The 72089-nt window shown below is 41.3% G+C and overlaps 2 protein-coding genes across 2 annotated transcripts; both read right to left on the bottom strand.

Moving 5' to 3' along the window:
* Positions 1 to 28824: 28824 nt before the first annotated feature.
* On the bottom strand, positions 28825 to 36096 carry LOC117526571 (E3 ubiquitin-protein ligase Hakai-like). The gene is made up of 5 exons (XM_034188634.1): positions 36037 to 36096; positions 35633 to 35935; positions 29553 to 29609; positions 29052 to 29189; positions 28825 to 28962 (listed from the first exon to the last, which is right to left on the bottom strand). The coding sequence occupies exons 1-5, from the start codon at positions 36088 to 36090 to the stop codon at positions 28825 to 28827; spliced, it is 690 nt and encodes a 229-aa protein (XP_034044525.1). The 5' UTR covers positions 36091 to 36096.
* An 8252-nt stretch (positions 36097 to 44348) lies between these two features.
* Positions 44349 to 45409, bottom strand: LOC117526128 (leucine-rich repeat extensin-like protein 6). Its single transcript, XM_034188156.1, has 3 exons — positions 45175 to 45409; positions 45045 to 45101; positions 44349 to 44926 (listed from the first exon to the last, which is right to left on the bottom strand). Exons 1-3 carry the CDS (start codon positions 45289 to 45291, stop codon positions 44684 to 44686), a joined length of 417 nt encoding a protein of 138 aa, XP_034044047.1. The 5' UTR covers positions 45292 to 45409; the 3' UTR covers positions 44349 to 44683.
* Positions 45410 to 72089: the final 26680 nt, after the last annotated feature.

Raw genomic sequence — 72089 nt, 5'->3', positions numbered from 1 at the left:
ATTCACCAATGTTTTACTCCTAGAAAGTCTCCTGATGGCAGAGCAGGGATGTCGCCCTGTCACCCCCTATAGCTGATAGACATTATCCCTCTGCATCTTGTTTCTGGGTTAGGTGTTCTTCCCCAGCTGTTACTCGTACTCCTCAATCAGATCCAAAAGCTCTGCCAGTTCCTTTGTTGCCTTCTATAATTTTCCTCCAGTCAGTCCTGCATCCCTCAGGAGGCATGTGGTTGACAGCCTCACAAAGCCTCGGCACCCAACCTCTACTGGGTAGATGGTGGTCTTCCAGCCAGCCTCTCAGCACTCAGCAGCCAGCTCCAAGTACTTGGCCCTCTTCCACTCAAAGAAAGCCTGAATATCTTCTTCCAATGGTACTGTGAGCTCAGTGAGGATCACAGATTTTGCTTTGGTAGATCACACAACTATGTCAAGGTGGAGCGAAGTGGTGGTAATCTTGACAGGGAAACGCAGCTGCCTGCCAAGGTCAACACTTATATTCCACTCCTGTTCAGAGAAGAAAGCCCTTGCTTCTCTTGGCTTGGTGTAATTTTTTCCCTGCCTTCCATGACAAAGCTGATGTGGCCTTTTGCTGATTTGTCAACTCCCCTGTAGCACCTCGGCTAGCTTTCTCAGGACCTGATCAAGATGCCATCTGCGGCATCCCTGTGAGAACATGATCTTACAGCCTGAGAGGATGTGCTGGAGGCTTGCATTGGGAGCTTTGCAAAGTGAGCAGCTTTCCTCATTTTCAAACCACTGATGAAGGTTCCAAGGACAGGGGAGCATGTCATAGGTTGAGCAGATGAGGAAGCTAAGCCTTCCCTTTGGAACTCCTTCCCAGGTAGTCCAGCTTCCTTATCTGCTCTGCGACACAGCCTTGATCTTATAGTGCCCTTCCTCCATCCCTGTCACCTCTGTCACCACCATCTCCTTCCTTTCTCTACTGTTATCTTTGGACCAAAGCCGTGGTGCCTCTCCCCACCCTAACCCTGCTTTTCCTTTCTGGACTCTGCTGATGATCTCTTTATGCTGCAGCCTACTGATCGCTCGGTTGACCTCAGTTTGGGCATTCCACTTCCGGCTGGTGGCATTTGTGTTCCTAACCAACTGATCAGTGGACTCTCAGAGCTCAAGAACTAGCCTGGTCTTCTGCTGCTGTATCCCAAACTAATTGATTGCAGTGGCAGCTGCAGTGTGTTCTTCCCAAAGAGGCCCATCACTGAGAGACACCGTGGTAGCCCCAGCTACTTTTGTATGAATGAATTGGCTTTTCCATCTATCCTCCTTGCAGTGGATGAGGGGATCTCGCTCATCTTTAGTGGCTACATCACTCTCCTGTAGAGTGTGAACTGGTAGCACTAGACCTTATACTTCGCAGATTTTCTGAGAGCCGTTTCATCACAATTCTTCCCATCTGTTTGTCAGACAGATCTGCCGTATACTGCCTCCCAAGACGTTTGATGGGTTGCTCAGACAGGAATAGGATTTTCTCTTCACCTATGACAAAGATGGTGTTGGCACTTCTAACTCCTTTTCTGAGAGACAGGCTACATGATTTGGAGGGCTTGATCAATCAATCAATCAATCAATTTTTTTATATAGCGCCAAATCACAACAAACAGTTGCCCCAAGGCGCTTTATATTGTAAGGCAAGGCCATACAATAATTATGTAAAACCCCAACGGTCAAAACGACCCCCTGTGAGCAAGCACTTGGCTACAGTGGGAAGGAAAAACTCCCTTTTAACAGGAAGAAACCTCCAGCAGAACCAGGCTCAGGGAGGGGCAGTCTTCTGCTGGGACTGGTTGGGGCTGAGGGAGAGAACCAGGAAAAAGACATGCTGTGGAGGGTAGCAGAGATCGATCACTAATGATTAAATGCAGAGTGGTGCATACAGAGCAAAAAGAGAAAGAAACAGTGCATCATGGGAACCCCCCAGCAGTCTACGTCTATAGCAGCATAACTAAGGGATGATTCAGGGTCACCTGATCCAGCCCTAACTATAAGCTTTAGCAAAAAGGAAAGTTTTAAGCCTAATCTTAAAAGTAGAGAGGGTGTCTGTCTCCCTGATCTGAATTGGGAGCTGGTTCCACAGGAGAGGAGCCTGAAAGCTGAAGGCTCTGCCTCCCATTCTACTCTTACAAACCCTAGGAACTACAAGTAAGCCTGCAGTCTGAGAGCGAAGCGCTCTATTGGGGTGATATGGTACTACGAGGTCCCTAAGATAAGATGGGACCTGATTATTCAAAACCTTATAAGTAAGAAGAAGAATTTTAAATTCTATTCTAGAATTAACAGGAAGCCAATGAAGAGAGGCCAATATGGGTGAGATATGCTCTCTCCTTCTAGTCCCTGTCAGTACTCTAGCTGCAGCATTTTGAATTAACTTAAGGCTTTTTAGGGAACTTTTAGGACAACCTGATAATAATGAATTACAATAGTCCAGCCTAGAGGAAATAAATGCATGAATTAGTTTTTCAGCATCACTCTGAGACAAGACCTTTCTGATTTTAGAGATATTGCGTAAATGCAAAAAAGCAGTCCTACATATTTGTTTAATATGCGCTTTGAATGACATATCCTGATCAAAAATGACTCCAAGATTTCTCACAGTATTACTAGAGGTCAGGGTAATGCTATCCAGAGTAAGGATCTGGTTAGACACCATGTTTCTAAGATTTGTGGGGCCAAGTACAATAACTTCAGTTTTATCTGAGTTTAAAAGCAGGAAATTAGAGGTCATCCATGTCTTTATGTCTGTAAGACAATCCTGCAGTTTAGCTAATTGGTGTGTGTCCTCTGGCTTCATGGATAGATAAAGCTGGGTATCATCTGCGTAACAATGAAAATTTAAGCAATACCGTCTAATAATACTGCCTAAGGGAAGCATGTATAAAGTGAATAAAATTGGTCCTAGCACAGAACCTTGTGGAACTCCATAATTAACTTTAGTCTGTGAAGAAGATTCCCCATTTACATGAACAAATTGTAATCTATTAGACAAATATGATTCAAACCACCGCAGCGCAGTGCCTTTAATACCTATGGCATGCTCTAATCTCTGTAATAAAATTTTATGGTCAACAGTATCAAAAGCAGCACTGAGGTCTAACAGAACAAGCACAGAGATGAGTCCACTGTCCAAGGCCATAAGAAGATCATTTGTAACCTTCACTAATGCTGTTTCTGTACTATGATGAATTCTAAAACCTGACTGAAACTCTTCAAATAGACCATTCCTCTGCAGATGATCAGTTAGCTGTTTTACAACTACCCTTTCAAGAATTTTTGAGAGAAAAGGAAGGTTGGAGATTGGCCTATAATTAGCTAAGATAGCTGGGTCAAGTGATGGCTTTTTAAGTAATGGTTTAATTACTGCCACCTTAAAAGCCTGTGGTACATAGCCAACTAACAAAGATAGATTGATCATATTTAAGATCGAAGCATTAAATAATGGTAGGGCTTCCTTGAGCAGCCTGGTAGGAATGGGGTCTAATAAACATGTTGATGGTTTGGATGAAGTAACTAATGAAAATAACTCAGACAGAACAATCGGAGAGAAAGAGTCTAACCAAATACTGGCATCACTGAAAGCAGCCAAAGATAACGATACGTCTTTGGGATGGTTATGAGTAATTTTTTCTCTAATAGTTAAAATTTTATTAGCAAAGAAAGTCATGAAGTCATTACTAGTTAAAGTTAATGGAATACTCAGCTCAATAGAGCTCTGACTCTTTGTCAGCCTGGCTACAGTGCTGAAAAGAAACCTGGGGTTGTTCTTATTTTCTTCAATTAGTGATGAGTAGAAAGATGTCCTAGCTTTACGGAGGGCTTTTTTATAGAGCAACAGACTCTTTTTCCAGGCTAAGTGAAGATCTTCTAAATTAGTGAGACGCCATTTCCTCTCCAACTTACGGGTTATCTGCTTTAAGCTACGAGTTTGTGAGTTATACCACGGAGTCAGACACTTCTGATTTAAAGCTCTCTTTTTCAGAGGAGCTACAGCATCCAAAGTTGTCTTCAATGAGGATGTAAAACTATTGACGAGATACTCTATCTCCCTTACAGAGTTTAGGTAGCTACTCTGCACTGTGTTGGTATATGGCATTAGAGAACATAAAGAAGGAATCATATCCTTAAACCTAGTTACAGCGCTTTCTGAAAGACTTCTAGTGTAATGAAACTTATTCCCCACTGCTGGGTAGTCCATCAGAGTAAATGTAAATGTTATTAAGAAATGATCAGACAGAAGGGAGTTTTCAGGGAATACTGTTAAGTCTTCTATTTCCATACCATAAGTCAGAACAAGATCTAAGATATGATTAAAGTGGTGGGTGGACTCATTTACTTTTTGAGCAAAGCCAATAGAGTCTAATAATAGATTAAATGCAGTGTTGAGGCTGTCATTCTCAGCATCTGTGTGGATGTTAAAATCTCCCACTATAATTATCTTATCTGAGCTAAGCACTAAGTCAGACAAAAGGTCTGAAAATTCACAGAGAAACTCACAGTAACGACCAGGTGGACGATAGATAATAACAAATAAAACTGGTTTTTGGGACTTCCAATTTGGATGGACAAGACTAAGAGACAAGCTTTCAAATGAATTAAAGCTCTGTCTGGGTTTTTGATTAATTAATAAGCTGGAATGGAAGATTGCTGCTAATCCTCCGCCCCGGCCCGTGCTATGAGCATTCTGACAGTTAGTGTGACTCGGGGGTGTTGACTCATTTAAACTAACATATTCATCCTGCTGTAACCAGGTTTCTGTTAGGCAGAATAAATCAATATGTTGATCAATTATTATATCATTTACCAACAGGGACTTAGAAGAGAGAGACCTAATGTTTAATAGACCACATTTAAGTGTTTTAGTCTGTGGTGCAGTTGAAGGTGCTATATTATTTTTTCTTTTTGAATTTTTATGCTTAAATAGATTTTTGCTGGTTATTGGTGGTCTGGGAGCAGACACCGTCTCTACGGGGATGGGGTAATGAGGGGATGGCAGGGGGAGAGAAGCTGCAGAGAGGTGTGTAAGACTACAGCTCTGCTTCCTGGTCCTAACCCTGGATAGTCACGGTTTGGAGGATTTAAGAAAAGATTTCTAGAAATTAGAGCTGCTCCATCCAAAGTGGGATGGATGCCGTCTCTCCTAACAAGACCAGGTTTTCCCCAGAAGCTTTGCCAATTATCTATGAAGCCCACCTCATTTTTTGGACACCACTCAGACAGCCAGCAATTCATGGAGAACATGCGGCTAAACATGTCACTCCCGGTCCGATTGGGGAGGGGCCCAGAGAAAACTACAGAGTCCGACATTGTTTTTGCAAAGTTACACACCGATTCAATGTTAATTTTAGTGACCTCCGATTGGCGTAACCGGGTGTCATTACTGCCGACGTGAATTACAATCTTACCGAATTTACGCTTAGCCTTAGCCAGCAGTTTCAAATTTCCTTCAATGTCGCCTGCTCTGGCCCCCGGAAGACAATTGACTATGGTTGCTGGTGTCGCTAACTTCACATTTCTCAAAACAGAGTCGCCAATAAGCAGAGTTTGATCCTCGGCGGGTGTGTCGTCGAGTGGGGAAAAACGGTTAGAAATGTGAACGGGTTGGCGGTGTACACGGGGCTTCTGTTTAGGGCTACGCTTCCTCCTCACAGTCACCCAGTCAGCCTGCTTTCCCGGCTGCTCGGGATCTGCCAGGGGGTAACTAACGGTGGCTAAGCTACCTTGGTCCGCACCGACTACAGGGGCCTGGCTAGCTGTAGAATTTTCCACGGTGCGGAGCCGAGTCTCCAATTCGCCCAGCCTGGCCTCCAAAGCTACGAATAAGCTACACTTATTACAAGTACCGTTACTGCTAAAGGAGGCCGAGGAATAACTAAACATTTCACACCCAGAGCAGAAAAGTGCGGGAGAGACAGGAGAAGCCGCCATGCTAAATCGGCTAAGAGCTAGTAGCTACGCTAAGCTAGCGGATTCCTAAAAACACGCAAAGTGAATAATGTGTAAATAATTTAGAGGTGATTCAGCAGAAGGAGTGCTTTAGTTAAGGCACGTAAAGATTACACTGGGAAACAAATCGTAATCTAGATAACTAGATCAATCTAACTGTGCAGATTAAACAGCTAACAGATACAGAAAAACACCGCTGTGCTCCGGAACAGGAAGTAATACAATACCGCAGTGAGAGCCAACCACCAGTAGAGGCAAGCAAGAGGATCCCTCTTGCTTGCTTGATCTTCATTCTTGCTCATGACAGCTCATCCATCTTTTTCAGTAATCTGGATGTACATGCTGCTGTCTGAAGGAGGCTGGTGACATCATCCATGTAGCTTCACAACAGGGGTAGCCTCTGTCCAGATGGTAGTTTGATCCTTCCAACCATATGTCTTGCTCCAATGAGGATTATCTCAAAGGCCGCCACAAACAGGATGGAAGAAATGCCACATTTCATTGCGATTCCTACCTCTAGTTGCTGCCATGTGGTGGTGAAATCCTGAAGGGCAAAGCACATCTTCAGATCACTGAAGTAAGATGTGATCAGGTTCTTGATGCAGGAGGGCAAAGGGAAGAACTCCACTGTGTGATCAATTAGTTGGTGCAGGACTGATCCATACGCCTTGGCGTGGTCAAGCCAGATGATGTGTAGATCTTTGTTCTCATACTTGGCCTTCTGTATTTGGTCCCAAATCATCATAGAGTGCTTTACACACCTTGGGAAGCCTGGGACTCCTGCCTTCTTGCAGTTTGTGTCAATGTAACCATTCTCTAGTAGGTAGGCATCTTTCTGGCTAACGCTGAAAAGAAGGTCTTTCCTTCTACATTCAGTTAGGCAATGCTTCTGAATTGAGTTGCTTTTTTTCCACGCAGTTAATATTAGGTACCAAAGCAGTTTTAGTACCTTGGGGCAGTTCTTATAGAGCTTGTAGGGAACTCCATTGGGGCCTGGTGCTGATGAGGCCCTTGCCTTCTGCACGACTTGCCTGACTTCATCGAGCTTGGGGCCATGGTGTTGAACATGGCTGTCAGTGGTGCAAATACCCTGCACATACCCTGGTGTTCCTAATGGTACGACCCTTCTTGGGTCACTGTATTGCCTTTTGACATGCTGTTCCAGTTGCTCCCTGGTGATTTTAAGCTTCCCACACTTCTTCTGCTCCAGCAGTTGTCTAGCATTTCAGTGATGTGCATTCCTGGGGCATGCACGCTAACTTAAGATGTCTTGTAAGTCACTTCAGAGGTGTTATCTGGTTTCAAAAACATCATTTTTAGAGTTAGGCATGTTTATTTCTCACTAATCTTTACAAAATATATGAGAGAAATAATAGATTGTTTTCTGCCATGTTGGCTTATTTTGTTGGAGCATGCAGCCAGTTGATGCCACACTGCCTTTCTTTACTCTGATTGGCTATTGCCATGTGCTTCCCAGTATCTCTTGAGTAAGATGGGGGAAGCCACCACATGATCTGATGTCAATAACAAACGTAGGTCTTGACTGTGTGATTGCTTGAAATTCTCCTCCTCAGGGACAGAAATTACTTTTTTATTTTTTAGACCCCCGTCATACATAGCACAAATGAGGCCGAATGGCATCCGAATGACGAATTGACCCACATTTACAATCCAGAATCTGGATCACTTCCAAAATTCAGTGGAGTGTTCTATGTCCTAATATCTATCTATGAGCAAATTTGGTGAGAATCTCTGATGTAGTATTGACATCATCTTTCAAAGCCAGAATCCAGATCCAGATCACCCCCCAAAATTTAATGGAGCCTTCCATGGCCTAATATCCAGAAGAGGGATGAAGTCACCACCAAGTCATTCTCAAGTCATGAATCAGCAATCAGTGACAACCAACAAAATGCATTAACATCTTAAATCAGTATTTGTTGCAAGCCCCCTGTTTTTGCTGAATCATCGTTTCTCCTTCTTGCAGTGTGCACAGCTAAATGTTTTGTGGACATATTGTTCAGTGCATGACTGAGCAGCTCAAGGAGGTGCTAACGATCAGCATTATAATTTGTAGGTTGAAACATAATCATTAACTGATACACAAGCAGTTGTGTACGAGGAGTAAAAGTGGGTGAAGATCGACCAAATTCCAAGAAGGCGTGGTTGCTAAAGACAGTTTAACATTTACAGAAATTACATAGTGGAAAGACTGAGCACAGCAACAAGACACAGGTTGACTGAATCATGGCGATCCCTCACTGCAGACTGGTGTTTACAGATGTGGGTCCAATCCCAAAGTCGAAACTCATGGACTGACAGAAGCTGAAGCTGATGCCTGTGAGGGGTTAGGGCTTTCCCAGTTTCAAATACACAAAAACTCTCACCCAGACATTTTGATAATTTTATGACCACTTTCCACAAGTCAGCATTAATGCCGACTTTGTTTCAGGAAATTACCCACAGTTAATTGCACAAGATTATACCTGAAAAGCTAAATCTAAAGAAAAATTAACAAGGAGTTAAGACGTTACATAAAAGCACATGGAATTAGAGGAATACAAGCATAAGCTATACAACACATAGTTTGTTCATCAATTAGTTATTTTAACTGTTGCTTATAATAGTTAGCTGTCATCTGCTCTGTAAGGGAAGAGCTTGGAACATTGTCAAAATGGAAAGAGAGAGAGAGAGAGTGAGAGAGAGAGAGAGAGAGAGAGAGAGAGAGAGAGAGAGAGAGAGAGAGAGAGAGAGAGAGACCCTTAAATGTGTCAGGCATGAAGATCATTAAAAATGTAGAATAAAGTCTTAAACCTACACTCAAAAAAATAAATAAATAAATAAAATAAAATAAAATAGAAAAGCTACAAGGGCAGCACTGTTGTGTGTTTGGGGGTTTGGCTGGACATTTTGGTGTTGTTTTCTTTTCTTTGCTCTCCAGGTGGTATGCAAACTGGGTTTTTGTCTGTGGAGAAGGTGCTGGCAGAGGAGTCCTTCACCCTCATCAGCATTATTGGCTGCACTTGTGGAGGATGTTCACGTGCAGGCCTAATGACTTGCAGCACCTGTGGATGATGCTCACGTGCAAACTTAAAGACTTTCAGCTGAAGCAGATAATGAGATGGTGTTCTGCATTTAAGCCATGAGTGGTCCTCGACCTTGTGACATTCGGTTGTGAGACGCTGAGGACCGCGCCTGGGTTTGACACATCGTGCCTGTGAAGGAGGACGGGTGAGGGACACATGCTGTCAGCACACATCAGAGGTGATGATTGTCTGAATAAGTGTTAACAGTAATTTGGTATTTTGTTATGCAGTATATTTGAACATTGATGAGAATTGTGCAGCTCGCTTCTCACTGCCGTGGCGTACGGAATGATGATCCTCCACCTGTTGTGAGAAGCTGCTCATTTACATAAAGCTTAAATTCAGACCTGAATGTGTTGCTGATAGTGTGTGCCTTTGAAGGATATTTGTTGTAGCTGTTGACTTACCTCACCTTTTCCATCCTTCACAGAGTCAGTTTGTCGTATCAACCTGGGGGGTGTTCGGCGGTGAGTCTGGGTCCAGAAGCGTCGGGCTTTGATCCATTTGGGCGCTGGAGAGCGCGCCGTCCTTCACCTCGCCAGACAACCGCACATTTATGTTGTACACAAATTATTGCACAAAAGGGAAATAAATTTGTTTTGTTTTTGGAACCGCTTTCTGGTTATTTAACGCTGGGTTCAGTCAGACGCTGGTCCGCTCCTCAACTCGCGTCTGCACATAACAAGCACGGTAGTTGAGTGGTTAGCACTGTTGCCTCACAGCAAGAAAGTCATAGGATCAATTCCCACCCTGGCCTGTGTGAATTTTGCATGTTCTCCACGTGTTTGCATTGGTTCCCTCTGGGTGCTCCGTCTTCCTTCCACATCCAAAGACATGCAGGTTGGATGAAATGGAAAATTAAAAAGAAAAATGTCTATAGGTGTGTGTGTGCAGGTGTGTATGTGTTTGTTTGTCTATATGTGACTCTACGACAGAGTGGTGTCCTGTCCAGGCTGTACCCCGCCTCAGGCCCTATGGCAGTTGGGATAGGCTCCAGCCCCCGTGATCCTTAATTGAAGTAAGCTGTTGAAGATGAGTGAATGAGACCAGCTACAAAGATGTATGTATTTTAATTACAGAGTTCCATCCATTTGAATTATAGTTTTAATATAATTCTTGTGAGGTTTATATGTGAGTCAAGCATTATTGAAATGAGTACATTTATATAATCATGGGCTATGAACAAAAACAAATGTGTTCTGAACAGAGGTGGGAGTAAGTCACTGTCAAGTCATTCTCAATTCATCAATGTACAAGTCCCAAGTCAAGTCAGCTTGCAAACAATTGGTGGTCATTATGAATTGAGACTTAACTTGGGACTTGCTGATTCATTACTTGAGAATGACTTGATGGTGACTCGCTCCCACCTCTGGTTTTGAATACATATCACTTCACATCACTTTTTCCCCATTTTATGTTACAGTCTTATACCAAAAAGGAATAAATTCATTATTTCCATCAAACGTCTACTCACAACATCCCATAATGACAACATGGAAAAGGTTTTTCTGATTTTTTTTTTTTTTTTTTTTTTTTTTTTGCAAATTAATTAAAAATAAAAAACTAAGAAATCACATGTACATAAGTATTCACAGCCTTTGTTTGATACTTTGTTGATGCACCTTTGGCAGCAATTACAGTCTCAAGTCTTCTTGAATATGATGCCACAAGCTTAGCACACCTATCTTTGGACAGTTTCACCTATTCCTCTTTGCAGCACCTCTCAAGCTCCATCAGGTTGGATGGGGATGCATCGGTGCACAGCCATTTTCAGATCTCTCCAGCGATGTTCAAACGGATTCAGGGCTGGGCTCTGGCTGAGCCACACAAGGACATTCACAAAGTTGTCCTGAAGCCACTCTTTTGATATATTGGCTGTGTGCTTATAGTCATTGTCCTGCTGAAAGATGAACCGTCGCCCCAGTCTGAGGTCAAGTGCCCTCTGGAGCATGTTTTCATACAGGATGTCTCTGCACATTGCTGCATTCATCTTTCCCTCTATCCTGACTAGTCTCCCAGTTCCTGCTGCTGAAAAACATCCCCACAGCATGATGCTGCCACCACCTTCACTGTAGGGATGGTGCCTGGTTTCCTCCAAACATGATGACTGGCATTCATGCCAAAGAGTTCAATCTTTGTCTCATCAGACCAGAGAATTTTGTTTCTCATGTTCTGAGAGTCCTTCAGGTGTCTTTTGGCAAACTCCAGGTGGGCTAACATGTGCCTTTTTACTAAGGAGTGGCTTCCGTCTGGCCACTCTACCATACAGGCCTGATTGCTGTAGAGGTGTCTGTCCTTCTGGAAGATTCTCCCCTCTCCACAGAGGAATGCTGCAGCTCTGGGTTCTTGGTCACCTCCCTGACTGAGGCCCTTCTCCCCCAATCATTCAGTTTAGATGGGCAGCCAGCTCTAGGAAGAGTCCTGGTGGATCTGAATTTCTTCTTTTTACAGGTGATGGAGGCCACTTTGCTCATTGGAACCTTCAAAGCAGAAATGTTTTTGTACCCTTGCCCAGATTTGTGCATTGACACAACCCTGTCTCAGAGGTCTACAGACAATTCCTTTGACTAATGCTTGGTTTGTGCTCTGATTCCCTTCCAAGATGGCGCCACGTAAAGGCGCCCTGGTATTCTGGTGCTCCCTGTTTTGTCTGTTTTTGTGCGTGAATCGTGTGTCATCGTGTCCCTACACCCGCGAGGAGCTTCTAAACATTAAATCATCAACACCCACGGACATTACGCCAGTTTTTTTAGTGCCTGCAGCTGAACTGGTTCACTTTTTGGCCAAAACAGTGAGACGACGGTGGAGAGGAAAACAAGCTGGAGCAATCGTGTGCCTAAGACGAAGGGGCACGCGCACGCCCCTACCTGGGATTTTCTCTCCAACGTCCGCTCACTCCACAACAAGATGGATGAGCTGGCACTGCTGATGAAGAAGAATAGAGATTTCTCCTCATCTTGTGTACTGTGCTTCACGGAGACATGGTTAAATGCACAGACACCGGACTGCGCGCTCCAACTAGAGGGATTCCGACTCCTCCGCGCAGACAGAGACTGAGCACTCTCTGGTGGAAAAACAAGAGGTGGAGGACTCTGCTTCTATATCAACAATGCCTGGTGTTCCGATGTGACTGTGATCTCCCAACACTGCTGTCCCTCTCTGGAATATCTCCTCATAAACTGCAGACCGTTCTACTCTCCACGTGAGTCTAACTCTTTCATACTTTGCTCTGTGTATATTCCACCGAGCGCGGATGTGCACGAGGCCTAGCGCGCTCGCGGATCAGATTATGAGCGTGGAGAGAGACTTTCCGGACTCTCTTGTTATAATTCTCGGTGATTTTAACAAAGGGAATCTCAGTCAGGAATTACCAAAATACAAACAGTTTGTTAAATGCCCGACCAGAGAAGGGAGCACGTTAGATCATTGTTACACGACAGTGAGCGGCGCCTACCGCACGGTGGCCCGTGCAGCTTTGGGACTCTCAGATCACGTGATGGTCCACTTGATCCCCACGTACAGACAGAGACTTAAACTCTCTAAACCTGTTGTGAGGACATCTAAAGTGTGGAGCAATGAAGCTGTAGAGGAGCTACGCGCGTGCTTGGCCACCACAGATTGGGATATGTTTGGGGCTTCAACAGACAGTCTAGATGACTACACGGACACTGTGACGTCATATATTCATTTCTGTGAAGACAGCATCATCTCACAGCGTACCAGGGTGAGATATAACAATGACAAGCCCTGGTTCACACCTAAACTCCAGCAGCTCCGTCAGCAGAAAGAGGTGGCTTTCAGAGAAGGAGACAGAGACAGCTATAGAGGTGCAAAGTACAGATTTAGCAAGGAGGTGGCAAAGGCTAAATCCATGTACAGTTCACGTCTGCAGCAAAGGTTCTCTGCCAACGACTCGGCCTATGTGTGGAGGGGGCTGAAAGAGATCACCAACTACAAGCCCAAAGCACCTCGTTCTATTGACGACCTGAAGCTGGCCAACGACCTGAACATCTTCTATTCACGCTTTGAAGACAAGGACTCACACCTCCCCACCCCCCACACAACTGGATATTCAAACACTCTGGACCTCCCCCCTCTCACTGCTGCCCTCCCCACTCCCCCTGTTGCCCTCTCGGTCCAAGAGGATGACGCGAGGAGACATTTCAAAAGGCTGAATCCACGTAAGGCCCCGGGCCCAGACTGTGTCTCTCCTGCCACCCTGAGACACTGCGCTGATGAGCTGGCCCCAGTCTTCACGGGGATCTTCAACACCTCCCTGGAGTCATGCCATGTTCCAGTCTGTTTCAAGTCCTCAATCATAGTTCCAGTCCCCAAGAAACCACGCGTCACTGGACTTAATGACTACCATCCTGTGGCTCTCACATCTGTAGTCATGAAGACCTTCAAACGCCTGGTTTTATCCCACCTGAGGTCCATCACCGACCCCCTGCTGGACCCCCTGCAGTTTGCCTACAGAGCCAACAGGTCTGTAGATGACGCCATAAACCTGGCCCTGCACTCCATCCTGCAGCACCTGGACTCCCCAGGAACCTACGCTAGGATCCTGTTTGTGGACTTCAGCTCTGCATTCAACACCATCCTTCCAGCTTTGCTCCAGGACAAGCTTTCTCTGCTCCACGTGCCCAACTCCACCTGCAGGTGGATCACAGACTTCCTGACAGACCGGAGTCAGCATGTGAGGCTGGGAAAAATGTCTCGAACACTCGGGCTCTCAGCACAGGATCTCCACAGGGCTGTGTCCTTTCCCCTCTGCTCTTCTCCCTCTACACTAACTACTGCACCTCCAGCCACGACTCTGTAAAGCTCATCAAGTTTGCGGACGACACCACCCTCATCGGACTCATTTCGGATGGGGATGAGTCTGCCTACAGGAGGGAGGTGGACCAGCTGGTGACCTGGTGCAGCAGCAACAACTTAGAGCTCAACACCCAGAAAACAGTGGAGATGATCATGGACTTCAGGAAAGCCACAGCCCCCCCGCCCTCCCTCGCCCTCACCAACAGCCCCATCACCACTGTGGTCTGTCACCGCTTCCTCGGCACCACCATCACCCAGGACCTCAAGTGGGAGTCAACCATCAGCTCCCTCATCAAGAAGGCCAGCAGAGGATGTACTTCCTGCGGCAGCTGAAGAAGGCCAAGCTGCCTGTCCAGCTGATGGTGCAGTTCTACACGGCCATCATCGAGTCCATCCTCTGCTCCTCCATCACGGTGTGGTACACCCGGGCCACAGCCAGGGACAGACACAGACTGCAGAGCATTGTGGCCTCTGCTGAGAAGGTGATCGGCTGTAGCCTTCCATCTCTCCACGACCTGCACGTCTCCAGGACTCTGGGCCGAGCAGGTCGGATCACAGCTGACCCTTCTCACCCTGCACACGGTCTATTCAAACCACTCCCCTCGGGCAGGAGGCTACGGTTCATCCGGACCAGAACCTCCCGACATAAGAACAGTTTCTTCCCCTCATAACTCAGTCACCTTAAGCTTAACTCTGTCACTTTATCATTTTATCAGGGGTCACTTTAGACAATGTACTTTGGTTTTTAATTGCACTCCTCCCACTGCACTGTTTTTCTGTTTCTCTGTTTTTCTGTTGCACACAGCCTTTCATATTTCATTTCTTTTTTTTATCTTATATTTTATCTTATTTTGACACATATGTTATATTTTATCCTAGCATTTTATCTCTTCTTAATGCTGCACCATTGTACCAAAGCAAATTCCTAGTCTGTGAATCCTGTTCACTGGCAATGGCAATAAACTTCTTCTGATTCTGATTCTGATGTGCACTGTCAACTGTGTATATATGTATACAGGTGTGTGCCTCTGCAAACAATGTTCAATCAACTGAATTTACTCCAGGTGGACTCTGTTTAAGCTGTAGAAACAACTCAAAGATGATCAGTGGAAACAGGATGCATTTGAGCTCAATTTTGAGCTTCATGGCAAAGGCAGTGAATACTTATGTATATGTCCCGGAGGGCGGGTGCCAAGAACCCGGCGCGGTTGGACCCGCAATGCAGATTCCCGGACTAGGCTTGGGTGTATAAGAAATTAAACTTTAATTCAGGCTCAGGTACGTTATACAGGTGATCAGTCAGCGAAGCAGAAGTACAAATAGGTCATGGCAAAAACGCAGACATGGTTGACCAGGGTTCAGCGGCACGAGCAAACATAGACATCAGGGATGAGGCTAAAAGGCGCAGTCAAAAATACGAAGCAGGATCTAGGTACATGACAAGGCAAAAACACCACCGAATACAAGAGCTGGTGAGTGTGGAAAGACAACAAAGGAGCAGAGGTGTGGTGGCTGGGAGAAGATTAAAGAGGATGAGTTAACAAGGTGCACATGCAGGTGAATGGTCTAGAAAGGAGGCGTGGCTGGAAGACAAAGATGATACACAGTGCAAGATAGTAAGGGATGACACCACAAGGTGGAGTGATGTAAGACACAAAGATGCATGAACAGGTGCAAGAGCATGATTGGAAGTAATGAGAACCACAAAAATAAACAGATGATAACTAAATGATAAACAATGAAAACCAAGACTGACTGAACAAAACAAGAACAGAACTGAACCATGGCAGAAGTAAAGAAAAGAAAAGAAACAAAGTGTCAAAGCAAACTAGAACAGAGAATAAACACATGATGAAAATAAAACAACTAATACATCAAAGCTGGGGCAGATGTTGATGAAAAGAAAGAGGCAAAAATAGAATCAAAGCCCCGATCAAATCACAGTACATGTGTTTTCATATACGAGGTGTATTAGATAAGAAACCGACACTTTTTTTTTAACTATATAGATTTGAATGACGTGCGATTACACCAATCATGCTTGAACCCTCGTGCGCATGCGTGAGTTTTTTCACGCGTGTAGGTGACGTCATTTCCCTGTGGGCAGGCCTTGAGTGAGATGTGGTCCCGCCCTCTCAGCTGAATTCCTTTGTTTGAGACGCTGCTCGAGACGGCGCGCGTTGCTTTATCCAAATTTTTTCTGGACCTGTAAGGAATATCCGAGTGGACACTATTCAAGAAATTAAGCTGGTTTTCGGTGAAAAGTTTAACGGCTGATGAGAGATTATGGGGTGTTTCTGTCGCTGTAAGGACTTCCCACGGAGCGGGACGTCGCGCAGCGCTTCGTGCTGAAAACATCCTAATTTAAGGCTTAATTCACCCAGGACGTCGTGAGAGAACAGAGAAGATTCAGAAGAGGCCGGCATGAGGACTTTATGTGGACATTCCACTGTTTAAGGACATTTTGTAATGAAAGACGTGCGCGCAAATTCGCCAAGTCGTTTCCGTGACAACTCGGCGAATCTGTGTGCGCCGCGACAGGAAAAACACCTCTGTGTTGAAAACCATTTGTAAAATTCAGGTGGCTTTTGATGGCTTTCAACAAGTGAGTAACTGAGAAATTGTTTAACAGCTGGGCATGTTCCAACTTGTCCGTTAAGGTTTCCAACGGAGGTGTTTTTCCTGTCGCGAACCCCCGCGGTCGGGTCCGGCCCGACATGCGACTCTGCCCGCACGTTCTTTCATTATAAAATGTCAGTTAACAATGGAATGTCCGAATAAACTCCTCATGCTGACTTCTTCTGAAAGTTCTCTGTTCTCTGACGACTTCCTGGGTCAACAGAGCCTGAAATGTGGAAGTTTTCAACTTGAAACAGCGAGACGCTGCCGCCTCGAAGCGCAGATCGCCGTCAGGCGCCGTGGACCGTCCTTAAAGCGACACTACCAGACCAAAATCTCTCATCAGCCGTTAAAATTTTTACCGAAAACCAGCTGAATTTATTGAATGGTGTCCACTCAGTTGTGCCTTACAGTTTTGAAAAATGTTTTATCAAACAAAGCAACAGTCTCTGAGCCATCCCTAAACAATGAAAAAAATCGACGAGCGGGTGGACGACTCCTCACTCAAAGACTGCCCACAGGCGAATGACGTAACCGACAGGCGTGAAAAAACTCTTGCATGCCCACGAGGGTTCAAGCATGTCTGATGTAATCACACGTGATTCAAATCCATATGGTTTTTGAAAAAATAATAAGGTCGGATACTTTTCTAATAGACCTCGTATATATATATACATTAAACTGAAGCCAAGAGTAACGAGGCTGTTTGTTTTAAAAATGTAAGGAATAGAAAGTACAGATACTTGTGTGAAAATGTAATGAGTAGAAGTCAGAAGTAGGCAGAAAAATAAGTAAAGGAGTAAAGTATAGATACCTAAAAAGTGTACTTAAGTACAGTAACGAAGTATTTGTACTTCGTTACTTGACACCTCTGGGTTCTTGAAATGGAATATCTCAGGTACGATTAATGCAGATACAATAGAATTTCACCAAGAGCTCTAGTAATTAATAAATTCAACTGATTTCAAATTCATACAAACCAGTTTACATGGAAAAATATGAATCACATTTTTTTTAATGTTAAAAATACACATTTCAAATAGATTGAAATCTTATTCATTTTCTGTATCTGCTTATTCCAGTTAAGGGTCATGAGGTAGCAGGAGCTCCCATTGATCCCAATGACCACTGGGATAAGTGGTCATTGGGTGAGAGGTGGGGTACACCCTGGACAGGCTGCCAGTCTATTTCACTGCCAGTCTACTGCAGGGCTGACACATATAGACAAACATTCACACCTAAAGTCAATTGAAAGTCACCACTTCACCTAACCTTAATGTCTTTGGAAGTGGAATGATGCGAAGATGGAATGATGATGGGGAGAACATGCAAACGCCACACAAAAAGGACCAGGTCAGAAGCAAACATGGGACCTGTGAGGCAACAGTGCCAGCCATTAAGCCACAGCGCTGCCACTGTTATGTTAAAACTTGAAATATTTGGCAGTAAGAGAAGGCACTTTGTTCAGTGAAGGACTGGAGAGTGATACAAAGATGAGTGTTTGGAGGTAACAGTGTACCTATGAGACCTCATAGGGCCTATAACTGCTGTACTTGCAAATACACCTGCATGTTGATTTAGTAACAGTGCGCAATGAGGACTGTGTCTGTCAAATGTGCATAATAGCATATATTGTCAATTTAGTGCATTTGCCTTTTTAAATATGTAAGTTTGTCCACATGTGTGCCCAAAATTCTGAGAGGGAGCATGCAAATAGATAATGTGTGTGATATCATTTATTAAAGTCAATAGGAAATTTAATGGGTATGTATTGCATCTGTATCTTGTTTCCAACTTTACAACCTTTGTGTTAATTTATTGCGGCAGCATAGAGACCCCTGCCTCCTTGTACGCAGAATAAATAAATAAATACATAAATAAAATAATTCAATGTAAACATCCGGCATATCTAAAAACTTTGTTTATGTTGGGTTTATTTCTTGAAGAATAAATGCCTCTATATGTAACAGGCAGACTAGAGTACATTCTGCTGCAACTTGTGATAATTACAGTCATTGTTGTGTCACATCTATCCACGTTCTGCCTGTGAAACACATACAAACAGAGTGCACACAGCTGTCAGTGCATCGTCCCTTTCAGACTCCAAGCTGTGTGCAGCTGTTGATGTGGCATGATGCATGCACATCTGTACATGCATTCTGCTGTGTGCGCATGGAGACAGCTGTGGGTTGTGCCAGCCAAAAGCAGATGGAAATGTAAGTACTGTGAGGTGGATTGACATGTTGATTTGGCACTAGTTTAATGCCGGATGGCCTTCCTGACGCAACTCCATACTATGTGGAGAATGGGCAGGGGTGGGTTTTGAACAGGGAACTTTCTGCACTAAAAACAAGCACATTTAACCGCAGATGAAACTATAACTAAATCTCTGAAATTGTTTTCATCTTTTTTTCTTTCGTTTTTTTAAATGCCAGCCTGTGAACAAGCTCATGCAGCATTGTTGGTGTGTAATGAAGCACAAGGCCCATACCTGCTTGTGAATGTACTGGTCTACCATTTTCAGAAGACAACAGAAGGGTCACAGCAAGAAATTATTTAAAAGAAGGTCATGTGCAGATTTGGGCATTTGTCATTCACAGTGAATGTGGTGGATACATGGAACAGCCTGTCAGAGGATGTATATATAACCTGTGCAGAGTGAATCAGTTTTTGAAAAATTGACTAGACAAAAGTTTGAGAATAGACAGCATTAGATAAATGAATGAAATATGTTGGTGTTTGAGATCTGAGTTGTTTTCCATGTACATTAGATCTAGATAAAGAGGTGCTTTACTCTTGCATCCAGTAATTTAGGTGTCTGACCGCAGTTAACACACAAAATACTCACTGACATATTGCATCATGACCTACTATCAATTGTGCATTTATGTTTCGTAAATCAATTGCAAATCTGTCCCCAACACAACGCACCAGTTTTTGGATTGCCCACACAATTTAGCACTTGCCATCTGGGATCTGAGTACATCAGGCCCATAATGTTTACTTTAGACAGTACTGGATAAAACCTTTGCAACAAAATTTATTGTTTGCATATTTTTGGGAGACTAGTTCCAGTTATTTTAATTGCAGTGTGAGTGCTTTTTGAGCCTACTCATTAACCACATTTACATTTTATTCATCTAAAGCAGTCATAGAGCTTGAGCAGACTTTTAAATTGGTGAGTAAAAACAGTAGGAAAGCACTGATAGGTGAGTAAGGGTTGCACTTGGACCAAAAATCTATTTATTGAAAGGAAAAAGCCTGATAGCTGTGTTCACTCTCTTTACATTAAAGTGGCACTGTGCAGAAAAACACTTGGCAATATCTAAGATTTAAATTAAAGGTGAATTTATGTAAAGTAGAGTGGTGGGTCACTTTTGCTCCCATCTCTGAGGAATTACACAAGTTAATGAAAAACCAGTTAAAACCTTCGAGAATAATAACAGACAGCTATCTATAAAGCAAGATGCATCTGTGTGTGTATGTGGCTCAAATATCTCTCTGACTGACTGTCAGATTGGCCTCAGCTTTCAGATATACTGTAGCTTGCACATAACATGATCATGTGTATCCTATGTTATGAATTTCTTTTGGATTCATTTTCAAATCCTTCATTTTGAAGTCATCATCATTACTGGCACAAGGCGGAACGTTCTCACGTGCCAGCTTCGGCAAAGATCATTGACAAAGATGAGTCCCTCTCTGCCTTAAACAGATGCCTATCTCTAACGTATTCACGGGGAAGAGATGGAAGAAATAAAGTAAAGAAATAAATACACAAACACTCAGAGATGTGCGAGCTACAGACACACAGACAGACAGACACACACACAGACGGTTCTTGCTTTATTATCACAAAGCGAAACGTTCTCACGCGCCAGCTTCGACAAAGATCGTCAAAGCAGCTCCCAATTTTCTATAGGAATACATATTTCCTCGGGCACTGCACTAGTTGTACATGAATTGAGGAAATATTTGTAGCAGACTGCTTTAGTTTTTTTAAAACTGTACAGACAGGAAAGAAGGCATTACCATGAAAATTAGATGCAGCACGACCACCTTAATTATATTTAACCGAATACTTGAAAATATAAAAGTATATGAAGTGAAAACAATCGTATTAAACCACAATGAAGAAATCAATTGAATGCTTTAAAAAAGAATTTTGGTTAACTAACTTTGTTCATTGTTCAATTTCATATAATGCAGTTTATTCAGTAGATAGTACATGACACAAAATGCTTGAATTCAGTACAGTTGTGATTCATGCAAGCAAAACCCACTTGAAACATCACAGATATTTGTCAGCCTGTAGTTTAATTTTTGTTGGGTGCATGTGGTCTGAGGCAGGGCTGTGCCGCGTGGTGGTTTTGGTTTTGAGCAGGTGCTTGGATGGCAGGCTGTCCCGCTTTCTCCAACCCTGCTTTTGATGGTGTTTCAGATGCAAGCTCGGGATGGAGTCCGTGTGCCTTTGAGACTCCAGCTGATGCAACGCCTGCAGTTGGCAGGACGACCGGTGATGGCTGTTGAAACACCGGGTGTGCTTGGTTTGAAGTGTCCTGGCTCATGCGCTGGTTGGTCTGAACCGCAGACAAATACAAGGAGAGGTGACCTGCTCTGGCTGCCATCTGAGAAAGAAACAAGTAATGTGAAAGGAAAGAAAGACATAACATTTGCGTCATCAGTGTGCTGACTGGGTAGATGTGAGCAAGCTGGCTGACATCTGAATATATGAGCTTTACCTCCAACTCCTCTGAACTGAGACCACCAAGCAAAGAGGTCTGTGGGAGAATGAAACCACAAGTCACATCTACTGTCAGAAACAAGCACAGCTGCATAGAATATTCCTGTGAATCCTAGACAAGTATCCTTTAATGCTGCGTTTACACATAGGCAAGACACGTTACGAATGTCATATTTGCGTCATGGCACATTCCTGACATTCTAAACGTTACTTAACACATCTGAATAGATTTCTTAATAGTGCGTGTTGGTGTGTAATATTCGTGATTTTTGTGGAGCATGTTTTTGGCTGTCAAAAAATCTTCCACGAATGTCACGCACCACCCTCACTTTGCCTCACGTCGTGGAGGTCGCAACTGAGCGTGTTGATCCGTCTTGATTAGTGGTGATCCTTAATAGAGCATGACAGTGTTCTTCTCTGATGTGCGCACAATTAAACCCTGCTGCACCGCATTCAGTTTCATTGCTGCAGTATGCTGAAGAAGGACAGTGACGCCAAGTCGGCTAAAAGTTTCGTTTCAGTGCTCCTCAGCGCGCTCCTGCAGGTGTTCCAACTGCTGCATGTGCCTGATGTTTGGGAAAACAGGCAAGACAAGAGCAGCGTGAAGCCACACATCTGGTTCTGTCAGTCTCCTCCTCCTCTCTGTGCCACTCCACGGCACAGAGCCCAACTGAGCATGCAGTCACAAAGTTCTTCTGCTGTGGATTTGATCTGAATTGTTCAGCAACTGATGGTTGGATGAATATGGGGTGTGTGTGGAGACAATTTGCCTCATTCACAACGTGACAGAACTTAACGATGTGCTGTTGCGCATCTTGACTGTGCGTAACAGTTCCTGATAATTCTCCAGCAACACATGCCATTAATCGTAATGCATGGTAACAGGTTGCAGCAGTTCCTGCTGATGCCTCTGCCCCGAATCATTACGTTTGTGATCCGCGGCCAAGAATGTATACTTCGTGGCATTCATAACTTCCCGCCGTTATGTATAAATGCAACTTTAAAAATTATACCCTCTTTTCTATTGGCTCATGACTGTCCCGAAAAGCGCCACATTTTCATGATGGCAGCACAAATTCATTTCATGATAACATCAAAGCGGTAGGTTTATAAAATTAAATTAAAAAACATATCATGAAAATGTGACTCATGTCATGATGGGAATACGAAAAAAGTGTGAGACTGGGCTGTTCTTTTAATTATTTTGGAGATCCTGTGACACTGGTTATTCAGTAAGTTAGTCCCTTCGGCTGCTCCCTTGTTTTTCACTTGAGGTCGCCACAGCAGATCCAAGGTGGCTCTGCATGTTGATTTGGCACAGGTTTTATGCCGCATGCCCTTCCTGATGCAACTCCACATTACATGGAGAAATGGACCTTCCCAGGAATCAAAGCACTAATCAAAATAAACTCATAATAAAAGAATATGTCAGTAATAAAAAGTACAGTACAACAAAGCAAAAAAAAAATAAAAAAATCTCAAATTAAAAAACTAATATTACAGAAAATCAGTGTGACCTACTTCAGTGTGACTTACACTCCAGAAAACATGGTAGAGCAATAAAATAAAAGCTATCATCTTACACCTGGCTCAACTAGTGCTCAACTAGTCGGTTGATTGTGGGCTGAGATCCAGTTGATCGCATGACACTGGTGCTGCTATAACGGAGTGATGCAGAAGGTGGCAGCAATGCACCAATAAGGATGCCAGCTGCCGTTAAACGCCATAGAAAAAGAGGACCACAAATTGCACTGAATTTGATTGCACTTTTTCGATCAACATATTTGTGTGTCTGCTTTTGACCACCTTGCGGCCTACTTACGATTCAGCCGAACTATGAGAGACAAGCTGCCTCCTCTCAGTGCCAGAAGTCCAACTAAGGTAGGGAACAACTTTTCCAACTTTATTTAGCGTTGTGTAATCGGAGTTGTTTGTTGTTGTGTTGTTACGGGCCAGTCCTATACTCGTGCTTATTCTTTGCACCATGCACATTTACTTCATGACTTCAAAACTTTATCTCTGTGCCAGAAAATTGTGTTACTATATTAGTGCACAATAAATTGTGGCTATGCTATGGCTTTCTAGATCTCAGTACACTTCTTCTTGTTCTTTCTCCCGTTAGGGGTCACCACAGCAGATCAATTGTTTCCATCTCACCCTGTCCTCTGAATCTTCCTCTGTAACATCAACCACCTGCATGTCCTCCCACAGCACATCCATAAACCTCCTTTTTGGCCTCCCTCTTCTCCTCCTGCCTGGTGGTGGCTCCATCCTCAGCATCCTTCTCCCTATATAGTCTGGGTCCCTGCCCTGCTCATGTCCAAACCATCTCAATCTCACCTCTCTCTGAATTTGTCTCCAAACCGTTCCACCAGTAGCTCTTGGTACAAAAAAGGTTGGGCACCCCTGTCTTGTAGTATAAGTCACCACATTAACAGGGCATATAAGGCCGGGTTTCCTCATAAAAAAAAAAATAAATAAATAAAAATTCATAGTAAAAAGTCTGAAAAGTAACAAACAAAACTCTTCCATACCCCATGTCTTCCTCAGTCAGGAGACTATGATGACATACAACCCCAATTCTAATGAAGTTGGGACGTTGTGTGAAATGTAAATAAAACAATAAATCCAATGATTTGCAAATTCTCTTCAACCTATATTCAACTGAATACACCACAAAGACAAGATATTTAATGTTCAAACTTAAAGACTTTTTTTGTTTTTGTGAAAATATTTGCTCATTTTGAAATCCATGACTGCAACAAAAAAGAGCAAAAAAGACATGGAAAGTTGATGAATGCTCAAAGAACACCTAATTAGAAACAGGTGAGTGTCATGAATGGGTATAAAAGGAACATCCCCAAAAGGCTCAGCAACTTACAAGCAAAGATGCAGCAAGGATCACTACTTTATGAACAACTGCGTGAAAAAATAGTCCAACAGTTTAACTGAATTGCAATTGAACATTTCTCAATGTTCAGTTTCAAGGAATTTAGGGATTCCATCATTTACAGTCTATAATATAATCAGAAGATTCAGAGAATCTGGAGAACTTTCTACACGTAAGCGGAAAGGCTGAAAACCAACACTTGAATGCCCGTGACCTTTGATCCCTCAGGTGGTACTGTATTAAAAACTGACATCATTGTGTAAAGAATCTTACCACGTGGGCTCAGGAACACTTCAGAAAACCATTGTCAGTGAACACAGTTTGTCGCTACATCTACAAGTGCAAATTAAAACTCGAACATGCAAAGCGAAAGCCATACATAATGCTAATGCTAATCAGGTCCCATCTTATCTTAGGGACCTCATAGTACCATATCACCCCAATAGAGCGCTTCGCTCTCAGACTGCAGGCTTACTTGTAGTTCCTAGGGTTTGTAAGAGTAGAATGGGAGGCAGAGCCTTCAGCTTTCAGGCTCCTCTCCTCTGGAACCAGCTCCCAATTCGGATCAGGGAGACAGACACCCTCTCTACTTTTAAGATTAGGCTTAAAACTTTCCTTTTTGCTAAAGCTTATAGTTAGGGCTGGATCAGGTGACCCTGAACCATCCCTTAGTTATGCTGCTATAGACTTAGACTGCTGGGGGGTTCCCATGATGCACTGAGTGTTTCTTTCTCTTTTTGCTCTGTATGCACCACTCTGCATTTAATCATTAGCGATTGATCTCTGCTCTCTTCCACAGCATGTCTTTTTCCTGGTTCTCTCCCCTCAGCCCCAACCAGTCCCAGCAGAAGACTGCCCCTCCCTGAGCTTGGTTCTGCTGGAGGTTTCTTCCTGTTAAAAGGGAGTTTTTCCTTCCCACTGTCGCCAAGTGCTTGCTCACAGGGGGTCGTTTTGACCGTTGGGGTTTTTCCGTAATTATTGTATGGCTTTGCCTTACAATATAAATAAAGCGCCTTGGGGCAACTGTTTGTTGTGATTTGGCGCTATATAAATAAAATTGATTTGATTTGATACATGAACAACATCCAGAAACACTGTTGCCTTCTCTGGGCCCGAGCTCATTTGAAATGGACAGACGCAAAGTGGAAAAGTGTGCTATTGTCTAATGAGTCCACATTTTAAATTGTTTTTGGAAATCATGGATGTTGTGTCCTCCGGACAAAAGAGGAAAAAGAACATCCAGATTGTTACCAGCGCAAAGTTCAAAAGCCAGCATCTGTGAAGGTATGGGGGTGTGTTAGTGCCCATGACATGGATAACTTACACGTGTGATGGCACCATCGATGCTGAAATGTACATGCAGATTTTGGAGCAACACATGCTGCCATCCAAGCAACGTCTTTTTCAGGGACGTCCCTGCTTATTTCAGCAAGAAGCCACATTCTGCACATGTTACAACAGCGTGGCTTCATAGTAAAAGAGTGCGGGTACTAGACTGGCCTGCCTGCAGTCCAGACCTGTCGCCCATTGAAAATGTGTGGCGCATTATGAAGCACAAAATACGACAACTGAGACCCCGGACTGTTGAACAACTGAAGTCATACATCAAGCAAGAATGGGAAAGAATTCCACCTACAAAGCTTCAACAATTAGTGTCCTCAGTTCCCAAATGCTTATTGAGTGTTGTTAGAAGGAAAGGTGATGTAACACAGTGGTAAACATACCACTGTCCCAGCTTTTTTGAAACATGTTGCAGGCATCCATTTCAAAATGAGCAAATATTTGCACAAAAACAATACAGTTTATCAGTTTGAACATGAAATATCTTGTCTTTGTGGTGTATTTATTTATTGACTATTAGTTGAAAAGGAATTGCACATCATTGTATTCTGTTTTTATTTACATTTTACACAACGTCCCAACTACATTGGAATTGGGGCTGTAATTAAACACAAGGTGGTGGTGCTTATGACTACAAATAAAGGGGAAATTCCAACTAACTCTGTTATTGTTGTAATTGTAACTCTAACCTCAACCATAATGTGTGTGAAAAATGCATGTGCAAATTCAAAGGAATATGTACAAATTATTGTACTTAACTTTTATATGGTATCATATGAAATTTACAAAACCAGAAACAAATAGTCCATTATTTTCTAATTGTTCAAGAGTGGTTACTTCTGAAGACTCTGCATTGATGACTGACACACAAGACATGGAAAACAGAAAAATTTGGAGTGTGTCCAAGTCCTCTTCAATAAATAGATGACAAATAAACTGTGCACACAGGTAGATGCTGGGTGAAAATGTTTTGAATTTATCTTCTATCATTAGTTAAGCCCATGTTGTGAGTGTAACAAAAATTACAGCCTGACCAGTGTGGATTTGTGGGGCTCATACCGATACAATATCAGGGAGTTAAAAAAAAACGATACTGATATATCTGCTAACCTATACAACCCCTGGCAATAATTATGGAATCACCAGCCTCAGAGGATGTTCATTCAGTTGTTTAATTTTGTAGAAAAAAAGCAGATCACAGACATGACACAAAACTAAAGTCATTTCAAATGACAACTTTCTGGCTTTAAGAAACACTATACGAAATCAAGAAAAAAAGATTGTGGCAGTCAGTAACAGTTACTTTTTTAGACCAAGCAGAGGAAAAAAATATGGAATCACTCAATTCTGAGGAAAAAATTATGGAATCACCCTGTAAATTTTCATCCCCAAAACTAACGGCTGCATCATATCAGATCTGCTCGTTAGTCTGCATCTAAAAAGGAGTGAACACACCTTGGAGAGCTGTTGCACCAAGTGGACTGACATGAATCATGGCTCCAACACGAGAGATGTCAATTGAAACAAAGGAGAGGATTATCAAACTCTTAAAAGAGAGTAAATCATCATGCAATGTTGCAAAAGATGTTGGTTATTCACAGTCAGCTGTGTCTAAACTCTGGACCAAATACAAACAACATGGGAAGGTTGTTAAAGGCAAACATACTGGTAGACCAAGGAAGACATCAAAGCGTCAAGACAGAAAACTTAAAACAATATGTCTCAAAAATTGAAAAATGCACAACAAAACAAATGAGGAACGAATGGGAGGAAACTGGAGTCAACGTCTGTGACCAAACTGTAAGAAACCGCCTAAAGGAAATTGGATTTACATACAGAAAAGCTAAACGAAAGCCATCATTAACACCTAAACAGGAAAAAAAAACAAGGTTACAATGGGCTAAGGAAAAGCATTCTTGGACTGTGGATGACTGGATGAAAGTCATATTCAGTGATGAATCTTGAATCTGCATTGGGCAAGGTGATGATGCTGGAACTTTTGTTTGGTGCTGTTCCAATGAGATTTATAAAGACGACTGCCTGAAGAGAACATGTAAATTTCCACAGTCATTGATAATATGGGGCTGCATGTAAGGTAAAGGCACTGGGGAGATGGCTGTCATTACATCATCAATAAATGCACAAGTTTACGTTGATATTTTGGACAATTGAAAGGATGTTTGGGGATGTTTCAAGATGATAATGCATCTTGCCATAGAGCAAAAACTGCGAAAACATTCCTTGTAAAAAGACACATAGGGTCAATGTCATGGCATAGGGTCAATGTCAACGAGTAGATCTGATTTGATGCAGGTGTTAGTTTGGGGGATGAAAATTTACAGGGTGATTCCATAATTTTTTCCTCAGAATTGAGTGATTCCATATTTTTTTCCTCTGCTTGGTCTAAAAAAGTAACCGTTACTGACTGCCACAATCTTTTTTTCTTGTTTTCTTATAGTGTTTCTTAAAGCCAGAAAGTTGTCATTTGAAATGACTTTAGTTTTGTGTCATGTCTGTGATCTGCTTTTTTTCTACAAAATTAAACAACTGAATGAACATCCTCTGAGGCCGGTGATTCCATAATTTTTGCCAGGGGTTGTACAAAAACATGGCAGTGGTTCCTAACATTTCATTATCAAACCCTTTGACAAAGAAATGTGTTTCAGATTTGCTGTTTTACAGTTTTAACATGAATTTTATGATAATTATAACCAACAACCAACCATCATATGTCATGCTGCCTTCACTCAGATTGACAGTTGCGGTGTCGCATCGCTCAGCATTTGCATGAACTAGACTTTTTCACCCTGCCTATCTGGCAGCATAACAACTAGTTGTCTTTTGTTTATGAAAAGCACGCAATGACTGAAAATTAATTGGAGCTGGTTACTTTGCCTCTGTCACTTGTATATGGTGTCAGATTAGTGCCAAAAGCAATCGCACGATAAAACATGCATTTTTTTTTTTTTTTTTTTGGCAACATAACAACCAATTGTCTTTTGTTTATGAAAAGCACGCAATGACTGAAAATGAATTGGAGCTGGTTACTTTGCCTGTCACTTGTATATGGCGTCAGATTAGTGCCAGAAGCAATCGCACGATAAAACATGCATTCAGGCGTATTAGATTATTTTACACGCATAGATATTAACTGTAAGCACGCATATTATCTCTGTGCGCATACACTCAGAGGAAACTGCTCCCCAAGATAGCAAAAAGGTGCTGCGAGTGAGGAGGAATATGTGACCAGTGTGCCAAACAACCACTCAAAAATCACCCCACTCTCTCAAGGTTTATTTCTGCTCACGCAACGTGGATTTCTGCTCCCTCGCTTGAAACCTTTGGCACAATAAAGGATGGAACCAAGCTCAGTACTGGCTCCTCTGTGACTGGTAATTTCCAAAGAGTAAGATTTTACTGTCATTGCTCCTCTTGTCTGCTGAAATGAAATCTTCTTCTTTTGCACTTACCACAGGTTGCTGTAGCATGTAAAAAACTTGGGGATTCTGTGGATGAAAATCAGACATTATGAGGAAGCTTTTTCTTTTTTCCTGTTGTTCCTGATGTTGCAGAGACATATTGAGGAGGGAAGCACCTGTGTCTGATGTGATGGCTGAGGTGATTTTACTGCATGTCCAGATCCAGATGGTGTTTGCGGGCTGATCGGGGGGTTATTTGCAGGGATTTGTGGGAGAGGTGCATCAAAGGTCATTGGGAAACCATATGGAGAGACCTATGATAAAGAAATCAGGAACTCTATTCAAGTGTTGGTCAGCATTTGTGACTTAAATATATATTGTGATCAAATCATGTTCGTCCATGAGAGTAATTCTCAGCCATAAATCAAATGACAGACTGTATTTCTACAACACATACGTATACTATCTGTGAAGAAAAGCCTTCAAGTTCTTGCAGACATACTGTCATCTGCTTTGAAAGCACATCTAAGAGGAAAAACATGTTCTGTAGTAAGATCATAAAGCCCTACAAATTAAAGTTTACTCTCAACCTGAGTTTGGTTTTGGATGGAATGTTAGTTCGGTGTAACACATACGAAATGTATGGAAAATCCAGCTCAGACCACACAGTGTCTCACCTGCTGATTCCTGTAGGGTGGTGACAGCAGAGGGAAATATCCGTAAGGAGGGAAAATCTGAAAAGAGAGAAGCAAGAAAAATTAAAAGTTTGTTCCTTTTGGAGATACTGAACATCTATACGTGCATTAGGGTCCCTTCACACATAGTACGAAGTTTGGACAAAGTGCACACTTAGTGTACATGACATGAATTGTGTGCAAACTGTGTAATGTCGTGCCTGCCTCCAACACCTCATATGCCTGTTGCAACAACTATTTGTGCACACCAGCGGCTGAAAGACAAAGTGTGCGCAGTGTGAACACATCGCACCCTCTCGCAGCAGGTGTCGGCCAAATTCCAGGTGACTTACGTGAACATCTAACACGGCTCGCATGGCACTTAGAAAATGTGTGGCCAGTCACACTCTTCACATGACAGCAGACTGCAGGTGACCACTGTCGTACTGATATGAAATTTGTCTAAGTTCCACATGAGTGTGGCTTTGGTGTGTGCGCTGAGAACTGACAGGAGGTGTGGCTATGACAGAAGCAGCTGTGGTGATCTGTCATTCTGGACATCCCAGCTAGACAATACCTACTGTGTTTGGACTGACATGGACTAACACCTGTCCACTGTGATGTGCATGTTTCTGATTGCTGGACTTACGTGGATATAAATAAAAACATATATTGCTGTGGCAAGAAACTGCAGCGAGCGAGCGTGCACATGGAGCGGACAGCCTGCCAGGTTGAAATGGATCATGAGATCAGAACACACAGCAGTCAATCTGACCCTCACATCACCCACGTGAGCTCTGTTCCACATGACGTGGTGTCTGTCCTGCGGCAGTGTGTTGGGCAGGGCACACGCATGGGGCTGGCTGGACACACCGCCAGCAGATGTGGACATAATAAGAGCGCTCTGTTTCTCATTCATGTCATTTCATGACTGTATGTCAGTGACCATGGGTCATCCATCACCAGAGGAACAGTAGGATCATATTTGAATTGCTCGCTTGATAAATCGGGTGGTTTTATATGGTGTGGGATTTTAATTTTTTTTTGTAATACTTCCATGTCCTTCCTGATATGAGTCAGCTTCCTGCAGCTTTCAAAGAACAGCTCTGTAGCTCAGTGGTAAAGTTGCTGACTGGGAATCAGAGCTTTTGAAAGGTGCAAGTTTGCGTCATGGGTGGTGTGTTTTTTTTTTTTTATTCCACAAAAGTGGTGCGATGTGGTTCCACACGTACCAGCTGGTTTTTATTTCTTCCACATAAGCGGCGCCATGTGCTGCACCTGGCACTGTTCCTGCTCAAAAGACACTGGCGCATGCACCGGGTTCATGCATGCCTGCCCATTGGTGCGATGTTTCATGGTGTACTAATTTCAAACTGTTTCGCGCTGTTTTTCCGTAATCGACCAAACGTCGACCAAACTTTGCACTATGTGTGAAGGAGCCCTTAAGGTTTGGGACATACTGTTGTGTGGGCCGCCAGAAGAGGAGGTACTGCTGGCCCACCACCAGAGGGCGCCCTGCCTGAAGTGCGGGCTTCAGGCACGAGAGGGCGCTGCCGCCATGGACACAGCCGGGGTTGACAGCTGTGACTCATCAACTCATGACAGCTGTCACCCATCTCCACTTCATCAATCCACTCCATAAAAGCCGGACGTCATCTCCACCTCGCTGCCGAGATATCATCTACCTGTGAAGGTAATTTTCTCTGCTGAACAAAAACTTAAATAATAGTCTGAACTCTTTTGCAGCCATTTTCCTGTGGTGTGCCTTATCAGCTGGATTGGCGTTTGGTGTGAACAGCGACGGCTACGCTTCACACCCAATCCAGATAAGTGGTTTAACAGGAGCTGCACGAGTGTGTGATTAGAGGTGGAGGTGACTTTCCACCTTCTGACTGTTTTTGTTACTGGGTGTGCACACACCCACATCTCACTGTTTGTGCTCCTCGCCAGCAGTACCAGATGCGACAGTCGGGGACAGCGATCACCTGGGAATTCGGGACTTGGCGGCTCCAGTATTCACCAGGTTCGGTGGCGGCGGAAATCGTGTGGTTCCGGCTCTTCTCAGGACAGAAGTCTTCTATCCTCGAGCCTGCCCACACGTCACCTTTGTGTATTGACTGCTATCAGATTCTGAGATTGTCTGTATATTCGTTGTGCACATTCACAACATTAAATTGTTACCTTTTGGCTCATCTATTGACCGTTCATTTGCGCCCCCTGTTGTGGGTCCGTGTCACTACACTTTCCCCAACAATACTTCCAATTTCAAACAATACTGCTTCTTCATTTCTGGTTAGCTCTTGTTGATAGTGTTTATGCTATTTTGGCATAAGTACAAGTAGGAAAATAATTAAACAGAATGCTGTGTCCCACTTTGTTCAGCTTGATATAAAATGAATGGAATACTATATTTTTATGGCTTTATGGTCGCAGCCAAAAAGCCAGATATGTCTGCAATCCGTGCATCTCTAAACGACTGGCATGGGTCCATAAATCTGACTTTGACCCTTGACCTTGATCATTAGCCGATCCTAATCTAAATAAAATCACTTCTTTCCATTCATAGGCCCAATGTACTTTCCAAAATTGATTAAAAATGTGTTAAATGTTCTTGAGATGTCTTGATGTATTTATGCATGTAATATGTAAATTGTATGTAACTGTTTGCATGTACTAGATGGCCTGTTGTGCATTGACTGGATTGTTTAGTCCAGATGACAGGATCCCTTGAATGGAACATTGATTTCATCTGACATCACACTGCCCAGTTGCTATGTCTTAAATATTATTTATTTGGTGCTGGTTGCTAATAGTGATAAAAGTTAGCCCCATATAAATTACACTGAAAAAGAAGAAGCCAGATGTAGCCATCCTGGGCTGGCGAGGTTACATCCGGTGTCGCAGTCAGAACAGTCCCCCCTCAGATCAGTCCCCCTGCCTTCACTGTGCATGCCTCATGTCAGAGTATCAGCAGCAATTCACGATTATCGCCTTGTTTCTGCTTAAAACGGGACTCCAGTTGTCATCTATCTCAGCGACAGATCACTGAAGCTTTTGTACAACAATCCTTTCAACATAAAATCAACATTATTTCATAATAAAAGACAGGGGACCAATCAGAGTGTGACACCAGCGCATCTGAGACTGACTCTGAGTTTGACTCTCTACCTATCAAGGGGAATAATGTGATTATTAATAGTGGTGGGCACAGTTCTGCTAATCCGCTAAATGCTAAGTGTCAAAGTTAATGTTTTCATTATCGGATTAGCTTTTCAGATAATTTTGAAAACCATCAGCGGGCAAATTATCTTCTGATAAATTGTGGTCCGATAATTTTTAGACCACTAACATATTTTTGCAGGCATGGTGAACAAACCTTAATAGTTACAAACATTTATGAAGTCTGACATTAGAGATTTGCGTAACTACCTGTTAAATATTTTGTAGTAGATGTACAGTTCTATCCTCTGCAGGCAAAGGAGAACTGGTTACACACACACACACACACACACACACACACACACACACACACACACACACACACACACACACACACACACACACACACACACACACACACACACACACACACACACAGAGAGAGAGAGAGAGGAAGGAAAAAAAAAAGCTAATTTCTTTTGATCCCATACTGACTCATGGGCAATATCACATTTGTTTTAGGTAAAAATGCCAGAAGAAGCTCTGGTTGCTTCTCCATTATTTTCAATTGGAAGTATTGTGCGTTGTTATCGCTTCCTGTTTGCTCTTTAATGTCCTGCTTATGTCAAACACTATCTGTCCTCTTTGTTTCCTAGTAATATATACAGTAGTGTTCAGAATAATAGTAGTGCTATGTGACTAAAAAGATTAATCCAGGTTTTGAGTATATTTCTTATTGTTACATGGGAAACAAGATAGCAGTAGATTCAGGAAATTCTCACAAATCCAACAAGACCAAGCATTCATGATATGCACACTCTTATGAAATTGGGCTATTAGTAAAAAAAAAAGTAGAAAAGGGGGTGTTCACAATAATAGTAGCATCTGCTGTTGATGCTACAAACTCAAAACTATTATGTTCAAACTGCTTTTTTAGCAATCCTGTGAATCACTAAACTAGTATTTAGTTGATGATTTCTTCACATGATCAAAACAAAGCATATAAGTGATACACTAATGATACATGCTGAAAACACACACAGTCAGGACTAAACTAGAACAGAACAGATGAGGACTACAGAATAAAAGGTGATACAATAAATGATAACAGAACCCACAGAAACCACAACCGATGATCAAGACCAGAACACAAGCAAGATGATTAGACCCTAACCAAGTCCCAGAATGGGCCGAATCCTGAGAGCATCCCCTCCCCAAGGGTCGCCCCAACGGCCCCCAGAAAACCGCCCATGGGCGACGGCGGGTTAATGGCCGGAGGGCCTAGGCACCCGGGAAAAATGGGCAGGGAACTGCCTAACAAACCTGGAACACTAGGTGGGAAACCATGCGGCAGTTTGAAAATCAAAATATAACCAGGGGTCGGCCCAGAGGCCTTTCCGGTTCATGGGGAAGTCTGGAGGCCAGCTGCTAGGCCTATTAGAGTGTGAGGAGACATCAGGAGGTCTTTCAAACATATGGTCAGGAACCGTGGCAGGATAGGGAGTAAGCTCAGAGCCGGTAACAGAGACCTGACGGGTGATGGTTTTACTAGACCGGTGGCGATTGGTAGGATGAGATAATGGACAAAGGGGACAGAGGTCAGACAGAGCCTTTTACAGACCAAAAGACCCCAAAAAACCCAGGAACCCGTGGTAAAATAAACAAGTCATAGGCACATGAACTAGAAGCAGCCAGAATATAAAGGACCCAAAATGCAAGTCATGCCTGAGACCACCAAGAACAGACCCACAAAAAAAATGATGAGGAAGGCAAGTGCGAAAGTACCAAATGAGGGAACAAAAAAACAGAAAAACCCAACTAACAGAAAAAGTGGGAGAGTCAAGGGAGACAAATGAACTAACAAAAATACTGCATGGAGAAAAAACAAAAATGAGTGGCCTCTTAACGGTTGACTCAGGTACCGGAAGCGGTGGTGATGTTCCGGGTACTTTTCCATTTGCTGTTTATATTTATATATATATATATATATATATATATATATATAAACAGCAAATGTATTGGTAATGTAATTTTTTAAACCACTAATATTGTTATTGTATCATCAAAAAACAAACAATCAAACAAACAAACAAACAAAAAAAAAAACATCCATTTTGGGTAGGCTTCAATATAAACCAGTATATTAGGGGAAAAAATACCCATACCATGCCCATATTTCTTCAGATGTTTTATACCACTAATGTCAGTTTAACAATCCAAAATTTGACTTTTAGTGTAGCATGGAGTTTTAATTCAAAACAGCTGCCCTATTGTTCCTGTTGACTTAACTTCCAAATCAAACTTTTCTAAAAAAGCATATCCCACAAATTAAGCAACCATCAAACATGAGTAGAGCACTCAGAGAGGGAATTGATAACAATGTTTTCCATGGTTGTAAAAAACAAAACAAAACAAAACTTGTCCTTGAAGCAAATTTAGCAAATTCATGCTTTAGCATCTTGATTAACAAAGGAGAAATCTTGCTATTACTAAAGTACTTGGCAGTGCATATATCCCCTACCCAGTGGTTCCTAACCTTTATTTCTTTAGATGAGCACAACCTGTGTTGAAGAAAGCATGAGCAATGCCCCCAACCCAGCCCACATACACAAAACTTTAATTTGTGTAAGTGTGTGTGTTGGTTGTGATGATATAGTTTTTAATTTTTAACCCCTTTTCTCTGTTGGTTCTTTGAAAGAAAAAATATTTAAAATTCATTTTGATTATCAAAGTTAGTGGATATCAAGTAAGGGGACTCAGACCTCACAGTGGGAATCAGGGTTCTAACCATTCACAACCCTCAGCTGAAGATTAATGGCTCTTAGTAATAGTTGTAAAAGAATGCAAATACAGAAAATTTAATCAGAATATGAGACAAAGTATTAAATACTTTGACTGTACATGTTTGCTGTCATTAGTCCTACCAGAGGCTGCTGTGGTGTTGCTGGGTTTGATGGCTGAGATCCTTGGCCATTCATCTGCATGGGAATCATGAGAGGACTGCCCCCAACAGGAGACCAGGGGTAGTACTGCAGAAATGGCAGGAAGTGTGAGCCACCATGGGGAGCTGGAATGTTGGGGATCCCAGGTTGTGGTTGCTCATTATTTAGGGGATATGTTCCCAGCACCTGAGCTTCAGGTTTGTGGGTTGTTGCCTCAGTGGTTTGAAAGGTTTGTGTCTGAAGGTCTCCTTGTTCAGACAGTGGTGGAGGTGCATCAGTGGATACCTGAAAGAATAAAGCTCACCACATTATCAAATTGAAAGCAGCACAGAACAAAACACTTTAAATATGAAAATTAATGAGTGTGAAATGGTTGGCTTACTCACGGGTTGTGGAGATGCCATTATGGCAAAACATGACAGAACGATTACCACAATCATGATCGGCAACTTTGCTGCTTTGAACTGGCTCCCACAGGATTGGTGAAAGACGTCAAGAAATGCTCAGCCTGAAAGCATCGTGTGACAGGTCTCGAACTTATGCACCGGTCAAACCAGGAAACAACCAATCACATTACAGGAGAATCCAAATTAAACTAATTCTGTGGTGCCAGTGAAGCAGAGGTGGAAATCCAAAAAAAAAAACAAAAAAAAAACACAGAGTGCTGTAACCTGCTTATTTGTCTTTGGATCACAATGCTGTAATGTCTCCAAAATGAACATGGAGACTCTTGGTCTTCCTGTTACAGCACCTCTGAGTGTGCATGATGTGTCAGTGTCTCGCTCAGACAATTATGGTCAATCTGAATAACCGCAGTCTGCAAGAAAACAAAGAAAAGAAAGACATAGGCAAAAAATATTGCTAAAAGATACGTTTTTCAAAAATATCATGTCAAATGACATCAGGAAGAATAATAACAGTCCTAAGAATAAGTATTGGAAGGTGAAACAAAATGAGTTGAAATTGCAGGAAAAAAAAAAACTTGTTAAAGTTAATGTTTGTTTTCTTTGAAAGATGTGTTGGGTGCACATGTACAGTATGTGGATTTCAATGGACTCTGGAAAAGGGACCTGGAGGGCTCCCCCCCCCCAAAAAAAAAACCCCCAAAATTGAGTCAGCCCATGATCACAGTTCTACTTTTGATCTGAAGAAAAGTTCTTGCAGCTTTAACAATTGCTAATTATATATATATATATATATATATATATATATATATATATATATATATATATATATATATATACGAGGTCTATTAAGAAAAGAAACCAACCGTTTTATTTTTTAAAAAAACTATATGGATTTGATTCATATGTTTTTACGTCAGCCAAGCTTGAACCCTCGTGGGCATGCGTGAGTTTTTCCACGCCTGTCGGTGACGTCATTCGCCATTCATCCATATGGTTTTTTAAAAAAAATAATAAGGTCGGATACTTTTCTAATAGACCTCGTATATATATGAGGTCTGATAGAAAACTATCCGAACTTTTTATTTTTTTTTTAAATCTACGTATATGGATTTGAATCATGTACGCTTGCATCATCCAAGCTTGAACCTTCATGCGCATGCGTGAGTTTTTTCGCGGCTGTCGGTTGCGTCATTCGCCTGTGGGCAAGCCTTGTGGGAGGAGTGGTCCAGCCCCCTCGTCCGATTTTCATTGTCTGAGAAGTTGCTGAGAGACTGGCGCTGTGCTTCATCAAAATTTTTTCAAAAACTGTGAGGCACATCCGAGTGGACACCATTCTAGAAATTCAGCTGGTTTTCAGTGAAAATTTTAACGGCTGATGAGAGATTTTGGATTGTTTCTATCACTGTAAGGACTTCCCAGAGAGCGGGACGTCGCGCAGCGCTCCGAGGCAACGTCGTCATCCTGTTTCAAGGTGAAAACCTCCAAATTTAAGCCTCTGTTGACCCAGGATGTCGTGAGAGAACAGAGAACTTTCAGAAGAGGTCGGAATCAGTAGTTTATCCAGACATTCCACTGTTAAAGGAGATTTTTTTAATGAAAGACGTGCGGACGGATTGGCGCGTCGGCTCGCAGCCGGCGTGGCGTGCCCGCCACAGGAAAAACACCTCCGTGTTGATAACCATTTGTAAAATCCAGGCGGCTTTTGGTGGCTTTCAGTTGAGTGAGTATCTGAGAAATTGTTTAACAGCAGGGCATGTTCCAACTTGTCCTTAAGGCTTCCAACGGAGGTGTTTTTCCTGTGGTGGGCGGGCCGCACGGCCGCGAGCCGACACGCTAATCCGTCCGCACGTCTTTCATTAAAAAATCTCCTTTAACAGTGGAATGTCCAGATAAACTGCTGATTCTGACCTCTTCTGAAAGTTCTCTGTTCTCTCACGACGTCCTGGGTCAACAGAGGCTTAAATTTGGAGGTTTTCAGCTTGAAACAGGATGACGACGTCGCCTTGGAGCGCTGCGTGACATCCCGCTCCGTGGGAAGTCCTTACAGCAATAGAAACAATCCAAAATCTCTCATCAGCCGTTAAAATTTTCACCGAAAACCAGCTGAATTTCTCGAATGGTGTCCACTCGGATGTGCCTCACAGTTTTTGAAAAAATTTTGATGAAGCACAGTGCCAGTCTCTCAGCAACTTCTCAGACAAAGGAATTCCGACGAGTGGGCTGGACCACTCCTCCCACAAGGCGTGCTCACAGGTGAATGACGTCACCGACAGGCGTGAAAAAACTCTCGCATTCCACGAGGGTTCAAGCTTGGCTGATGTAATCACACGTGATTCAAATCCATATGGTTTTTAAAAACAATAATAAGGTCGGATATTTTTCTAATAGACCTCGTATATATATGAGGTCTGATAGAAAACTATCCAAACTTTTTATTTTTTTAAAAAATCTACGTATATGGATTTGAATCATGTATGCTTGCATCAGCCAAGCTTGAACCTTCATGCGCATGCGTGAGTTTTTTCGCGGCTGACGGTTGCGTCATTTGCCTGTGGGCAGGCTTTGAGTGAGCACTGTGTTGGAAGTCTCACAGGACAAGTTGTGACATGTCCAGCTGTTACACAATTTCTCGGATACTCACTCGACTGAAAAGCCACCAAAAGCCGTCTGAATCTTCCGAATGGTTTCCAACACAGACGTGCTTTTTGTTGTGCGCCATGAGCTGCTCCATCCCGACGTGTGAATTCCTCCGCACGTCTTTCATTACACAATCTCCTGTAACAGTGGAATGTGCCGCAAAAGTGCTGATGTACACCTCTTCCACAATTTCTCTGGTAGTTAGACGATGTCCCGGATCAACACAGCATTCACTTTGGAAATGATCTGGTCATTTCAGCCTGTCGATAGCTGCTCAGAGTGTGGCGCGCCCTGCGCCACTGTGGGCCATCTTTAATCCGGTTGTAATGATCCTTAATCTGTGTGACACCCAGAGCATCTTAACCGAAAGCCGTCTGAATCTTCCGAATGGTTTCCACCTGGCTGTCTCTCACAGTTTCTGGAAAAATTTGATTCAGCGCTGCTCCAATCACTCAGCCATTTTCCTGACAATGAAAATCCGACGAGGGGGGTGGACCAGTGCTCACTCAAAGCCTGCCCACAGGCGAATGACGCAACTGACAGGCATGAAAAAACTCACGCATGCGCACGAAGGTTCAAGCTTGGCTCATGCAAGCGCACATGATTCAAATCCATATAGTTTAAAAAATAAAAATAAAAAGGTCAGATAGTTTTCTAACAGACCTCGTATATATATATATATATATATATATATATATATATATATATATATATATATATATATATATATAGTTGGGACATTGTGTGAAATGTAGATAAAAACAGAATACAATGATTTGCAAATCCTCTTCAACCTATATTCAATTGAATAGACCACAATGACAAGATATTTAATTTTCAAACTGATAAACTTGATTGTTTTTGTGCAAATATTTCGTCATTTTGAAATGGATGCCTGCAACACGTTTCAAAAAAGCTGGGACGGAGGCAATGAAAGACTGGGAAAGTTAATGAATGCTGAAAGAACACCTGTTTGGAACATTCCACAGGTGAACAGGGTAATTGGAAATGAGTGTCATGATTGGGTATAAAAGGAGTATCCCCAAAAGGCTCAGCCATTCACAAGCTAAGATGGGATGAGGATCACCACTTTGTGAACAACTGCGTGAAGAAATGGTCCAACAGTTGAAGAACGTTTCTCAATGTTCAATTGCAAGGAATTTATGGATTCCATCATCTACAGTCTATAATATAATCAGAAGATTCAGAGAATCTGAAGAACTTTCTCCACGTAAGCAACAAGTCCAAAAACCAACACTGAATGCCTGTGTTGCTTTGATCCCTCAGGCGGCACTGCATTAAAAACCGACATCATTGTGTAAAGGATCTTACAGCATAGGCCCAGGAACACTTCAGAAAACCTTTGTTAGTTAACATAGTTCGTCGCTACATCTACAAGTGCAAGTTAAATTTCTGCCATGCAAAGCGAAAGGCATACAGCAACAGCAACTTCATCCAGAAATGCTGCTGCCTTCTTTGGAATGGTATGGGGGTGTGTTAGTGCCCATGGAATGGGCAACATACACACCAACATTGATGGTGCCATGTGATGGCACCATCAATGCTGAAAGGTACATCCAGGTTTTGGAGCAACATATGCTGCCATCCAAGCAACATCTTTTTCAGGGACATCCCTGCTTATTTCAACAAGACAATGCCTAGCCACATTCTGCACGTGTTACAACAGCGTGGCTTCGTAGTTAAAGAGTGTGGGTACTAGACTAGCCTGCCTGCCGTCCAGAACTGTCTCCCATTGAAAATGTGTGGCACATTATGAAGCGCAAAATACAACAACAGAGACCCCGGACTGTTGAACAGCTGAAGTCGTACATCACGCAAGAATGGGAAATAATTTCACCTACAAAGGTTCAACAATTAGTGTCCTCAGTTCCCAAATGTTTATTGAGTGTTGTTAGAAGGAAAGGTGATGTAACACAGTGGTAAACATACCACTGTCCCAGCTTTTTTGAAACATGTTGCAGGCATCCATTTCATAATGAGCATATATCTCCAAAAAAACAAAGTTTATCAGTTTGAACATTAAATATCTTGTCTTTGTGGTGTATTCAATTTAATATAGGCTGAAGAGGATTAGCAAATCATTGTATTCTGTTGTATTTACATTTTACACAACATCTCAACTTCATTGGAATTGGGATTGTACACACACACACACATATACACACACACACATATATATATATATATATATATATATATATATATATATATATATATATATATATATATATATATATATATATATATATATATATAGTATATAGACACACTCATAAAAACACATCCATGCAATGTCTAAATACAGGCCTCTTATGCTTCTGGAATTCCCTTTTGTACTCAGGTTACCCATCACATAAAGAGCAGAGTGGACTCTGACACGCCCCAAATGTGTTCGACTGTCTCATAGATTTTCAAGGTCAACCCCATATATTTCTGTCGTTATGATTAAAGAGAGTGCACAAATTATGATGTATGTATAAGAGATGAAGGATTCCTGAACTTTTGCATGCCACTATATGTATACTGACAGGACACAAGGGGGCAGACTGACGCTGCAACCAAAAACATCTTCCTGTGACTGGATGTGCTCAGTATTTTATCAGACAGCTAGAAGCTGTCACATACTGTACCTACTCACATACTGTACCTACACCAGGGGTAATGGGAAACTTTTATCAACTCTGTCAGCCAACAGAAGATGGCAGTACAAAGTCACATTGTTAGCTGCATCACAACTTTGTGATGTCATAAGACAAGAATGCGATCAGTCAAAGGAAATCCTGTCTTAAAACAGTCGAACAAGTGAAGAAAGATAAGCATTAAAACAAGTTAAAGAGATATATGAATTAAAAAAAATAACGATGATCTGATTCTGTACTATTCAAGCAGGTTTTATACTTTTCTTTATACTACATTGATGTGAATAGGCAAAGAAAAAAAAAAAACTCTGAAAATCAGAGGGGGCCCAGGGGTCTCTGTCCGCCCCCAGCAGGGTCCAGGAGCAGCTCGCATGGTGGGGCCCCAAAGGTTTCGACCATTTTAGACGCATTTCGGGGCCACTAGAGAGACATAATTTCATGAATTTCCATTTTATATCTTTTGTATGTTGGGGTATGTGGAAACCTGACTGCATTAAAATATTCTGTTTATGCAGACCTTCTTTCTATGATACCTGCCTACTTCTATACCATATGTGCTGACTATAAATGCCATAGCACTGGCCAGATATCACTGAACTTGCCAAAACTATTCTTCAAGTGTCTTTCCTTAACCTGCAATGAGCTCAAATACAATGAAGTGCAAATTAATTATTTAAAAATCATACAATGTGATTTTCTGAATTTTTATTAGATTCTATCTCTCACAGTCGAAGTGTACCTATGATAAAAATTACAGACCTCTCCATTATTTCTAGGTGTGAAAACTTGCAAAATCGGAACAAATACTTATTTGCCTCACTGTATACTTTGACATGGGGGAAGTGACATAGGCTATTGAACACTTTAGTAGCAGTAGTAGTAGAAATTAAGGGGAGAGACAATTTTCTGCAGCAGCATCATCAGCAAATGTGCCAAAAGTTGATGTCATACTTTTCTATTCTTTTTCTTTAAGCTTTTTACCTCTTCATTTTTGCAAGTAACAGTATCATAAGCATAGTAGTAGTAGTAGTAGCAGTAGTAGTAATAGCAGCTGTCTCTTCTTGAGGCAGCTTTAGTCATGCCCTATCAGTTCTCTGAAATCAAAGATAGGTGGGAGGTGATAGCTTTGTTTGTGAATATGAATTTTTTATTTCAGTCTCTGAATCAAATCCTTCCAGGAGCTATCAGCTAGTCAGTTTATATCACATAGAGAACTATTTTCTCTTTGAGACTAAAGTATACAATTTTATTTAATTTATTTTGTATAGAGAAAATTGTATTTATTTATTTAAAGCTATATGAAAGTCAAGGCTTGTGTATGCGTTTTATATGCCATCTTGACGTTTTGTTATTTAGTAAATAATTATTTAGTAAATTATTGAGTAAATATTATTATTAAACCAAATGTAATACAAAGTCATCCTGCTGGCCTTTAGCTTAATTGTTAACATTAAGTCCTTGACAGAATAATGGGTGTCCATGGGTTTAAGTACACAATATAACATTTTTTCAGAATTAAATGCGATAAAAAATTTTAATAAAATGCCCAAAGCTACTAAACAGCAAAATGAAGCAAAATGCTTTCAAATAATGAACTTTAAAAAAAGACCATGCACAAAAATACACAAATGCAGACAGGCAGTAAAATGCATGACAGTTTTTGCCATTCTTTGATGAATTTACAGCAAATCAGCACCTCAACATTGTGTTTTCTTTTGACAAGTCGGCAGATGGAAACTGTTATTTAACTTCTTTTATGTTTTATGTTGATTGCTGATTTATTCACCTGTTTGCCCTGCCTGTACAGTATGTGTAATTTGTGATATTTCTCATCTTTGACAGATAATGATGAAATAGGCTGTTCTTTGGCTGATTTACATTATTTGAATCATTGGCTAATGGGTAAAATTATGAAAAGATTAAAGTTGGAAATAATACACATTTGCGGTGTATCCAGGAGCTGTGCATGGCTCAAATTTCATATGCTATCACAAAATAAACATGAGATTTACGCATAATATTTGAATAAAGATTATTCACATAGCTGTACTTTTATTTATTTATTTGTTTATTGTGAGTTTTCTTCAGTAAAATTAGCAATGAAAGTGCACTGCAAGGAACTGGACTATCCGCTGAGTCATGCTAACTACACAGTGGATCTCATTTTACTGGTGTAGCACGGAGGTGGGTATTACAGGCTCAGCACTCATCCCTTTATAAAGCTGCATTGATCCAGCATTAGTGAAGTGTGAACCCGCTGAGTGCTTATTACATTCAGTCATCATCAGCATCCACCTACGAGAGTGTCTACCGCCGTTCAACGTCCAACAGCAATCATCATCACACATCCATAAATTGCAGTTCTCAGTTTTTCTTCCAAAATATAAAAATTAAAAAGAAAATGTATCTCACAATATTGAAGGAATTAAAGATACAGGATTTCAAGGTAGACTCAGATCTCTATCAAAATATAATGATTATTCCCTTGATATGACAGCCATGTGCCCACTGTTGATTGAGCTATTTGGCTTCAGGCCTAGAAATAAATAGGCATGGTCAAATGCCCTCTGCCCTCCATCTGTTAGGAAACAGAGGAAATTACGTTCTTTAGGTACCGGCATCGCAGACCGAACTGCCCCCCTAAAAACTGATCCCCCTTGCCTTCACTGAGCATGCGTCATTTTGGACCGTCAGCAGCGGTTCACTGATTATCGCCTTGTTTCTGCTTAAAACTGTCTCATTTCTGCTTAAAGTGAAGAATGATTAAGATGATTTAAGAGGTTTTACTTTGTCATCTGATGGTGAACAATCACATTATTCCCTTTGATCACTTTGGGTGTAGAGAGTCAGACTCAGAGAGTCAGACTCAGACGTGCTGCTGTGGTGCTCTGGTCGCTCATGTTATAATGAAATAATGCTGAATTTATGTGTAAATGATTGCTGTACAAAAGCTTCAGATACCTATCGCTAAGATAGATGATGACTGGAGTGCAGTTTTAAGCAGATACAAGGCGATAATCAATGAATCGCTGCTGACGCTCTGAAGTGACGCATGCGCAGAGAAGGTCGGGGGACCGATTTTTAGGGGGGGCCGTTCGGTCAGCGACACCGGTATTTATAGCGGCCATGGCATCATTCAATATCAAACAAATTTAGGATATAAACAGCAATTTAGGAATTAATATGCAATATTCATATGTGATCAACAAAAACGTTCAACCGTGATACAACACACTCAACTCTTAATGCATACGTAGAAGACATATATTGTTTTTAATCACTTAATACTATATTTGTACAATTTTGTCCTGGAGTGTGTGAAGTGCAGTTCATCCATTGTCTCCTCGTGGAGTTTTGGTGGTGATGGGTGTGGTGACAGCTGTGGTCTGTGGGGCTGGCTTTGGCGTTGGAGGTGGAGGTGGCAATGGCGGTGGCGGTGGTGGAGGTGGCAGAGGTGGGGGTGGAGGTGGTGGCTGTGGCTGTGGCTGTGGCCTCAGGCCAGGAAACAGATCCCACAGATTAAACGACAGCCATGGATCTACCGGTTTAGGTGCTGGGTGCCGACATCCACTCTGTTCAAATGAAGGTAAAAGCAACAATGATAAATATAAATGGATAATAATAATAATGACAATGATGATGAAAGGAAGAAGAATAAGAATAGTGACATTTCTGAAAAAAATTGCTTACCTCGTCACTACTGTCACTACTGTCACTACTACATGATTCACTGCTGTGATGACAATCCTGAAAGACAAAATCATGACTTTTATACTAAATCAAAGTCAAAAAAAACTTTTAAAGTCTATATTATACTCACAGTCTCAGGGCAGTTGGTCAAGAAGAGAATCATGAAAAGAAAAACAATCATGTCGAGTATTCGTGGAAGCAGCAAAATAAATCCTTTTCCAGATGGTGTTCCAGCAGTCGTCAGCATGCTATGACAACACAGGAGTGTAAGGAGCTCAGCAGAGAATACATATCAAGGTATGGTATTTCATCTTCAAGCTGCTCCTTTGAGAAGACTCTAATAACTTAGCCGAAGTACAACATGCCCACACCATGACGATTTGCCCTCTCAAAGTTTTAAAGGTGTTGCTTCATCTCAGATGTGGTCGGTGCTATGGCAACCATGCAGGAGACAGGCGTTAACACATTTCCTCTAACCAACAAGACTGTTTTGTCTGTTCAAGTGTACATCCTGTTTCTAATCCTGGTGGATTTAAAGTATTTTAAATAATTACAGGTTGGTAAGTATTTGGCAATGTTGAGAATTTCAGTGTTTAACTGTGTGCACAACACAGGATGTAAAATTATTATTATTATTATTATTATTATTATTACTCTAGACTGGGTAGTGTTTATGAAATAGGTAGCTGACAAGAATGGTAATAAATTGAGCAAACTTGTACAGTATAATGAGTTGGAATGGTGTGTGAGTCCAGAATGTTTTTAGAACCTTAGACCTCAACAATATTTAGAAGAGGAACACAATCCTTTTATTTCCTCTTAATTATTAATTATTTAATTAATTAATTTTATGTTAATTTACTGTCTTAATGTATTTATAAATTGTTTAGGTTCTTGTTATCATATGCACATTGTTATTATTATCAGTATTATTATTATTATTATTAATAATAATAATAATAATAATAATAATAATATTGTTACATTTATTATTACTTCCATTTGTCATTTGATTTTTAAATGGACCACAATGGAAATAAGTGTTTTCACTTTCTTGTGTCATCCATGTATTTGTAATGTATTTCCAATTATATTATGTACTTAATCAATCAATCAATCAATCAATTTTTTTATATAGCGCCAAATCACAACAAACAGTTGCCCCAAGGCGCTTTATATTGTAAGGCAAGGCCATACAATAATTATGTAAAACCCCAACGGTCAAAACGACCCCCTGTGAGCAAGCACTTGGCTACAGTGGGAAGGAAAAACTCCCTTTTAACAGGAAGAAACCTCCAGCAGAACCAGGCTCAGGGAGGGGCAGTCTTCTGCTGGGACTGGTTGGGGCTGAGGGAGAGAACCAGGAAAAAGACATGCTGTGGAGGGTAGCAGAGATCGATCACTAATGATTAAATGCAGATTGGTGCATACAGAGCAAAAAGAGAAAGAAACAGTGCATCATGGGAACCCCCCAGCAGTCTACGTCTATAGCAGCATAACTAAGGGATGGTTCAGGGTCACCTGATCCAGCCCTAACTATAAGCTTTAGCAAAAAGGAAAGTTTTAAGCCTAATCTTAAAAGTAGAGAGGGTGTCTGTCTCCCTGATCTGAATTGGGAGCTGGTTCCACAGGAGAGGAGCCTGAAAGCTGAAGGCTCTGCCTCCCATTCTACTCTTACAAACCCTAGGAACTACAAGTAAGCCTGCAGTCTGAGAGCGAAGCGCTCTATTGGGGTGATATGGTACTACGAGGTCCCTAAGATAAGATGGGACTTGATTATTCAAAACCTTATAAGTAAGAAGAAGAATTTTAAATTCTATTCTAGAATTAACAGGAAGCCAATGAAGAGAGGCCAATATGGGTGAGATATGCTCTCTCCTTCTAGTCCCCGTCAGTACTCTAGCTGCAGCATTTTGAATTAACTGAAGGCTTTTTAGGGAACTTTTAGGACAACCTGATAATAATGAATTACAATAGTCCAGCCTAGAGGAAATAAATGCATGAATTAGTTTTTTAGCATCACTCTGAGACAAGACCTTTCTGATTTTAGAGATATTGCGTAAATGCAAAAAAGCAGTCCTACATATTTGTTTAATATGCGCTTTGAATGACATATCCTGATCAAAAATGACTCCAAGATTTCTCACAGTATTACTAGAGGTCAGGGTAATGCCATCCAGAGTAAGGATCTGGTTAGACACCATGTTTCTAAGATTTGTGGGGCCAAGTACAATAACTTCAGTTTTATCTGAGTTTAAAAGCAGGAAATTAGAGGTCATCCATGTCTTTATGTCTGTAAGACAATCCTGCAGTTTAGCTAATTGGTGTGTGTCCTCTGGCTTCATGGATAGATAAAGCTGGGTATCATCTGCGTAACAATGAAAATTTAAGCAATACCGTCTAATAATACTGCCTAAGGGAAGCATGTATAAAGTGAATAAAATTGGTCCTAGCACAGAACCTTGTGGAACTCCATAATTAACTTTAGTCTGTGAAGAAGATTCCCCATTTACATGAACAAATTGTAATCTATTAGACAAATATGATTCAAACCACCGCAGTGCAGTGCCTTTAATACCTATGGCATGCTCTAATCTCTGTAATAAAATTTTATGGTCAACAGTATCAAAAGCAGCACTGAGGTCTAACAGAACAAGCACAGAGATGAGTCCACTGTCCGAGGCCATAAGAAGATCATTTGTAACCTTCACTAATGCTGTTTCTGTACTATGATGAATTCTAAAACCTGACTGAAACTCTTCAAATAGACCATTCCTCTGCAGATGATCAGTTAGCTGTTTTACAACTACCCTTTCAAGAATTTTTGAGAGAAAAGGAAGGTTGGAGATTGGCCTATAATTAGCTAAGATAGCTGGGTCAAGTGATGGCTTTTTAAGTAATGGTTTAATTACTGCCACCTTAAAAGCCTGTGGTACATAGCCAACTAACAAAGATAGATTGATCATATTTAAGATCGAAGCATTAAATAATGGTAGGGCTTCCTTGAGCAGCCTGGTAGGAATGGGGTCTAATAAACATGTTGATGGTTTGGATGAAGTAACTAATGAAAATAACTCAGACAGAACAATTGGAGAGAAAGAGTCTAACCAAATACTGGCATCACTGAAAGCAGCCAAAGATAACAATACGTCTTTGGGATGGTTATGAGTAATTTTTTCTCTAATAGTTAAAATTTTATTAGCAAAGAAAGTCATGAAGTCATTACTAGTTAAAGTTAATGGAATACTCAGCTCAATAGAGCTCTGACTCTTTGTCAGCCTGGCTACAGTGCTGAAAAGAAACCTGGGGTTGTTCTTATTTTCTTCAATTAGTGATGAGTAGAAAGATGTCCTAGCTTTATGGAGGGCTTTTTTATAGAGCAACAGACTCTTTTTCCAGGCTAAGTGAAGATCTTCTAAATTAGTGAGACGCCATTTCCTCTCCAACTTACGGGTTATCTGCTTTAAGCTACGAGTTTGTGAGTTATACCACGGAGTCAGGCACTTCTGATTTAAAGCTCTCTTTTTTAGAGGAGCTACAGCATCCAAAGTTGTCTTCAATGAGGATGTAAAACTATTGATGAGATACTCTATCTCACTTACAGAGTTTAGGTAGCTACTCTGCACTGTGTTGGTATATGGCATTAGAGAACATAAAGAAGGAATCATATCCTTAAACCTAGTTACAGTGCTTTCTGAAAGACTTCTAGTGTAATGAAACTTATTCCCCACTGCTGGGTAGTCCATCAGAGTAAATGTAAATGTTATTAAGAAATGATCAGACAGAAGGGAGTTTTCAGGGAATACTGTTAAGTCTTCTATTTCCATACCATAAGTCAGAACAAGATCTAAGATATGATTAAAGTGGTGGGTGGACTCATTTACTTTTTGAGCAAAGCCAATAGAGTCTAATAATAGATTAAATGCAGTGTTAAGGCTGTCATTCTCAGCATCTGTGTGGATGTTAAAATCGCCCACTATAATTATCTTATCTGAGCTAAGCACTAAGTCAGACAAAAGGTCTGAAAATTCACAGAGAAACTCACAGTAACAACCAGGTGGACGATAGATAATAACAAATAAAACTGGTTTTTGGGACTTCCAATTTGGATGGACAAGACTAAGAGTCAAGCTTTCAAATGAATTAAAGCTCTGTCTGGGTTTTTGATTAATTAATAAGCTGGAATGGAAGATTGCTGCTAATCCTCCGCCCCGGCCCGTGCTACGAGCATTCTGACAGTTAGTGTGACTCAGGGGTGTTGACTCATTTAAACTAACATATTCATCCTGCTGTAACCAGGTTTCTGTAAGGCAGAATAAATCAATATGTTGATCAATTATTATATAATTTACCAACAGGGACTTAGAAGAGAGAGACCTAATGTTTAATAGACCACATTTAACTGTTTTAGTCTGTGGTGCAGTTGAAGGTGCTATATTATTTTTTCTTTTTGAATTTTTATGCTTAAATAGATTTTTGCTGGTTATTGGTGGTCTGGGAGCAGGCACCGTCTCTACAGGGATGGGGTAATGAGGGGATGGCAGGGGGAGAGAAGCTGCAGAGAGGTGTGTAAGACTACAACTCTGCTTCCTGGTCCCAACCCTGGATAGTCACGGTTTGGAGGATTTAAGAAAATTGGCCAGATTTCTAGAAATGAGAGCTGCTCCATCCAAAGTGGGATGGATGCCGTCTCTCCTAACAAGACCAGGTTTTCCCCAGAAGCTTTGCCAATTATCTATTAAGCCCACCTCATTTTTTGGACACCACTCAGACAGCCAGCAATTCAAGGAGAACATGCGGCTAAACATGTCACTCCCGGTCCGATTGGGGAGGGGCCCAGAGAAAACTACAGAGTCCGACATTGTTTTTGCAAAGTTACACCCCGATTTAATGTTAATTTTAGTGACCTCCGATTGGCGTAACCGGGTGTCATTACTGCCGACGTGAATTACAATCTTACCAAATTTACGCTTAGCCTTAGCCAGCAGTTTCAAATTTCCTTCAATGTCGCCTGCTCTGGCCCCCGGAAGACAATTGACTATGGTTGCTGGTGTCGCTAACTTCACATTTCGCAAAACAGAGTCGCCAATAACCAGAGTTTGATCCTCGGCAGGTGTGTCGTCGAGTGGGGAAAAACGGTTAGAGATGTGAACGGGTTGGCGGTGTACACGGGGCTTCTGTTTAGGGCTACGCTTCCTCCTCACAGTCACCCAGTCAGCCTGCTTTCCCAGCTGCTCGGGATCTGCCAGGGGGTAACTAACGGCGGCTAAGCTACCTTGGTCCGCACCAACTACAGGGGCCTGGCTAGCTGTAGAATTTTCCACGGTGCGGAGCCGAGTCTCCAATTCGCCCAGCCTGGCCTCCAAAGCTATGAATAAGCTACACTTATTACAAGTACCATTACTGCTAAAGGAGGCCGAGGAATAACTAAACATTTCACACCCAGAGCAGAAAAGTGCGGGAGAGACAGGAGAAGCCGCCATGCTAAAACGGCTAAGAGCTAGTAGCTACGCTAAGCTAGCGGATTCCTAAAAACACGCAAAGTGAATAATGTGTAAATAATTTAGAGGTGATTCAGCAGAAGGAGTGCTTTAGTTAAGGCACGTAAAGATTACACTGGGAAACAAATCGTAATCTAGATAACTAGATCAATCTAACTGCGCAGATTAAACAGCTAACAGATACAGAAAAACACCGCTGTGCTCCGGAACAGGAAGTGATACAATACCGCAGTGAGAGCCAACATGAATCTCAATAACAATATGTAAAACCCCAAACTCCCATGGTGCATTTCAGCACAGTGCCCGTTGTTTATTGGTCAGATAAAATTACTAAATTCTCCAAAAATATTACTCCTCTCAACTTTTTGTTTTCGCAGCATTCATCCTTGAACCTAAATACATAAGCATACCAAACGGGAAATGTCAGCTCTTCCGGGTTTATGCCTAATCGAAGCCATACACACGTACACATGCACACAGAGGCCGCTTGGCTATTATAATATAGATTATTACAAAGATGTTTTCAGTTTACAACATAACACACGCCCACTCTTCACTGGGCTGCAGCACATGGATGGTTAGTTTATGCAGGTGGGGATGGGCCAATTTTCTGCTCAGGTCATTGCCATCCAGGTCCCAAGGCGGTTCCGTTGTGTTGTGGATGTGCAGCGCCAGTGAAGCTGAGATTTATCTTGACTTCTACCATGAAGCTGACCTATGAAGCAGTAAACAAAAGTTCCTCTAATAAAGCCTGTCACTCCTTCACGGTTGTCATGGTGGTTTCCCCTCACTAGTCTCTGTCATGCACAATAACCCAGGTTTTGAGGATGCCTGCTCCATACAGATTTACCATATTGTGGCAAACTTGTTCTATTGATTTAAAGTGCTTCTAAGAGATACTGAATTGCTTTTAAATATTGCTGACTTGTCTCATGAAAACTGGATGTAAAAGTGGTTATTTAGTATTTAGTTGCGGTATAAAAATATAACACAACAGTACAGGATTGCCATTGTTGCATTTTTTTTTTCCATTTCAAAATTCTGCACACATTCTTTATTGGAGAGTGGTTAAGACTGCACGCATGCCAGTTCAGGACCCATTCCTTGCTCTTCTTCATAATGTGTGCAGAATGTGGTTTTGCATTGTTTGTTCAATAATGAATGTATGTCACTGGAAAATATGTCCTCTTGAATGCAGCATATATTGGTATAAACATCTTTGATCTACAGTACTGACTTCTCATTGGCAGCATTGGATTTCCTGCCTCCAAAAATGTAAATTCAGCCACTGTAATCATCATCCTAAGTGATTTAGGTGTCAAGATCTTGAAAAACCCAGTATTCAAAGGTTGACATTTTTCAAAATCTAAGACAGGCAACGTATTGGCACTTGGGAAAATGGAATAATGCATTTTCTGACTCATCATTCCGTGATGTTTCCAAAAAAGTATAGTTTTCTTCATCTTCAAAAAATCCAACAAAATTACTTAAGGAACTTTACAAATAGGAGTCCAGCACATTACAAATATGAAATTCCTGTCTCTAATGTGTTGTTGTAATGCTCATCATAACAGTCTGTCATGGAATTTGACTCAATCAAGGGTTTTTTTCAGAATTTGGCTGTATTTTCTTCAGAATTGATCTATGATTGTTATCTGGGACCCATTCTGCTTACATTCTACACACATTTGGGCTGTGTTTGTCAGAATGGTTCCTGCTTATTTTAAAACTGGTGTCGTACACCCTCTCCTTAAAAACATTTTGGTCCCTAGTGTATAGGCCAACTACGGGCCTATTTCTTATTTGCCATTTCTTCCTAGGATTATTGAGAAGTCAGTTGTGAATCAATTACAGTAGTATCATTCTCTGGAAACTACACTCACGAGTGCAACAAGGGATTTTCTGCTTGCTTTGGATGCTGATTCCATATTATTGCTGCTATTATTGGATTTGAATGCTGAGTTGGATGAAGCAGATCATGGTATTATGTTGGAACGACTTTAAAACTACTTTGGCTTCTCTGGTGGAGTACATCCATAGTTAAGGTCATATTTGTCAGCCAGACTGTGGGGTGTGCCTTCAAGGCCACCTTCTGATTTCCTTATATACAGAACCACTTGGCTAGTTTACATAGGCATGGTGTTAATTAGCATTGCTATGATGATGATATGTAAAGGTGTTTTATTTTGTGAAGTGTAAGACCTGTTTGAAAAACTCGGTCATCAATGTTTTTTTACTTTTAAACTCTGAGATGGTAGTTATCTGTCCTACTAGACATCACTGTTACATTTATTTGATCATTTCATTTATTTGACCTCAAGGTCATGGTCTGTTAAGTGATTCCTGAGTGAAGACATGGTCAGAATGTTGTAGAGCCTTTGTTCATCGGGCACATACTTTGTTGAAAAGTCTACATTCAGGAGTGATATGTTACTAGTTGGCCCATTAGAATAGCCCCCTGGGTGCTCCAGTGAGTACATACTATTAGTACATACTCAGTGTGCCCAGTGCAATTACGCACAGTGATCAGTGAAAGCAGAGAGCCTCTGATGACAATCTCACGTGCCCTCACAAAGAGTGTGTAACTATCAGGATTGCTCCACTAGTTTGCATGTGAATGTTACTGGATAACTCTGTTGCTTTCTCTTCATAAAGCAGTTTACCATATCAATGGACAACAAAACGCATAGACCATTTTGTATATATTGTTCAAAATATGCATTTGTGTTTATTGTTTGAACCTTTTTGTTGTACAGTCTTTCACACAAGACCTCAAATTACCTTTATAAAGTGTCAAAACAGTTGTTTATTATAGTTTGCTGTGTGTTTTGAATAAATGTGTGTGGAAAATAATTTTTTTCTTTATTTTTTCCTTGCCTATTTTTGATTGTAAACCTTTATTACACTTATAAAACACAACAAAAACATATATATTCTGAAAGCACAGGTTGCTCTGAAAAAACGAGACATAAAACTTGATTGTGGGATACATGGAGAACTGCTAACAGCAATAATAAAACATTTATGCCAGGCGAGTGAACTGTCCAAAAATGCCCTCGGACCCCAGAGGGTTAAATGATTTTAGTCAAAAACATACACAGTCGGGTGTCAAAAATCAGCAATGGGAGACTGGTTTAAAACATACAAACCTGTATGGAAGTTTTCAAATGAACTAACACACAAAGGTGCACATGACGAGGTGATGGGAGGTGATGGGAGGTGGTGGTCTAGTGGTTCAGCGTTGGGCTTCAGGTCAGAATTCTTGGGCAAGGTCCTTAATCCCCAGTTGCTCCCAGTGTAGTGAGGGCCTTGAATAGCAGCACCCTGACATTGGTGTGAATGTGAGTCATAATTGTAAAGTGCTTTGAGCTTCTGATGCAGATGGAAATGTGCTACATAAATGAAGTCTATTTATGACACTTTTTCTTTGTGCAAATGTGAAGACAATTCAAGAAACTCCTGTGGGCAGATTTACCTCACTTTTAGTGAAATAAGTGAATGTTTATTTTATGGCTTACTTATTGTTAACCAACAATATGGTGATATCAGTGAGCTGTAGGCCTGTGACCCCATTGTTTCAAAAGAAGTGCACTTATTGAGATTTATTTTACAATTTATCTCTTACAATATTTTTTCCTGCCCCACCTTCTTTATGGTCCTATTCAAAAGGCATTATGTCTGATATTGTTTACTACACACATGTAAATACCGTTAAAAAAAATCTGACATTCTGAACTGTGTTCATAGTCATGTTTTGATCTCAAACCAAAATGTCATTAGTGTACAGAAAAAATAAATGGCTTTCAGAGGGGCATTCATCATTACAACATCACAATGAGTCGCAATGTGTAATTCACTGCCACACCAAAAACTAACCATTATTAATTTTGTAACCATGGACATGGATTTTGTGGATTAGTCTGATAATTTAATATCTACATGAATGTAAGAACTTACCTTTCACAACAAGTGATTGCACTCTAGCTATTTCCCAAACTTGCATTTCATAATATTATGTCTGGTATGTGTTTGTCCATTTGAGGGTATCAAAAATTGTGGGTTGCAATAAAAACTTTTACACACCTTTGGAAACAACAACTCGCCCACTTAATTGCCCTTCAATCCTTATTTATTTTAATCTCATGGATTACATTGTCTCGACTCATTAGACATTTCCATCAAGTAAGGTCCATAAGTATTTGAATAGTGGTACCATTTTTCTATTTTTGCCTCTGTACACCACAGTAATGGTTTTGAAATTAAACTGTTAGTGTACTTGCATTGTCAACTTTCAGCAAATGAGCTTTTGTCTTTTGTGCTACCAGCCACAGATTAAATGGACTGCATTTATATACCCCTTTTCCATCTGCATCAGATGCTCAAAGCGCTTTACAATTATGCCTCACATTCACTCACACTCACACACCGATGTCACGGTGCTGCCATGCAAGGTGCTCACTACATACTGGGAGCAACTCTGGGATTAAAGACCTTGCCCAAGGGCCCTTAGTGATTTTCCTGTCTGGCTGGGGTTTGAACAGAGGATCCACTGGTCTGAAGCCCAATGCTTAACCACCTCCCCCAGATTCATGTTGAAGTGGAACAGCGATGGATTTTTCATACAATTTGCCTTCTGGCAAATTGCAGTTGTAATTTCACATTTTTGTTTTAAGAAAATTTGTGAAAATGCAGCAGTCAAAAGCACAACACTTGATACCTGATACCGTCAACTCAACAACCTCATTTTTGTTCCAAACACCAGCTTGAATATGGTCATATGGAAACATATCTACATGCGCTTTGAGCCTTGTTAGTTTCGTCACCATTTGTAGCATGTAGTGTAAGTTAAAGTTATGTTGAGCAGTGCCATCAAGTGTCAGAAGGTGGATCGACAAGCTGATAGATGAGCAGACGTTAATGTTTAGGATGTGCAGGTTTGGTGAAATTGTGACATATTTGTTTAGCTCTATGATATTAAATAACTTATAAACATTCTACTTATGTGTGTAAATCCTTGTGTGCTTTGGCCCTCTTTTGATGGAAATACATTTCTCAAAGATATCGTTCAACCATGAAAATGCAGAAACAATCAGCTGTGCAACTAATACCAGATCACATGAAATACCACATAAATAATAAATATCACCGGGATCGGGTTGTGGGGGCAACAGCTCCAGTAGGAGACCCCAGATTTCCCTTTCTCATGCCACATTGACCACCTCTGACTGAGGATACCGAATTGCTCCCAGGCCAGTGTGGAGATATAATCTCTTCACCAAGTCGTGGGTCTTCCCCGTGGTCTCCTCCCAGCTGGACATACCTGGAACACCTCACTAGGGAGGCACCCAGGGAACATCCTTACCAGATGCCCGAACCACCTCAACTGGCATCTTTCAAGGCAAAGGAGCAGTGGCTCTATTCCGAGCACCCCACGGATGACTGAGCTTCTCACCTTATCTCTAAGACAGACAACAGCCACCCTTCTGAGAAAACCCATTTTGGTTGCTTGTACCTGCGATTCACTTCTTTTGGTCATGACCCAACTCTCATGACCATAAGTTAGAGTAGGGACGAATATTGACTGGTAGATCTCGAGCTTCACCTTTTGGCCAATCTTCTTTTTCATCACAACAGTATGGCAACACCATGCAATACCGTCCCTGCTGCGAGCAGTCTCCAGCTAATCTCATACTCCATTGTCCCCTCACTTGTGAACAAGACCCTGAGGTACTTGAACTCTTTCACTTGGGGCAAGACCTCATGCCCTACCTGGAGTAGGCAATCCATTGGTTTTCTGCTGAGCACCCTTTACCCTATTAAGGTTTCAAATCCCACAAAATTTCACAAAATTTAGAGTTTGCCGGTCTGCGAGATGTCAATAACATTGAGAAATGCATTGAGAAGCTCTGATAAGGCTGCAATTTGACTGCTGCACACAGACAACAGCATCAACATCGCAAGGTAAAACTCTTTGTATATTGTGCCTAAAACTCTCGTGAATATATTTTCTGGGTTTTTGAGAATCCCAGATTGTTTCTCCGTTATTTTCAATGGGAATTGCTGTGAGCTGCGATCACTTCCTGTTCATGTCGTTTTGGGGAAAAGTGAACTTTGCTCTTTAAAGTCCTGCTTATTGTCCTTTACAACACTGTTTGTGCTGTTTGTTCCAGAGTAATATATACGTATATAAGATGTCTGAAATTCGGTTTGCATTTATGAAGTTCCACACAGGTTAAACGTAGCAGACACAGAACATAAGGAATATCAGGGTCTTATTCAGGCAGTATCTTATAAATGTTATGAAAAAATCACGTTTGTAGTATAATGTTCATTTGTTGTCATGTGGCTTCTCCATGTTGTTTAGACTGCAGCGGCTCTCTGGGATTATGGGATAACATGGGTAACAATCTTTGCATTTGTTATGCAGACTCCATTGATTTTTTTTTTTCTTGAAATGTGAATTAAGGCTGTAAAATAACAACAGGGCAAACCTGATGTACTGGGAATTATTTCCAGATGCACGGTACAATAATAAATCATAATGTTTAAGAATGAGGTTATAAAAAAGACATCATAATACTGCCTTTGTTATTCATATTTCTATCAGCACATTTTGAAAGCTGACACCCTTCTAGTTTTACACAATGTTTTGAACAAGAAATGTTAAATCACAATGAAATTTTAATTGTTTGTCATTTTTTTCCATCTGACTTATTAATCTTTTTGGTTAAACTGAAATGAACTTGAAAGTACTTTTTTTTAGGTTTTTGTAAATAAAACTCATTCATTAAGAATTCTAAAATTCAAGAGCAACTCTAAAAAGACTAAAGTCAGTATCCAATTTACACCACCTAATAGTAATACTAACACAACCCTTATCCAACATTATTTTTTTAACCTATTCACTGAATTTATTTCTTGATTGTTTAACTATGTAATTGTGTCAGAAAGGGTGTCAGGGCCCATGCATGATGACATCATAAGGGGCTGGGGCACTTTTCCCAACCACCCTAATACACACAGTAAATGATTATCTTTCAGATGTGTAGAAGGCTGTACACTCACAGAAATATTTAACCCTAACTTTTAAGATTTATGTAATTTTATTACATGACAGATTCCCATTTACTTTTTTAAATAATTTTAATACAAACCTACCAAATAAACCTTACATGATGCATATTCATTACTTTAATAAATCCTATTCATTTGAAATACATAATCCTCAGCTTTATGTATTTAGTATTAATAAAATATAATTACTCTAAATCAATAATAATGATAGTATTTATTTAAAATAATACTGTCATTATTATTGATTTGTCATGTCATGTCATGTCATTTTATTACATTGTCATGTAATACAATTACATAAAGTTAGGGTTAAATATTTCTGTGAGTGTATATATTATGGTTCCTGAGTATTGTGCATTACAATATGGGTCATTTTGCTGTCATACCCTGCATATGTATGTATGTATCAATCAATGTAAGTATGTTTGTATCTTCTATTTACCATTGATTGAGCTATAGAACCCTGGCTATGTTTTATGTACTGATTTTTTTTAACTGATTAACTGCTTTGATTTCTTAATTGTTTAACTATGTAATTGTCTGAGAAAGGGTGTCAGGGCCCTTGCCAGAGCACAAATGTAATTGAGAAATCTAAAAAAAAAAAAAAAAAAGTAAAATTAAATCAGTAAAATACAACATAAATAAAACATTTAAATAAAATTAAACATTCAGTTATGGTCATGTCTTTTATTAGCTGAACATGGTTTATATTCACATGCAACTGATGAAAGATAGTGACTTTCTCAAAAGTAAAATGTGCAAATATCATTGCACTTAAATATTTCTTTCCCAATAATCAAACAAAATATATGCATTAATCCTGAGCTGATTGTGTTTAACATTCTGCACAAATGAAAAGAAAAACACACAGGTAAACAATATTTCAGCTTTATTTACAATTGGGCATGACAAAGCACCTGTATGTTGTCAATCAAGAAACACTTTTTCGAAAACATTTATTAGTGAAAACAACATACAGGCCTGGTCAGTAAATTTCTTTAAATTGCATGAAATTCAAATTATACACAAAATTTGTGACAAATGTCTTTGTTTTACTAAATTTCAGTTTGTTCATTTCATATATTTTCTTGTTTTACAGCAATGAAAACACCATTTTAAAAAAAGGCATTGGGGATAAAAGACTGTTGTACAGTCATGTAGAGCTGGAGTTTAAAGAATTTTTTTTTTGGGGGGGGGGGGGGTCATACAATACTTATATATCTGCAAATATATACAGAAAAAAGGCAATGATTCTAAACATTTCTTTATTAAAAAGTTATGACAGAGGAATGATACTGGCGCTAGATGTTTTGAAGTTCAAACATGAACTTTATTATAAATAACTATAAAAATAACCAACAACCAACCAACATACATCATGCTGCCATCACGGTGCCTTCACTGAGATTAGCAGTCAATATGGTACATCACTCAACATTTGCATGAAACAGATTTTCATCAGTTGTGGCCCCACCTAGCTAGCAGCCATAGCAACCGCTTGTCCCTACGAAAGGCCCATTCTGACAGTGTGACTGAATGGCAGATGGTTGCGTTGCCTCTGTCTCTTGTAGGTAATGTGACCAAGGACTAAGGGGTCCCAGCCATACTTGACAGCATTGTAAAAAATGCAGTCGGAGTGCCCTTTACTGCACAAACTACATAATGACACCATTCCAACAGAAAAAGTAAAAGTAAAAGTTTTATTATCAGCAACAACAATGCTCATATCACTCAATATTACTGGTGAACTGATATATTGGTTGGTTTCTAATTTAAACATTATTTTCTCACTGTTCTGTTTGATTTACAGAGGACATTGCCTGTGGAAGCATCATGTACTGTGTGGAATTATACTGCAAATTACTGACTATTGACCAGCATTATTTATATATATAGAGAGAGAGAGAGAGAGAGAGAGAGAGAGAGAGAGAGAGAGAGAGAGAGAGAGAGAGAGAGAGAGAGAGAGAGAGAGAGAGAGAGAGAGAGAGAGAGAGAGAGAGAGAGAGAGAGAGAGAGAGAGACCACATCATTTTTGGTATACATATTGCATTTCACAGTAAATTTTGACACCGTGCAAGTAGTTTTACTCCAATAAGAGTTGATTTTCCATTGTGTTGAGCTGATTTAGCCCTGTGATAGAGTATATTGAACTCTATTTTACACACAGACACATACACACACACACACACACACACACACACACATAGCCATGCAAGGTGCTCATGTGTACACAGGGAGCAGCTTGGAGATTAAGCATCTTGACATTCGTAATTTTTTTGGTCTGCAAACTGAAATCCCCTGTTCACTAAGCTATGGCTTTAATCTTTTCACTATCACCTCCCCAAATGAAAGCTAAATAATAAATTTGACTGTGTAATGCAGGCAATCACCTTGAATATGAGGGTGCAAACATCCAAAGCACTGACCAGCGTAAGACTTACAGCAATTTACATGCCCCCCCCTCCCCCACCAATTTTTAAGGGTTCAAAATAATTGGATATTTGGCTGCTTAATTGTGACACAGATATTTTAGTTATTATTTCAAGTGTTAATTTCCTTACAGGCATACTCGGCATAACATAGACAGTAGCTGATGATCAATGAAATAAAAAAAGATAAAATTAATAATAACTAGAAGACCTCCACCAAGGCCATGGGGTCACTGACGCCATAACAACTACACGCCGTGGAATCATTGAACCTAAAAAAGTCTAACAATGATGTTTGCTCAGTAGTAAAAAAAGTTTCATCTGCTGTGACTGGATAGCATGTATCCTTAGCGCTTGGCATCACAGTTTATTGCAACATGCACCTTTCCCAGAAGCTACTGTCATCTGAGCACTGATATTGATATTGCATGTGCTTATAGACAAAAACAAATAAGAGACAAAATTCAATTTATTAAGGTAAACTACAAATATATGAATTTTTTTACATTTATGAAACACTTCTCTAAACAAGGCCATAGGGTCACTGACCCTAAAGAGATTACCACCTTGGCACAGTGATCTATTTCTTTTTGTCTCTTTCTCAAAAATTGTATATAATAATCATTAGATTATTAATATATAAACAAAAATAAATGTAAGAAATATTCTTCTTCTTTGTCTTTCGGCTGTTCCCGTTAGGGGTCGCCACAGCAGATCAATTGTTTCCATCTCACCCTGTCCTCTGTATCCTCCTCTGTCACACCAACAACCTGCATGTCCTCTCTCAGCACATCCATGAACCTCCTCTTTGGTCTCCCTCTTCTCCTCCTGCCTGGTGGCTCCATCCTCAGCATCCTTCTCCCTATATACCCTGGGTCCCTCCTCTGCACATGTCCAAACCATCTCAATCTCGCCTCTCTGACTTTGTCTCCAAATCGTCCCACCTGAGCTGTCCCTCTGATATGTTCATTCCTAATCTTGTCCATTCTTGTCACGCCCAAAGAGAATCTCAACATCTTCAGCTCTGCCACCTCCAGCTCTGCCTCCTGTCTTTTTGTTAGTGCCACTGTCTCTAAACCATACAACATAGCTGGTCTCACTACTGTTTTGTAAACTTTCCCCTTCACTCTTGCTGATATTCTTCGGACACAAATCACTCCTGCCACCTTTCTCCACCCACTCCACCCTGCCTGCACTCTCTTCTTCACCTCTCTACCACACTCTCCATTACTTTAAACAGTTGACCCCAAATATTTAAACTCATCTACTTTCACCACTTCTACTCCTTGTAACTGCACTATTCCACTGGGCTCCCTCTCATTCACACACATGTACTCAGTCTTGCTTCTACTGACTTTCATTCCCCTTCTCTCCAAAGCATATCTCCACCTCTCCAGACTAGACTCAACTTGCTCTCTACTCTCACTACAGATCACAATGTCATCTGCAAACATCATAGCCCATGGGGACTCCTGTCTGATCTCATCTGTCAACCTGTCCATCACCACTGCAAACAAGAAAGGACTCAGAGCTGATCCTTGGTGTAATCCCACCTCCACCTTGAATGAGTCTGTCATTCCGACTGCGCATCTCACCGCTGTCACACTATTCTTGTACATGTCCTGCACTACCCTAACATACTTCTCTGCCACTCCAGACTTCCTCATACAATGCCACAACTCTTCTCTTGGCACCCTATCATAAGCTTTTTCTAAGTCCACAAACACACAATGTAACTCTTTCTGTCCTTCTCTGTACTTTTCCAACAGTATTCTCAGAGCAAACATTGCATCTGTAGTGCTCTTTCTCGGCATGAAACCATATTGCTGCTCACAGATCTTCACCTGTTTTCTAAGCCTAGCTTCTACTACTCTTTCCCATAACTTCATGCTGTGGCTGATCAGCTTTATGCCTCTGTAGTTACTGCAGCTCTGCACATCACCCTTGTTCTTGAAAATAGGAACCAGCACACTTCGTCTCCACTCCTCAGGCATCCTCTCACTTTCCAAGATTTATTAAACAATCTGGTTAGAAACTCTACTGCCATCTCTCCTAGACATTTCCATGCCTCCATTGGAATGTCATCTGAACCAACTGCCTTTCCACTCTTCATCCTCTTCATAGCAGCCCTCACTTCTTCCTTGCTAATCTCTTTTACTTTCTGATTTACTCTCACCACATCATCCAGCCTTTTCTCTCGCTCATTTTCTTTATTCATCAACTCTTCAAAATATTCCCTCCACCTTCTCAGCACACACTCCTCACTTGTCAGCACATTACCATGTGCATCTTTTACCACCCTAACCTGCTGCACATCCTTTCCAGCTCTGTCCCTTTGTCTGGCCAATTGGTACAAGTCCTTTTCTCCTTCCTTACTATTCAACTTCTTGTACAGCTCGCAATATGCCTTTTCCTTTGCTTTTGCCACTTCTCTTCTCGCCTTACGCCGCATATCCTTGTACTCCTGTCTACTTTCTTCATCTCTCCGACTATCCCAAAACTTTTTCGCCAACCTCTTTCTCCTTATGCTTTCCTGGACCTCTTCATTCCACCACCGAGTCTCGTCTTCCTTCCACTGTCCAGATGTCATACCCAGTACTGCCCTAGCTGTCTCCCTCACCACATCTGCAGTACTTTTCCAGTTGTCCAAAATTGCTTCCCCTCCAACTAGTGCTTCTCTCACCTGCTCGCTAAATTTCACACAACAGTCTTCCTCCTTCAGCTTCCACCATCTGATCCTTTGTTGAGCTCTCACTCTCTTCTTCTTCTTTACCTCTAAAGTCATCCTACAAACAACCATCCTATGCTGTCTAGTGACACTCTCCCCTGCTACCACCTTACAGTCTGTGATTTCTTTTAGCTTGCATCTCCTATAAAGAATGTAGTCCACCTGTGTGCACCTTCCTCCACTCTTATATGTTACCCTGTGCTCCTCCCTTTTCTTAAAGTAGGTATTCACCACAGCCATTTCCATCCTTTTTGCAAAATCAACTACCATCTGTCCTTCCCCATTCCTATCCTTGATACCATATCTACCCATTACTTCCTCAACACCTCTGTTCCCTTCACCAACATGCCCATTGAAGTCTGCTTCTATCACCACTCTTTCATGCTTGGGCACACTCTCCACCACCTCATCTAACACACTCCAGAAATCTTCTTTCTCCTTCATCTCACAACCTACCTGTGGGGCATATGCACTGATGATATTCATCATCACCCCTTCAATTTCCAACTTCACACTCATCACCCTGTCAGACACTCGCTTAACCTCCAATACACTTTTAACATACTCTTCCTTTAAAATGACCCCAACACCATTTCTCTTCCTGTCCTCACCATGGTACAACAACTTGTACCCACTGCCGATGCTCCTGCTCTTACTTCCCTTCCACTTGGTCTCTTGCACACACAATATGTCTACCTTTCTCCTCTCCATCATATCAGCCAGCTCTCTCCCTTTACCAGTCATGCTACCAACATTCAAAGTCCCCAACTCTCATTTCCACTCTTCTAGTTTTCTTCTTCTCCCGCTGTTCGTGGCAACGTTTTCCTTCTCTTCTTCGTTGTCTTCGCCCAGCAGTAGCCCAATTTCCACTGGCACCCGGTTGGGCAATAGCACCGGTGGCGGACGTTGTTAACCCGGGCCGCGACCGATCCGGTATGGGAATTCGATTCTGAGTCTGCATAGTTGGGTTGGCTTGTTTTACGCCGGATGCCCTTCCTGACACAACCCTCCTCATTTATCCGGGCTTGGGACCGGCACTCAGAATGTACTGGCTGCACACCCCATGTGGCTGAGTTAAATGTAAGAAATATTACAATTTGAAAACAAATGCACCCAAACATGATGACAGCTGCAACTGATTAATGCTAACTTTTAACATTGAAAATGTCATAGACATGCTAACATGTTAGCATTGGGATCCGGATCATGACACCATGTGACCACTAAAATTTAATCACTTGTTCCTCTTGTCATTTCCAACCACTCCACAAAATTTCATCAAAATCCATTCAAAACTTTTTGAGTTATCCTGCTGACAAACAGACAAACAAACAAACGCGGCCGAAAACATAACCTCCTTAGTGGAGGTAACAATATGAAGTGTGTGTGTGTGTGTGTGTGTGTATTAGTTATGTGAGAACAGTTTCATTATGATGCATCTGAGGTTATTATTGTAACAAAATAAAAACAATCACATCAGTCTGTTTTTCCATTTATGCCGTTTATTAAAGAGACACTACAGAGTATGAAGTGATTCTGATCCATGACTGAACAACAATAGATGTGACCCCAAACACCTCATGCCAAAACAATTTTTTATATATATATATGTTCATGGATCTCAGTGAAACTGCTACAACCCTGACATGCATTTAAATTAGCTGTCATTTTTGTTATCATGAATTTATTTTTTAGGGGGAGGCGTGGTAGTAGTGGTAGTAGTAGTAGCAGTAGTTGTAGTTCCCAATAATGTTTGCAGCAGCTTCAACAAAGCGGTCATATCCAGGGTAACAGGTGCAGCAGTTGTAGTTGTTTTACGCTGCAACAATGACAAAATCAATAATAATAATTAAATATAAAACCAAGGAAGACAGTTTCCATTGTTAAAAAGTAAATGAATGTGATTTAATCTCTTCTTATTCATCAAGTTGGCATTTTTATAAATTTTCATCATTTTTTTCTCTTTTTTAACACCAGCACATAGACCACTTTGCAGATGAATAATCTTCTTACTCTAAATACTTGTGTTTAGTGTTAACATCTGCAGCATAGAGGAGAACTCACCTCATCGGAGGAAGAGTCGGAGCTCGAGTCTGAGCGTGCATATCGACGCTGCTGCTCGTGATCCACCTGCACCAAACAGACAAAGCAGAGTTTGATGTGCCACAGTGGTGCTATTGCTACTAGTACCACTGCTGCTCAAGTAATAGTTTGAAAATATAATAGATGGAATATTGGGATTGATGATGTTAGTACAGATGTCACACTTACATGACGAGCCAGAACAAGGCTCAGGAGGCATGTGAGCAGGACTGCTGTCTTCAGCATGGTTTTAGTGATCACACCTGTTAAAAAAAACATTAATGAAGGATTTATTCAATGAAAACAATGATAAAAATCTCAACATAATCACACACACACACACATATATATATATATATATATATATATGAGAAGACCTTACTTACAAGTCCACCAGGCTGTTGGTGCTGTTCTGTTGATTGTTGGAATGATGCTCTGGACAGTGAGCTTTTCTTAAATACTGTTGATGACGATGCCATCTCAACCTTGCAACATTGTCGGTATGTTATTAGGACATATTTCACCTCAGCACCTCAGGGTGTTACTAGGTGTACACCATTGTTTGTTTTGCAAAACATGCATTTACAAGTTGCAAAATCCAATCACTAATGCATGTTTTGCAAAACATGCATTTATAACAAGTTGCAAAATCCAATCACTGTATATTTATGGTTCATCAAGTCAGTAGATGACACTTGGTGGGAAAGCATGGGATATTTAGAGAGGGTTTGCCACCAGAAGGGCATCCAGACTAGAGCCCCGCGTGGCACTATATTCTTCGTCCCACTCCCACCCGCTGAAATTCTGACCATTCCCGTCTGCACCCACGTGTTACAGTCCCGCCCGCTCCCGCAATGGACGTGTCCAGTTCTGCCTGCACCCACGAAACGCTGAGTGCACAATAATAAAGATGCATTGATTTTGTGTTTTGTCCCCTCCCGCTGGAGAAAAAAAAACATATTTTAGGCTATTAATAAAGAGATGCATAGGACTGTTTGTTTCGGAATAGTGTAACTATTTGGCTGTTCTCAGTTTAAAGACAGTTTCATGTGGCAGTAAGGGCATGCAGCGACTCGCTGCACTGTGACACAGAGAGAGACAGACACTGCGCTGTATTTGTGTCTCTCTGTGTTCTCTGTGTTCTCTGTGTTCGCTGCTCCTGTTAAATTATTTAAGATGAAACTAGCATGTGGACACACATACTTTACACTATTCTCCTTTGTTGACTGAGTCATCTTGTCACTTCTGTTCCCGTTTTATTTATTTTATTTTGCCCTCTCCCGCCTGCAGGGAAGTTCTGACCACCCTCTCCTGCAAGATTTGCTTTGGGAGTTGCGGGACTGGGCGGGACCCAATCCTAATGCAGCCCTCTAATCCAGAGTAACAATAAAAATTCTATAACAGTAAATGATCACTCAAATTAATTTAGTATGGGATAAAATGGCTGGGTGTAACTTGTAAACAATGCACATGGACCTCATCTGACCCATGTGAAAAATGAGTCAGGGTCACCAATTAAAGTACCAAGATAGAATAAGACAAAGCAGGAGGTGAAGGCAAGTGCTGAGACACTAAAGGTCTGACATACTAAGATCCCATAAAACAAGTGCTAAAATGTGTGAATTTTCCAAAATGTTGAGTGTATGGTTGGAGAACATATTGCGGATGATTTACAAAGAATAATTGCATACATGACAGTGGATGGTAACATGACGTGGACAGCAGTGTGTAAATAAGGGATTTGCATGTGCTAATGGCCATTAAATATGAAATGAAATCAATTATCCACTCGCAGTTATGTGCACAATAAAACAAACACACCCATTTCAACTGAAAATGTTATTTATTGAAGATTTATCAAATCAAAAATTAATGTGAATCGAAAATGTTTTATCTGTTCTTTTACCAGAGATATCAAGTGTGTAGCACAAGTCCGGATTTAGCATCACTGCCATGAAACGCAATCACTCACATGAATAAAGCTGATATTGATTTTACTCATTCACTATTATTCATTATTATTGCAGGGGTGGTGAGCAAGTGGTTAGTGTGCTTGATTTCAGTGTGGAACATTCCCGGTTTAAACCCCACCCTTGCCACATTTCTCAATGCAATGTGGAGTTGCGTCCGGAAGGGTATCCGGTGTAAAACTTGAGTCAAATCAACATGTAGATCCACTTTGGATTTGCTATGGTGATCCCGAGTGCAAACAAGGGAGCAGCCGAAGGGACTTATTTACTACTGCTATTCTATAGGTTGTAAACAGACTCAGCGTCCATTCTTTATGTCGGATTTCGGAGGATCAGATTTGAGGAAAGACAGACATTGTGGAATGTATCTGGAAAGATGCACACTGGACAAACATGCAACCTGACAAAAAAAAAAAAATCCAGATAGAAATGTGGCATTTAATTTTATTTTGATTGTGAGTGTGTCATTTCATGAAGAATTACGCCTCTATGAATTAATGTTTAATTATGCTGTGCTCTGTGCTAAAGATTTCTCAATTTAAATAAAGAAATGCAAACCCAAACAGCTGACAGGGAATGACTGAATCAGATTTATGTGTGATTGCATTTATCGCACATCACTGTGTAAGTTATCCCCACTTTTTCCAAATGCTAAGTGAAGTTGCTTTTTGTCTTGATAAATCATGTTGCCTGTCCAAACCTCAACTATTTGCATATTCAGTACCCACAATATTGTGCACTCAGGTGGACACTCCCCCAATTGTGCATCTTTCCAATGAGCGTTTTTTTCTCTTAGTTCTGTGATGTTTTGCAGACATTTTTACACGTGCCTACTTTTAGTACATCAGACTCTAAATGTTGGGATAATTAGTGGACAAAGAAGACACCAAGTCAGATCTCTTAGAGGCAAAGAATTGGAGGGAAGAGGTTTTAAGGGACTGCACAGTGGAGCAAAGAAGCAGGGGCCTCATGTACAAAGACTCGCATTAACTTTCTACTAAAAGTTGGCATACGCCAAAACCCTGAATCTGGCGTAACCACAAATATATTCAGATGTATCAAAGTGTGCGTAGGCAAGAATCCACGCACATTCAGTTTGTACATCTCACTGAATGTGGAATTAAGCGTGGAACCAAACTCCTCCCTGGCCACTCCCTATTTAAATATGCAATTTCATGTAAATAGGCCCTTTGAGCAGGAATTCCCCATGACGTCACATCAGACAACATGAACACAGAAAAGAAATTATACTATAGATGACTGAAATTATGTGACAGTGTGACATTCACAACTTATTATTGAGAAATCCTGAACACAGGAAGCCTGTTAAGAAGCTCTGCAGCTCTCACCATCAAGCAAAAATAAATAAATAATAATGATAGATTTGAATGTGCACATGCACTATTGTCCTGTTGCTGGTTTACGTTCTGATAAATTACACCAGTACACTATTTACACAGCAAGCAGCCAGTCATCGCTCACCGTGTCAGCCACCTGACATGCATTTGTGCATCACATATGATGTGAGCATGTGTGCAGTCAATAGATCCGATTACATGGAAGCCAGCTTTCACTGCAAAGGCACTTTAATGTTGGAATGTGATGTATCTGATGACATTTTGGGGATTGCATTCCACACAGCTGGCATGGCTTGGTTCAAGGTTGACTGTCACACTCCTGACTGATCAACCAACTCACACTGGAATGCCCCTTTTTCCAGGAAGCCCACCGTGGGCAACACCTGTGTGGACACAGACAACCACCTGGCTCCTCACCAGACTGTGCTCTGGGATGGCCGCAGTTCTATGCGCAACTCCAGAAACAGTGACCTTGGTAATCAAAATCAGTTTATGAGCCAATTATTGTCATTTGTAAGAAAATCCTTGTGTTCCCTGAATACACTCTAACGTCTGATTCCACCATTTCCAAGGACCTCTGATGCTAGCGCAGCCACTTTTAGTGCCATTTTACGCATCGCTTTGCGCATGTTTTTTTTTTTTGTTTGTTTGTTTCATTTCATTTCATTTATTAATTTATTTGACTGGGACAGTGCATATTAATGAACAGAAAACAAGTATTGTAAATATGCCAGATTTAGCGCAAGGCTATTTTCCATCCGCAGTCCCATGGGGTAAAATTACCACCAACACAAAACATACATGACCCATACAAAGAATACAATATAATACAATACAGTACAACACAACATAACACATTACAAGACAAACACTACAATAAACAAATTAACATGACAACACAAACAAAATAACACAAAATCAACACTATTGCTAAAGTGCCTAAATGTTAAAGTGCTGATCATAAAAAATACACACTGCTCTGTATCCTCTTCTTCATCTAAAATCTCAACTAATGTTCACAGATTTGCTGACCAAGGAGCCATTCTTTATATCCATCCATATAATTGCAAACATGTGGGTGTGTTAAATGTTCATTAGTGTGTCTCTGATGTGCACATCACACTGAGTTCTTATTTTCACACTATTAACAGTTCCCTGCATCACCTATACATTTCGGAGATGGCACAATAGCTGTTGAAGCGTGCGTACACCAGCCAGGACTTTTGCATGACGCACCGCACATTTTCTAAAGTTACTTTTGATACTGTACATCTGCACGTGAATGTGGAGACGGGCGTATGCCACTTTTTTGTGCATACGCACGCTTTGTAGATGAGGCCCCAAGTGAGGAATGGAGTTGGGGTAGTATTAAAAATTTCAAAGAGAATGGGGTAGGGGAGGTGATGGTCTACGGGTTAGGTGGTGGGCTTGAGACCAGACGCCCTTAGGCAAGGTCCTTAATCCCCAAATTGTTCCTGGTGTGCAGTGAGTGCTTGGCAGGACCCTGATATTGGTGTGTGAGTAAATGGGAAGCATCATTGTAAAGTACTGTGAGCTTCTGATTCAGATAGAAAAGTGCTATATAAATGCATTTCATTTATCATAATTCAATTGGGGTGAATGGGGGAATTTTGAGGAGCAACACTATATTTGTGTTTAGTAAGTCCCTTCAGCTTCTCCCAGCAGATCCAAGGTTTTTATCTGGTACACAGGTTTTACACTGGATGGCCTTCTTGGTGCTATTTTATATTACACAGAGAATGGGCAGGGGTGAGTTTGAACTGGGAACCTTCTGCACTGGAAGCAAGCGCTCATTCATCTGGCCAATAACTGTGCCCTTAATGGCATGTTTGTGTTTCTTTTGCCCAATCTGCCTGTGGCAAAAAAGAAACTGGCTGTTTGAAATGAGGAGTTTTGGGTGACCCACAAAGGAGAAAAGGTCATTGCTACTAGATATCAAAATAACACACAGGAAGGAGCACAGAAGTGATCTGATCTGATTTAGCTGTGTTGGTCTTATTCATGCTCCCTCTTAATAAATAACTCAACAAAATTATGTTCTTGGTACACATTCTGATCATATGGAATTGTAACTGATGCAGTTAAAAGTTAAAAGTACATGGTATCATGAAGAAAGAGAATTCTGTGCATATTCTCAACACCTCAAATAATAAGCTCAGAAAGCTCAACTTTGGTCACAACTGGATGTTCCAACAGGACAATGGCCCAAATATAACTCAGATACTGGTCTCCAGATAACAAAGCATCTGAGTAGCCCAAACCCTTTTGGTTGTACTGAGTTACTACATTTGTGATGGCAAGGTGTAAATACTGTTCCCAATCCTTTCAAAACTATTGCAACATTATTCCAAAGTGTGTATTCAAAAGGACGTCATTATGTGCTGTGCTAAAGGGGTATCATTGTAACACCAATTGTTTGGAAATGTTGGCCCTTTCTCGTGTTGAAACATAATAATTGACTGGATTGTTTCAAAGCTTGGGCAGCACCCCTGCAGAGGTCACTGAGGTAATCAGTGGTAAGCCACCAGGGGAGGATGGGATTCGCTCTGACATGCAGAAGTCTCTGGATGTTTTTGGGCTGTCATGGCTGACACACCAATGAAATGTTACATTGACGTCTGGGACAGTACCTCCAGACTGACAAACGAGGGTGATGGCTTTTTTTTTTTTTCTTTTTTCTTGTAGTAGCTTTGGTAGTAACCTGGAAGAAAACATCAAAAACAACTCGCATGAAATGATTGATTTTTTTTTTTTTAAAGAAAAAGTGGTGGAGGGATGTGAGTCAGTGGGGGAGCAAGTGTTTCTGCAGATGAGAATCACAATGCAGAAGATGTGACTCTTTGGTGTTCGATGAAGACTCTGAAAATGTTGAACGTGCCAGTTGTTTCCTCTGCATGTCAAGCTGCAAAAAGGTAGAAATAGTTTTTGTTTTGTTTTTTTTTGGTGTGCTGCAATTGCTGCACACCGATCGATCTACGTTCCAACCCTCACCTATGGTCATGAGATTTGGCTCATGACCGAAAGAACAAGATTGCGAGTACAAGCGGCCGAGATGAGTTTTCTCCTCAGGGTGGCTGGGCGCTCCCTTAGAGATCGATCACTCGGGAGGAGCTCGGAGTCAAGCCGCTGCTCCTCCACGTCGAAAGGAGCCAGCTGAGGTGGCTTGGGCATCTTTTTCGGATGCCCCCTGGACGCCTCGCTGGAGAGGTGTGGGGGAGGTGTGTGTGGATCGGGAGGTCTGGGCGGCTTTGCTTGAGCTGCTGCCCACGCGACCCGACCTCAGATGAAGCGGAAGAAAATGGATGGATGGATGGATGGATGGATGGATGGATGGATGGATGGTGTTATGTGGGCCGCCCGAAGAGGAGGTACTGCTGGCCCATCGCCAGAGGGCGACCTGCCTGTAGGCGGGCTTCAGACACCAGAGGGCGCAGTCGCCGCCAGGAACTGGAATTGACAGCTGTCACTCATCACCTTCATCACACCTCACCCATAAAGGCCGGGAGAAGACACCACATCTCTGCCGAGAAATCGTCTAAACCGTTCAGGTAGACACTTAGCCATATTATTGATTCAGCTAAGTTGTGACATCTTTCACATCTGTGCTGGTAGCTATTGCACCTTTTGAGTTTGCAGCTTCTCCACTGACAGCCGAGTTGGAGGGAGTGGTAAGAGTTGGCGTTCTCCACTCTTCACTCTTACACTTGTGTAGTGGAGTCTGCACGGATAACTGGAGGAAGTAGTGAGATAAGGAGGTGGTGTTTTCTCCCTCCACCAGGAATAATCAGCTGACTGTTTTACTGGGTGTGTGCATACACACCCACTCTTGACTGTTTCTGTTTCCTGCCAGCAGTACCCGATCTGACGGCTGGAGACGGTGGC

Source organism: Thalassophryne amazonica, chromosome 15 (genome assembly GCF_902500255.1).
Source record: "Thalassophryne amazonica chromosome 15, fThaAma1.1, whole genome shotgun sequence".
Lineage (NCBI taxonomy): Eukaryota > Metazoa > Chordata > Actinopteri > Batrachoidiformes > Batrachoididae > Thalassophryne > Thalassophryne amazonica.
The sequence above is the reverse complement of the archived record's forward strand: the minus strand, read 5'-3'. Positions and strand labels throughout refer to the sequence as shown.

Coding starts and splice junctions, on each gene's coding strand:
- LOC117526128 (XM_034188156.1), bottom strand. CDS start 45,291: ATGCTGACGACTGCTGGAACACCATCTGGAAAAGGATTTATTTTGCTG. Junction 45,102..45,174: donor TGACCAACTGCCCTGAGACT/GTGAGTATAATA, acceptor TTTGTCTTTCAG/GATTGTCATCACAGCAGTGA. Junction 44,927..45,044: donor GTAGTGACAGTAGTGACGAG/GTAAGCAATTTT, acceptor TCATTTGAACAG/AGTGGATGTCGGCACCCAGC.
- LOC117526571 (XM_034188634.1), bottom strand. CDS start 36,090: ATGATTGTGGTAATCGTTCTGTCATGTTTTGCCATAATGGCATCTCCA. Junction 35,936..36,036: donor TAATGGCATCTCCACAACCC/GTGAGTAAGCCA, acceptor TTATTCTTTCAG/GTATCCACTGATGCACCTCC. Junction 29,610..35,632: donor CAACACCACAGCAGCCTCTG/GTAGGACTAATG, acceptor CTCTCTTTTCAG/ATTTTCCCTCCTTACGGATA.